Here is a 72089-nt window from a genome sequence, read left to right as displayed (position 1 = left end):
CAAAAGCTCACTGAAGAAAACAGTTCTTTCAAAATTAGAATGGCACAGATGGAGGCTAAGGACTTTATGAGAAAACAAGAAATCACAGAACAAAGCCAGAAGAATGGAGAAATGGAAGATAATGTGAAATATCTCATTGGAAAAACAACTGACCTGGAAAATAGATGCAGGAGAGATAATTTAAAAATTATCGGACTACCTGAAAGCCATGATCAAAAGAAGAGCCTAGACATCATCTTTCATGAAATTATCAAGGAAAACTGCCCTGAGATTCTAGAACCAGAGGGCAAAATAAATATTCAAGGAATCCACAGAACACCGCCTGAAAGAGATCCAAAAAGAGAAACTCCTAGGAACATTGTGGCCAAATTCCAGAGTTCCCAGGTCAAGGAGAAAATATTTCAAGCAGCTAGAAAGAAACAATTCAAGTACGGTGGAAATACAATCAGGATAACACAAGATCTAGCACCCTCTACATTAAGGGATTGAAGGGCATGGAATGGGATATTCCAGAAGTCAAAGGAACTAGGACTAAAACCAAGAATCACCTACCCAGCAAAACTGAGTATAGTACTTCAGGGGAAAAAATGGTCTTTCAATGAAATAGAGGATTTTCAAGCATTCTTGATAAAAAGACCAGAGCTTAAAAGAAAATTTCACTTCCAAACACAAGAATGAAGAGAACCATGAAAAGGTGAACAGCAAGGAGAAGTCATAAGGGACTGACTAAAGTTGAACTGTTTACATTCCTACATGGAAAGACAATATTTGTAACTCTTGAAACATTTCAGTATCTGGGTACTGGGAGGGATTACACACACACACATCCACACACGCACACATACATAGAGACAGAGTGCACAGAGTGAACTGAAAAGGATGGGATCATATCTTAAAAAAAATGAAATCAAGCAGTGAGAGAGAAAGATATTGGGAGGAGAAAGGGAGAAATTGAATGGGGCAAATTATCTCTCATAAAAGAGGCAAACAAAAGACTCATTAGTGGAGGGATAAAGAGGGGAGGTGAGACAAAAACATGAAGTCTACTCTCATCACATTCCACTAAAGGAAAGAATAAAATGCACACTCATTTTGGTATGAAAACTTATCTTACAATACAGGAAAGTGGGGGATAAGGGGATAAGCAGGGTGGGGGGGATGATAGAAGGGAGGGCATGGGGAGGAGAGTGCAATTTAAGGTCGACACTCATGGGGAGGGATAGGATCAAAAGAGAATAGAAGTAATGGGGGACAGGAGAGGATAGAGGGAAATATAGTTAGTCCTATACAACACAACTATTATGGAAGTCATTTGCAAAACTACACAGATTTGTCCTGTATTGAATTGCTTGCCTTCCAAAGGGAAGGGGTGGAGAGGGAGGGAGGTAAAGAAGTTGGAACTCAAAGTGTTAGGATCAACTGTCGAGTAACGTTCTTGCCACTGGGAAATAAGAAATACAGGTAAAGGGGTATAGAAAGCTATCTGGCCCTATAGGACAAAAGAGAAGACGGAGACAAGGGCAGAGAGGGATCATAGAAGAGAGAGCAGATTGGTGATAGGGGCAATTAGAATGCTTGGTGTTTGTGGGGGAGGCGATAAAAGGGGAGAAAATTTGTAACCCCAAATTTTGTGAAAATGAATGTTAAAAGTTAAATTAAAAAAAAAATGAAAAGTCTATTCAGTCAACTAGCCTTATGCTTAGTGACAGCTCTGTGTGTTTCTCACCGTGAAGGAAATATGAAGAATACAATGGAAGAATGCCTTGTATTAGCCTTCATTGTGTGCCAAATGTGATTGAAGTAATTAGCAATGTCTAAATTTTTCATGTTTTTAAATAAAGTTGTTCTTATGCTAGTGATGGAGATAAACAATAATTGTTTTTTATTACTTTATGGCTTTACTACATGGGAATAGCATGAATGAAAATAAGTGCAGCCACAAAAATCATAAACACAGAATCAGAACTTTTTATATTGTAGGTATAAATGTCACTAATGAATTACGAATAAATATGTGATGTTAATTAACCCGGTTTAATTAAGTGTAAAATGTGAAAGAAAATGTGGTGCTTGACAAAGAATTGTATAGATGAATCAAATATATATTTTCTGTCTTCTACAGTTTATTTCAGTTTTTATGATTCATAGAAAAAGGTCCTATCTTAGACAGGATTGAAAAAAATAATCCAACTGATTCAGAATTTGATTATTGTGTTGCTAAGATTTCAAAGAGATGTGTGTGTGCGTAATAGTGTGTGTGTACATACAAACACAGGAATCATAGTTATATATGCACTTTTTTATTTTGTGAAATAGCATTGATAACTTATATTTTTACATACTACCAAATTACCCAGTATTATTTATGAGCTATTCTGTGTAATTCCCACATCCAGCTATTCTTTTTTAAAAGGATAAAGTTAGTTTCTTGTATTTTTTAAATTGCAACTATTTTATGACAGCCTTTATAGGACATTTTCACACTTATCTGCCTTGTTTTAACTTCTTTGTCTTCTAAAACAAAATAGTGAACACAATTTATATTTTTCATGAGTTCTCATTTAAAATTAAATATTATAATTATTAAATTTTTCTGTTATATAGTGAGGGCGTTGTGGCATTTAAAGAAATCAAGCTGTTTTCTTCCCATTAAGCGTCCTCAGATGCATATTTTTCTTGTGCGTGTTTTTATTACTTTTCTCTCAATTTCCTTAGTGTGAGGCTTTACATTCTTCTTTTCTTTGACTCTCAATGAACTTGTCTCTAAAATTTGTTCAACCTTCAGTTGACAGAGGAGGTTCTCTCAACTTCTAACAGTTCTTGAGTCAAATTCATTCATGAATTATGTTAGGAAAATAGAATTCCTGGAAGCATTGTGCATCTTAGTTAACAAATGTCTTCAAACCCGAAGCCCACAAAGTAGATGAACAATTTTATTCTAGGGATGTGTTTAATGAAGAAAACGTAATTTACAATGGGGAATACTCAGTTTTCTATCCAACATATCAAAAATGAATTCTATGTAACTTTAAAATTACAAAAAAATGATAAAAAATCAAATCTGTGATAATTATATATCACCCAATAAATAATCATAATTATTGAATAGTTACTCAGTGTCAGACTTTACACTATTCCTTGATTACACAAAGAAAAACAAAACAATTTGTACCTTGAAAAAGCTTATTTCTATTAAGGAAACATCATGTAAAATAAATGTATGAATAGATAGATAGGTAGGTAGGTAGGTAGATAGACAGACAGAGACACACACATACGCACATCTCTCCATCTGTATCTGTGTGTGAAAAAATATATATATTTATTTTGTAGAGAAGGAACACTGACATGTAAGCCAGGGATATAAAGAAAGTTCTCATACAACACATAACATTTGAATTTGGTGAAAACTAATAATTCTAGAAAGTGAATGTAAAGGTGAGGAGGGAATTTTTCCAGGCATGAAGGTAACTTTTGCAAAGTCACAGAAATATGTAAGGAGGGCAGTTTAGCAGAAACAAAGAGTTCATGAAGGAGAATGATACATATGATAAAGTAGGAAATGTAGTTTGGGGCTAGGCTTAAGTGAATTTAAATGGCAAACACAGGATCCTTGAGAATATAAAGGTTCATTGAAATTTTTTAAGTATAGTAATCATATAATCAGACTTCTGTTTTGAGAGAAGCTCTTTAGCAACTGGGCAGCAAAATGATTCAAATAGGCAGGGATTTCAGTTAAAGAAACCAATTATAAAACTTTGCAGTAGTACAGGTCAGAGATGATGAGAGAACAAAGTAAGTGGTAGCCATGTGAGTATAGAAAAAGGGAAGGTTTTAAGGAATTTTATGTAATAAATAGTGTCTAATAGCTGAAAGAACATATATTACATGGGAGAATGAAGCATTAAGATAGTTCCCAAATTTCTAAAATTGGGTTACTAGAAGGATCTTCACACTCCTGATTTAAATGGGAAATTTGGAAGAACATAGATGTTTTGAAAAAGATATATAGAGATCTCCTTCGAACATTTTTCATATGAGATATCTGTACAAAACTAAGTTCTAAATGTCGAATAGGTAGCTGTCTTAGTAAGTACCCTGACATACACAGGGGGCCCTGCTATCACAGGTACTTTGATCTACTTTTCCAAAAGGAGAGGCAAATTTTGAGGGGTTAACATCCTTTTTAAATCAAGCACATATATCATTCAATTAGATCAGGGGAAAATGTCAGCACCTTAAACTTTAGATAAAATGCAGAGAAATCAAAGATCAAGAGACATGATGTCCTCTGACTGAATCACAATTCAATAGACTAGTCCCACAGAGTTTGTTAATGAGGCACTGGTCGTCAAGGCTTGTGATGCCCTCTGACTCTAATAAAAGGTATAAATACTCGGAGTTGAGGTTTCTTTTTGGGATTTACTGAGTGGAAGCATTAGTTTGTCCATAAGAGGACTCTGGGAAGGTGCTAAGTAGTCCCCGCTTTGAAAACACCAATATTAGGCCTTCCCACAGATCTTCTCTAATTAACATCCCATTAATTGACAGGTCCATTAATGAATGAAGAAGATCTTTAATCACATTAAAATAATTAAGCATACAGATACATATACTGTTTCTAGTTAAAAAAAAATTCTTATTTCTTCACTTGACTCCTAGTAAAGACTCATGATTGATAAAAGCATGTTTCAATCAGAGACACTTGATTATACTCAAACAAAACCAGCAAAAGATCCTATTGTGTTTGCCATTACACTCCACCTTTGCAGGATCCTTGGCCTTACAGTCTAAAAGGTCATGGACTCTGGAATAACAGAGGCATGTTACCTCTTGAATATACTAAAACAAAAACAGGGTAATATCCTACCTTACTTGCCCTTACAGTAGCTGACATTACAAAACTTGAGATTATGAAAGAAATGAGGAAAATATGTATATCTACAGTCATCTTTTTATAGATATAGATACATTTTCATGTTCTTTCGTGAGCTTCTATATATAGTACCAGATTATAAAGAATATGTGTGCAAGCACCCACATGTATGTATGTATATATACATATATGGAGAGAGAGAGAGAGACAGAGAGACAGAGAGACAGAGAGTCAGGCAGAGGCAGAGACAGTGACAGATGTTTGTGAATATATTTGCAAACCTACACATGGGTATATACATATATCTTTATTACATACACATGTGTATCTTCATACACACATCCATTCATAGCCATATATTCCCACAAAGGGGGCAAGAACCAGGAAGAGGAGGAAGAGTAGGAGGAGTACAAGAACCACGAATAGGAGAAGATAAGAAAGAAAGAAAGAAAGAAAGAAAGAAAGAAAGAAAGAAAGAAAGAAAGAAAGAAAGAAAGAAAGAAAGAAAGAAAGAAAGGAAGGAAGAAAGATTGAAAGAGAAAAGAAGGAAAGAAGGAACAAAGAAAGGAAGGAAAGAAAGAAAAAAGAAAGAATGAAAGAAAGAAAGAGTGAATGAGAGAAAGAGAGAAAGAGAAAGGAAGGAAGGAAGGAAGGAAGGAAAGAAAGAAAGAAAGAAAGAAAGAAAGAAAGAAAGAAAGAAAGAAAGAAAGAAAGAAGGAAGGAAGACGATGATGATCTAGAAGAGAATCTTGGGGTATATTCATAGGGGCAAATGGGCAATATGAGTGGTGATATAAAAATATAGAGTAATTGAAGACAGAGATATGGTTAGAAAAATAACCAGACAGGACATAGTCATAATAAATGAAACAGAAGATTCTATTCAGCTAAAGATTATAATTAAATATATCAAATTATGTAGATAGATAGACAGATAGATACATAGGTGCACATATGGCTTGATGAGTGTGACAACCCATTAGATTTTCAAAGCTTAGTAAACTTGAAGTGAACTATTTCATTGAACTTATGAGTCAGATGTCAGATGGCCGGAGGTTGAGAGATAAATTAGAACGCAGGACAAGAGTAGAAATGCTTATTTATTTAACTTACTTTAACTCCACACATATAATCTCCTTCACCCTTTCTCCCATCCAAGATTTCTATTGCTAAAAGGGGGGGCGGTGTAGATAACAACTTCCAAGAGCTAGGGTGTCAGAGTAAGTAAAGGCCTACTCACACCCCATTATAGACCTCTAAAAACCAAGAAAATATGGCCTCAGGAAAAGTCTGGAAAAGTGAAGGCAACAAAATGATGAGGTAGAACAATCTTTTAGCCCAAGAAGTTTGGAGGATTAAAAGGAAACATCCTTCTTCCTCTGGTAGAAGGGGAGCAAAACAGTATGACAGACTCTCTAACAAGCCTACAGCAAGGTGCATCTTAAAAAAACCAGAGGGAGATCCTGAGTCTTAGGGTGGTGGTGCAGGCAAGCACCAACTACAGGACTCCCACATGTTGTGGCATAGCCAGGGGAATCTGAAGACTCCAGTTCAGAGAACCACCATACATGCCAGCATATAGGAATCCAGCAGCAGCTGAACCTATCCATGCTCTACCCGTTTTTCTGATCAGTTCCAGGCAGGTAGGTGTCTTTCAGCAGCCAAACCTCTCAGTACTTCAGCTGATCCCTGAGAGGGCAAGATATCCTCCAGTGGCTATACCCTGAGACTTTCAGTGTAACTCTGGAGAAATGCTGAAGAACCCACATGGTCTGAGCATATGCCAGAAATCACCACTAGGACATCAACTAAGCACCAGACAATCTGTCAGACCCATACAGTGTATAACTGCCAGCACCTAAGACCCCAGTTCACAAAGGCAGTGACCAGGCCCCTGGATTCCAGGACAAGAAGTTTGTGCAGCCTGTGCAGACTGTGCTCCAGCAGGAAGACTCAATTTCAAAAGCCAGGAAACAGGCAAACATCCTGAATTAAAAGCAGAAATGGAAAATGAAGATAGACTCTATCTATGGAGACAGGGAAGATCATAACACCTCAGAGGAGGACAACATTGTCAATATGCCCACATCCAAAACGTCAAAGGGGAATGTGAACTGGTTTCAAGCCCAAAAAGCCTTCTTGAAAGAATTCAAGAAGGGATTAAAAAGTCAAATAAGAAAAGTAGAAGGAAAAGGAGAGGCATGCAAGAGAGTCAACAGCTTGGAAAAGGAAGGAGAAAAACTGAATGTAGAAAACAGTTCCTCAAACAAACGGAACTGGCCATGTCGGAAAAATAATCATCTACTGAAGAAAACAGGTCCTTAAGAAGTAGAATTGGTCAAATAGAAAGGGAGATACAGAAGCATAATAGGTATTTTGATAAGAAATAGTGTAGCTAGGTTTTCTGGAGTCTCTGCCTTTATTTTGTCCCTTCTGCATTGTCCATGAGCTCTTCCTAGATTAAGCCTAACTTTTTACTTCTGTCTACTTCCCATTTTTACTCTGAGAAGCAGGATTTGGAAAGCTCTTCTATACCTAACTGCTGTTTTGCCTTCTGTTTGGAGAGGAGACAGGAATTTCCTATGTCTGTTCCCACATTTCTTCTTTCCTTTTGGCCTCACTATCTTCTCACTTTTTGTAGCTTTTCCTCTTTTTTACCAGGACGTACCATGGAAGAGCACAAGGATGAAAGACTATGATTCCAGTCCATTAGTGACAAAGAAGAGAAAGTTACTGTTGGCTTCTCATTTACTGATCTGTCCATACCTTTTCACGCGTCATTTAACCTCATCACTCTGCACTCTGACTTACAAGAGGTGACAGACACCTTAATTTTTGCCAAGCCACAGGAAGTAAAGAACAACTAAAGAACTATGCCTGAAAGGAGAATAGACAGTGGAAACACTACCCAATTCCAGTCTCCTGGTTTGTTCTGGGTAGAAAAATATAGAAAGTCAAGAGTTCAGGGAGATGTGTCCAGTGACACAGTGGAAGCAAGATGTGTGAAAGAGAAATTAGATACAAATAAAAGTCAGTCTACCTCACTATTTCTAAGGAAAAAAGCTGACCCCCCAAAAAGATTTTACAAGGAGATAAATCAACAGTGAGTCTCAAAAAGAAAGAGAATAGATAGATGGGGAAGAAGAGGTGATGGAGAAGTTTTACAAAGTTTAAAAAGAGAAATAAGAACTGTAAAAGAGAAATTTAAAATTCTCAATAAAGAAAATAGACCTCTCAGTGAAGAAAATAGGGTTCTCAATACATAATTCAAAAAGATTTTGAGCAGAACAGATAAAATTGTGTCCATAAGAGAAATTCACTGTATTGAAGCAGAAGATATGCCACAGAAATTATCAGATTTTCAATGCAAACATAGTAAGATAGATAAGGATTTGGAATAAGTAATAAATGTAAAAGGAGATATTAACAAAGTACTTTGGTGGAAATATGAAGACACAAGTAACAAAGTAGAAGAAGTAGAATATTTAAGGGATATCTAGGGAAATGGAGGCTTTGGCAAAAGAAATAGCAAGTTTGGAAAAGAGAAATAGAGAGAAGAACCAATATTTTCAAGACAAAACAAAAGAAGGCAACTTACCAAAGAGATCTAAATTAAATACATGCCAAATTGATTAACATTGATGATAAGATATGCAAAAGTAACTTTAAAATAATGGGTTTTCCCGAGGAAGAGATTATATCAAAAACTTTCAATACTATGCATCCTGAAGTAATGCAAGAAAATTGCCCAGAATTTTTGATTGCAGACAAAAAAAGTTATCAAAGAAACACACAGATCTCCACGAAAAAAAAAAAAACAACTGAATGCTCAGTATTCCAAGGAATATGATTGTTACATTTCACAATTGCAGTAGTAAGCAACAAACTCTGAAAGCATCCAGGAGAAAGGTATTCATATATAGAGGAATATAAATCGTTATAAGTGATGATTGCTCCAAAGGACTAAGAAATCATAGGAGAGAATAGAATCACATATTCTAAATAGCTAAGGAACTTAGGTTAAAACTCATAATGCTGTATTCTTCAAAGTTGAACCTAATCACTAATGAAGATGAATTTGTTCCCTATGGAAAAGAGATATCTGAAGAATTCCTGAAAAGAAATCTTGATATGAGCAGAATATTTCACCAGAATTTCTGAAAACAAAAGAAAAACAATTTTAATAATATATGCAACAAAAAAGATTAAATAATTTAATTGGTGTTCTTGTATTTACATACTGTTTCAGAAATTAAGAGCTATAGAAGGATCACTGAAGGATAAAGGACATTGAATTAGAAAGGAATGGGTAGCTGCATTAAACTCTTGTGAAACCGTATGTATGAATCAACATCTTTTCTGGTAGGGGATCACTTATTTTCCCTCAGGTCTCCATTTGTTACTAAGTGTCTGATTATTTTTTTTAATTTATTATATTTTTTTTTGTTGTTTTCAATATTCACTTCCAGAGACTTTTGAGTTTTAAATTTTGTTCACTCTGCCTTCTCCTCTCCTCCCTCCAAGACTGTATCAATCTGATATAAGCTCTATATATACACCTACAGTGAATGAATTTTTACATTATATGTTGTAAAGAAGAATTAGGACCAATGAGAGGAACCATGAGAGAAAAGAAACAAAATCGACAACATTAAAATTGACTGGGGTTTTTAAAGAAAAATATTTAAATGTTGATGTGTTTTTGTTGGGTTATTTTGCTGAGTTTTTTTCCAGAGTACATTTGGTAAATGTAATAAAAGAACAGTAGTAAAACTTCAAAAAAAGAAAAAGGAGGTGGAATATTACCAGAAGAATCCAATTAGTTAAAAATTAGAATTGACCAAGTAAACCTAATGATTTTTAAGGAGTTGTCTTCTTGAGCGTACATTTTTTTTCCACTTTCTCAATTGTATTTTTGAAGGAATTGTTCAATGTTTCTTCTACCTCTCTACTTTGACTTTTAAAAGCCTTCTTGGGATATTCCAAGAAGAATTTTTTGGGTTTGAGAACAGTTCATAGTCCTCTTTGAGGTTTAAGATGTGACTATAGAGACAATGCTGTCATCGTCTGAACTATGTTTTCATCTTTCCTGTCCCCATAATAAGAATCTATGTTCTGTCTTCCTCTATTGCTTATTCTTAATGGTGTTTGTCTTTTTCCTGGCTTTTAAAGTTTAGCTCTCTTTCTGGGGTACAGGAGGCACTGTCCCATATTTCTTATGCTGGGGCTTAAGCACCTAGTTATTCGCATTGTGTGCTGGGGCCTTGGATTCTGGCAACTGGAGAATGTAGGGGCTGCAGCTTACCTGGTGTTGAGCTAGAGCTGGTAGTGCAGGCTGATGTATGTTGATGCCAGGTAGCATTTTGCTGTGTTTCCCCAGAGTTACACTGAAGTTCACCAGGTGGATTGTGAGGGTGGAGGAGTTGCTTCCACTTGAGGACACCTCCTTTTCAGGGGTTGTGCTACAGCATGGGTAAGCTCAACTATTGGTGAACACGCAGTCCCCTGAACAAGTAGTGATTCACTGCACTGGTGTCTGCTGGTTGCCCTATCTGTACAAAGACACACAGGAGGGGTGGAGGGGATGGTCCTGGTATTGGTACTTGCCTACTTCATCGCCCCATGGCTCAGAATCTCCTGCTGGTCCATGGAGGTGGGGTTTGCCACTGACTTGCTGGAATTCCTCCCATTCTATAGTGGCCTTATTCAGTAATAGCAAGAAGGACCGGTTCCATTAATCTCCCTAACCTCAAAAGCTAAAATAAAAAACAATACGAAATGCAACAAAAAAAAAACTGCTGCAACCTGTCTTTCTGATGGCTCCACTGTTCTAGGATTTTTCCCGGGTCAGTATTTTCTGGGTTTTCCATGTCAGTTAGAGAGAGTAAGAGTGACATACGACTTACTCCATAATCTTGGCTCCTGGAACTATATCTACACAATTTAGATATAAAGCCTGATACTGTAAGTAAACTAGGAGAGCAAGGAATAACATAGCTATTAGATTTATGGAAAACGGAAGAATTTATGATCAAACTAGAGACAGAGAACATTATGATATGCAAAAGGTATAATTTTAATTACATTAAACTGAAAAGCTTTTGTGCAAAAAAGCCAGTGCATCCAAGACTAGATGGCAAGCACAAAGATGGAAAACAATTTTTATAACCAGTGCTTGTGATAAAGCCCTCATTTCTAAAATATATAGAGAACTGAGTCAAATTTAAAAGAATACAAGTCATTCACCAATTCAGCAATTGTCAAAGGACATGAACAAGAAGTTTTCAGATGAAGAAATTAAATTTATCTATCATCACGTTAAAAAAGTGCTGTGAGAGGTGGAGCCAAGGTGATCTGTTGAGTTCTTGGCCAAATGTGTGCAAATGCCTGTAAAAATGACTGTAAACAAATTCCGAAGCTTCAGAATCCCAGAATGATGGAATGGTGTAAATCTCCAGATAGCCTGGAACATCAAAGGCAAACATCTATCACACTGGGCTGGGAGCAAAGTACTGTCAACCATCATAGCCAGGACCAGAACAGGCCTCAAGGGACTGAATCACTGGAAGGTGTTGTGGTTCCTAGACTTCTCAACCCATAAACACCAAAGAGAGCATAGAACAACACTGGGAAAATTCTGATAGGACCTGAATGGGGAGGGGAACAGTCTGTTGAATTTCTGACCCAGGCCTAGGACAGACAAGAAGCCAGTACCTGCAGCCATGTCTGCAGTTATACAGGCAGCAGCACCAACAGCTTCTTGTGCTTGGATTTGAGCAGCAGATGCATAATCTCTCATGCCTGGGACAGTACATCCATTCCTACCCCTAAGAGAAGCAGAATCTTACCTTGGAAAAGAGTTAGAAACTCAAATATTTGGCTAGGAACATCAGCAAACAAAAGGAAAAAGTCATACTACAGTATCTTACTTTGGTGATAAAGATCAAACCATACAATCAGAAGAAAACAAAGTCAAAGGTCCTACATCAAAAAATTTCAAGAAAAATGCTAATTGGTCACAGGCCTTGGAAGAGTTCAAAAACCAATTTTGAAAATCAAGTAAGAGAAGTAGAGGAAAAAATTGGGAAGAGAAAAGAGAGTGATACAAGGAAATCATGAAAAACGAGTGAACAGCTTGCTAAAGGAGACCCAAAAAGTGTTGAAGAAAATAATACCTTTAAAAATAGACTAATCCAAAGGGCAGAAGAGGTTCAAAAATTCAGTGATGAGAAAAATGCTTTAAAAGGCAGAATTGACCAAATGGAAAAGGAGGTTATAAAGCTCTCTGAAGAAAATGGTTCTTTAAAAATTAGAATGGAGCAGATGGAATGACTTTATGAGAAATCAAGAAATTATAAAACAGAACCAAATGAATGAAAAAAGAAGACCATGTGAAACAACTCATTGGAAAAAACAATCGTCCTGAAAAATAGGTCCAGGAGATAGAATTTAAAAATTCTTAGATTAACTGAAAGCCTTGATCAAAAAAAGAGTGTAGACATCATGCTCCAAGGAATTATCAAGGAAAACTGTCCTGATATTCTAGAACCAGAGACAAAATTGAAATAGAAAGAATTCACTAGTCACCTTCTGAAAGAGACTCAAAAAAGAAAACTTCTAGGAATATTGTGGTCAATTTCCAGAGTTCCCAGATCAAGGAGAAAATATTACAGGCAGCCAGAAAGAAACAATTCAAGTACTGTGAAAATACAATCAGGATAGCACAAGACTTAGCAGCTTCTATACTAAGGGACTGAAGGTTTTGGAACATGATATTCCAGAGGTCAAAGGAGATAGGATTAAAACCAAGAATCACCTATCCAGCAAAACTGAGTGTAATACGTCAGGTGAAAAAATGGAATTTAAATGAAATAGATGACTTCCAAACACTCTTGTTGAAAAGACCAAAACTGAACAAAAAATTTGACTTTCAAATACAAGAATCAACAAAAACATGAAAAGGTAAACAGAAAAGAGCAGGAAAGAGAAGTCTTAAGGAATTCATTAAAATTGAACTGCTTACATTCTTATTTGGAAAGATGTTATTTGTAACTCATGAAACCTTTTTCATTACTAGGGTAGTTAGAGGGAATATATATATATATGTAGATGTGTAAGTGAAGGTATGCATGCATATATTATATATGTGTAGATTTGTATATGTACTTGTGTGTATGTTTGTGTATATTTCCGTATATACATACATATATATATATATACATATATATGTCTAAATATACACATATATGTATATATATATATACATATACAGAAAGCACAGGATGGGCTGAATATGAAGGGAAAATAGCTAAAAAATAAAATTTTCTGTTGATTTGAATGTACTCGAAGTAAGAGAAAGGGAGAGTTAGAATGTAACAAATCTTGCATACAAGAGGGAAGAAAAAGCTGTTACAATGGAGGGGCAGAGTGGGGAGATGAAAGGAAATAATTGAGCCTTATTCGGATTTGGCTTAAGGAGGTAATAGTACACACTCATTTGCTTATGGAAATCTATTTTACCCTGTAGGAAAAGGGAAAGATGAAAGGAGAAGGAAGGGAAGAGAAGGGACAGCAAATTTAGGAAAGGGATAATCAGAAGCAAATCAGAAGCAAACCAGAAGCAAAAACTACTGTGGTCAAGGGAGAGAATGGAATTAATGAAAGGCAGGATAAGACAGAGGGAAATGTGGCTAGTCTTTTATAACATAAATATTATGGAAGTGTTTTGCATTGGTACGCATATGTAACCTATATTGAATTCCTTGTTTTCTTAATGAGGGTGGGTGGCAAGGGAGGGAGAGAAGATGGAACTCAAAGCTTTAAGAATGAGTGTTAGCATGCAAATGGAAATTAAGCTATACAGGCAATGGAGTAGAGAACTCTGTTTTACCCTACGGGAAAATAGAAGGGAAGGGTGATGGAAGAACAGTCAGTGATAGAAGGAAGGACAGACTAGAAGAAGGGGTGTATGCGATGTATGTTATCATGGGGTATGGCTGGGGTGAGATGGGGAGAGAATTTTACATTCAAATTCTTGTGAAAATGAATGGTAAGAACTGAAAAATAAATAAATTATACATTTAAGAAACAAAAGAAGAGAACTCTTCAAAAAATAAACTAACGCAAATGGCAAAAGAGGTGCAAAAAGCCAATGAGGAGAAGAATCCCTTAAAAAGCAGAATTGGCAAAATGGAAAAAGAGGTAAAAAAGCTCACTAAAGAAAATTATTCTTTGAAAATGAGAATAGAGCAAATAGAAATTAATAACTATGAGAAATCAAGAAATTATAAATTAACAAAAGAATGAAAAAAAAAGGCAATATGAAATATCTCATTGGAAAAACAACTGCCCAGGAAAATAGATACAGCAGATAGAATTTAAAAATTTTTGGACTAACTGAAAGCCTTGATCAAAAAATGTGCCTAGATATCCTCTTTCAAGAAATTATCAAGGAAAACTTCCCCAATATGCTCGACCCAAAGTTGAAAATAGATATGGAATGAATCCCCTGACCACCTCCTGAAATAGATACCAAAAGGAAAATTCTGAGGAATATTGTAGCCAAATTCCTAAGCCCCAAGATCAAGGAGAAAATACTGCAAGCAACCAGGAAAAAACAATTCTAGTAGTGTGGAAATGCAATCAGTACAATACAACATCTTGCAACTTCTGCATAAACAATCAAAGGACTTGGAATATGTTATTCTGGTGGCCATACGAGCTAGGAATAGAACCAAGAGTCATGTACCCATCAAAATTGAGCATAAAACTTCAGGGGGAAAATGGTCATTCAATGAAATAGAGGACTTAAAAGCATACTTGATGGAAAGAAAAGGACTGAATGGAAAATCTGTCTTTCAAACACAAGAATCAAGAGAAGCTTGAAAATATAAACAGAATGAGAAATCATAAGGGACTTAATGAAGTTGAACTGTTTACATTCCTACATGGAAAAATGATATTTGTAACTCATGAGTCCTTACTTAATACTGGGGAAGTTGGAAGAAATAAAGATAGACAGACAGACAGGTAGATAGATAGATAGATAGATAGATAGATAGATAGATAGATAGATAGATAGATAGATAGATACATGGCACTGGGTGAGTTGTTTATGATGGTGTGTTATCTAAAATATAAATTAAGAAGGGAGAGAAGAATATATTTGGAAAAGGAGAAAAGGAGAGATAGAATGGGACAAATTGGCTCACACAAAAGAAACAATGGAGGGAAAGAGGGTGGAGGTGAGAGGGAATAAGTGAACCTTATTCTCATCAGATCTAGGTTAAGGAGCAAATAAAATACACACTCAAAGGTATCTTACCCTATGGGAAAGTGAAGGGAAGGGGTTAAGGGGTGGATAACAGAAGGAAGGGAATTTGGGGGAGGGGGTAGTCAGAAGCAAACACTTCTGAAAAGGGACGGGATCAAAGTTGAAAATAGAATAAGTGAGGGACAGGATATGAAGGAGGGAGATACAGTTAGTCTTTCACAACGTGGCTATTATGGAAATGTTTTGCATAATCACACATGTATAACCTATATTGAATTACTTTTCTTCTTAATCAGGGTGAGCAAGGAGGGAAGAAGGAAGAGAATTTGGATCTCAAAGTTCTAAAAACAAATGTTGAAAATTGTTTTTACATTCTACTGAAAAATAAGATACATAGGCAATGAGATATAAAAATCTATCTCACCCTTCAAGAAAGTAAGGAGTAAGATTGGGAGTAGGGGATATAGAAAGGAAGCTAGACTAGGGGCAAGGGTAATCAGAATGCATGCCATACTAGGGTGTGGGGGAGGAGGAAGTGGGAAGAAAATTTGAAATTCAAAGTCTTGTGAAAATGAAAGTAAAACTAAAAAAAAATGAATAAATTAACAAAAAATGTAATGCTCTAAATCGCTTTTGATTAGAGAAATACAAATCAAAATAACTGTGAGGTAACACGTCACAGCTATCAGATTGGCTAGCATGACAAATGAGGACAAAGATAAATGATGGAGAAGATGTGGGGAAATCCAAACATTGATGCTTTGTTGGTGGAGTTGTGAAATGATCAAACCATTCTGGAAAGCAATTTGGAACTATGCCCAAAAGGCTATAAAACTTGCATAACCTTTGACGAAACAATACCACTTAAAGTTCTGTATCCCAAAGAGATAATAAAAAATAGGAAAACAACCCACATGCACAAAACATTCAGAGCAACTCATTTTTTTGCTGTCCAATAATTGGAAATTTGGGGGATGCCCATCAATTGGGTAACGGTTAAATATGCTTTGGAATCTGAATGGAATAATATACTATTATTATGTCAGAAATTATAAGCAGGCATACTTCAGTAAAATCTAGAAAGACTTACATGAACTGATGTTGAGTGCAGTGAGAAAAACTAGGAAAACAATGCACACAATAACAGCAACATTTTGTGATGACTAGCTCTGATAGACTTAATTCTTCTCAGCAATAGAACGATCTAAGACAACTACAAAAGACTTATGATAAAAAGTGGTATCCGTATCCAGGAAAAGAACTGTGGAATTTGAAAGCAGATCTAAGCATACAATTTGCTCTTTCTCTTATTTTTTGTTTTGTCTTTTCTTGTGGTTGCTACCATGGGCTCAATTATTCTTTACAATATGACATTAACCAGGAAAATGTTTTTAATATGAATGTGTATCTAGAGCCTATATCAGATTCTATGCCATTTTGGAGAGGGGTGAGGAGAGGCAAAGTGGGAAATTTAGAACACAAAATCTTAAGAGAGTAAACTTTGAAAACTCAAAATCAATCAGTCAATTAATTAATTAATTAATTAATTTAAAAATAAAGTGATGAAACTTGCTTTGGGAAGAAGGTTAAGTAAAATTGTTTGGTTCTATTTTGATTATGAAGGAGACTTGGGTCTGTTTGAAGAAAGCAAACAATGCATCAATCATTTAGGAAGAAAGGAAGTATTTACAAAGGTAATTGTGAGATGATCAGCCATATCTAATGGAAAAGAATAGAATTAAGGGCATGAATATGGGGAATGGTCAAGAGAAGATGTCACTTCTGCTTCAATATCTGGAGTAAAATAGCAGAAAACTGGGCATTATGCAGTGAGGATTTGACGTGTCAGAGTAAGGCAAGAAGCTCGAAGAAAATCGTTCCTGTATTATTTATATGAAACATTCAGTGTAGTGGGCAGGCTGAAGAATGTAAAACCAGTTTGGGGCCCCAATAGAAGTCTGAAACTTGATTGGAAAATGGATTATATAGAGTCATAGGGCTATCACAAATCTGAGACAGTCCATCTTGTCCTTCTCTGTGAAGGTGATAGAATTGTTTTCCTTCTCTTTTTCGGAGAATTAAATGAAATAGTGGATTTTAAAGGGCTTTGAAAATGATAACTGGGGATACAAATGTGAGGGATTTTTAAATAGATTTTCCTTGGTGTGCTTTTTTGCTACTTTGCTCTTGTCTATTATTAGATAATGTTCTCATTTAGACAAATGTTTTTTATTAACAGATGTGTTTGTGTATTAGAGAGTTTATAAATAACTAACGCCTTCCTAAGCAAAATTTGAAGCTGCTAACTCTGGTAATATCTAGTTGATAGTTACAGCCTCAGTACTATTAAGTAAAATATATTGTATTTTAAATTTCAGCAATTATATTTCAGATTAAGATCAAGAGAGAAATATTGCAGTAAATAAGACACAAAAGTCTGTGACACTGAGTGCATTGATCTTCATAGATAGTAAACACTTATGACGCTTAGTTGTTTTTTTTTCACTATATCAAGGCATAATGTACAAGGTGCAATGAAATCTCACTCCTGCCCTTCTTCCTTTCTTTTTATGCTCTCTTTCTTCTTTGCTTCCTCTTGTCCTCTCTTCCCTTCCCTTCCCTTTCCTTTATTTGAGGTAATTAAATTTCTCGGTTTTCAACTCTGTTTTATTTTTGTCTCTCAGAAACATACACACACATAGGCCAAATTTAATGATGCATCACCCCATATAGATAAATTAGGAAGATAATATGGATTTGTGTATGTGCATTTATATTATATAATCTTTATAATTTAAACATATGTATCATGTCCCTTATGATACATGAAATTCTTTATTCCTCATGTTAAGCTTAAAAATGCACTAACTTGTATTCTTGGTTAATCTGATTCAGTCGAACATTGCTTTTTCTATGATTTTAAGGAATTTTTTCTTGAATACTTAGATTGATGTATTTTCAGCAATAGAGCTGAACTCTGTATACTTAGTGAGTTTATATTGGTAATGGAATTCCAGATTGTTGTTGTTGTGATCGTCCTTCATTGCTGAAGAAGACTATGCCTTCAGAGAATGATGACATGATTTGCACTTGACCATGTTTTGAGTGAGCAAGGGCTGTGCAAGGTCACCAGCCTCACTTCTCCTCCAGAGCCATCTGATTTCAGTGACCAAATATTCATCAGGATGACTGAAGATGACCCAGTATGCCCCTTTAGACCAAGGTCTATTCAGGAACTCACTTGGATTGAGTTAAAGCCCATTCATTGAATAGACGTGTTTAAGAAGGGGATGGCCCATTTAATTAGGCATAGAAAAGTAAAGATATCAGGCTGGGAGGGAAAGAGCAAGATTTATTATTGATAATCACTCTGAAGCCAGGCGAATTGAAAGGAGAGTCCTTGGGCAGGGACTCTGCGTTGTCCAATGCATGAGCTTCATAGTGCAGTAGGTTTAAGGTTTTGTGAAAGAAGAGAAGGGAGGAGAGGAAAAGAGAGAAATCTAGCCAGTTAAATCCAAGTTAACTGGGCATCTTCTGGCCATCCAAATTTACCTTCCTTTAGAGAGAAGAAAGAAGGGTAGGGGCAGACAGACAGGAGAGGAGGAGCTGAGTTACCCAGTTACCTGAGTCCCCATTCAGGCAGCTGCGTCTTTTCACAGATTGTTGTGTTCATTCTATCTCACCCTAAATGAGTATCTGAATAGGCCTTGGCCTAAAGGGACCAAAGTCTCCCAGTGCATCCTGATTCATCTCTAGTCATCCTGATGAATATCTGGTCATTAGATTCAGATGGCTATGGAGGAGAAGTGAATCTGGTGACCTTGCACAACCCTCCTTCACTAAAAACAAAGTCAAGTGCAATTCATGCCATCATTTCTCTGATGGCATGTTCTCCCCTGACAATGAAGGATGAATATAATAGCATAACAAAAATTCCCAAGAAAATCAGTTATGTTGCTTGGCTATTCTGAGTGATGACTTAATCACACCTCTATTATTTTCTTCCCCCATTTATGTAAGTTTGATGTTGTAACATGTGAAAGTGATTTACTATTTATTGTGGTGTGCATATTTGTTTAATTTAAAACATGCTTTTTTCACTGAATTGTATTTACTTTTTTCAATTACTTCTAAAGATACTTCAAAATATTCATTCTTGTGAGACTTTGAGATCCCAATTTTCCTCCCTTTCTCCCTCTTTCCACTCCCTCCTTCCCAAGAGAGCAAGCAATCTGATATAGGTTATGCATATACAATCATTTAAAAAATATTTCAGCATTAGTCTTGTTGTGAAAGAAGAATGAGAACAAGGGAGAAAAATCATGAGAAATAAAACAAAAAAAGTGAAAATAGTATGTGTTGATCTCCATTCCACTGATACCCCACCCTGTTTCTTAGTCAGTAACAGATAGCATTGATGATTCAGCTTTATAACATAGTTGAAGATCTAGAACCACTTTGCCACCTTCCGTTGCAATTTTCTTTTCCTCACGCCCTCAATATTTTTGACTTTTTGTTCTTATAGATGAGTTTTGTTTTATTTTTTTCTTGCTCTGTAAAAAATTATTTTAGTAGTTTGATTGGTGAGGCATTGAATACGTCAATTAATTTAGGTAGAATTGCCATTTTTTTTTATTACCTTGGTCTATACACGAACAATTGATATTTTCCACAATTATTTATTTCTGATTTTATTTGTGTTAAAAACTGCTTTTTAATTGTGTTTGTATACTTCCTGGGACTGTCTTGACAGGCAGACTCCCAAATATTTTATATTTTCTGAAGTTATTTCAAAACGAATTTCTCTTTCTATCTCTTCCTGATGGGCTTTGTGGGTAACATGTAGAAATACCGGTGATTTGTGTGGGTTTTTTTTATATCCTGCAACTTTCCTAAAGTTGTTCATTGTTTCAAGTAGTTATTAGCTGATTCTCTTGGATTCGCTAAATTACCAACATATTATATGCAAAGAGTAATAGTATGATTTCTTCATTACCTACTCTAATTCCTTCAATTTCTTTTTTTTCTTCTTTTGATTGATGCTAACATTTCTATGACAACATTGAACAATAGTGGTAATAATGGCAATCCTTCTTTCACCCATGCTCTTATCGAGAATGCTTCCAGCTTATCCCCATTACATATAATGCTTGCTACTGGTTTTATATAGATACAGTATATCATTTTAATCAAAGCTCGACCTTTTCCTATACTCTCTAAAGTTTTTAATACTAATGGTTGCTGTATTTTGCAATATATATATATATACATATATATATATGTATATATATGTATATATATATATATATATATACTGAGATAATCATACTATTTCTGTTAATGTGGCTGTTGATATGATCCCTGATAATTTTCCTAATATTGGAGCAGCCCTGTATTCGAGGTAAAATTCCCACCTGCTCATAGCATAGTAACCTCCTGACCAAATACTGTACTTTTTGCTAATGTTTCATTGAAAATTTTTGCATCAATATTCATTAGGGAAATTGGTATATAATTTTCTTTATTTACTTTGGCTCTTCCTGATTTATGTATTATCACCACATTTGTGTCATAAAAGGAATTTGGTTGGAATTTTTCTTCAACCATTTTTACAGATAGCTTTTTTAAAAATAATATTAGAACTAATTATTCTTCTATCCATTTGTCCCAGAAGATTTTTTTCTTAGGACATTTATTTATGGTTTGTTCAATTTATTTTTGCTAAAATATCTTTATTCAAATATTTTATTACTTCTCATGTTAATCTGGACAATTCATATTCTCATAAATATTCATTTATTTCTCTTAGATTATCATATTTATTATACAGCTGGGTAAATTAGCTCCTAATTATTGCTTTTATTTAAGCTTCATTATTGGTAAAATTACCCTTTTCATTTTTGATACTTGTAATTTGATTTCCTTCTTTCTTTTTTCAAATCAAATTAACCAAATATTTATCTCTTTTATTGTTTTTTATAAAACCAGTTGTTATATTTATTTGTTCAATAGTTTCCTTACTTTCAATTTTATTACTTTCATCTTTGTTTTTCTTAATTTATAATTAGGTATTTAACTGGGGATTTTTAATCTATTCATTTGATAGCGTTTTTAGTTACATACCCAATTCATTGACCTCTGCTTTCTCTATTTTATTCATGTTAGCATTGAAACATATAAAATTTCCCCTACAAACTCTTTTGGCTTCATCCCACAGATTTTATTATGTTATCTCATTATTGTCCTTCTCTTTGATAAAATTGTTGATTGTTTCTCTGATTTATTATTTGTTCCACTCATTATTTGGGATGAGATAAGCATACAATTTTTACTTCAGTATGCAGCAAGTATTCAATTATGTTTAGTCTAACTTTCCATAGCCCTTTATAATACAAAATTTTTATTGCGCCATGATCTTAAAGGAAACATTAATATTTCTGCCTTTGTTCACGTGATTGTGAGGATTTTATGCCCTAATACCTGGTCAGGTTTTGTGTATGTGTCATATAGCCCTGAGAAAAAGGTATATTTCCTTTCATCTCCATTCAGTTTTTTTTTCCAGTGGTCTATCATATCTAATTTTTCTAAAACTGTATTCATCTCCTTTTCACAAAATGTAGTTTCCTTGCCTATTTTATTTAGATCTATTGTTGCTTTTTCTACCTCTGCTTTTTTTTTGTACTTCGCTTGAAGCATAATATATAATGTCCCAGCATTTCATCTTTATTCTCTGTGTATCTCTATGTTTCACATGTATTTCTTGTTAACAAGAGATTTTAAGATTCTGCTTTTTAATCCACTCATATCTACTTTTGCTTTATGAGAGAATTCACTCCATTTTCATTCAAAGTTATGATTATCAACTGTGTGTTTTCCTCCATCTTATTTTCCCCTTCTTTAAACTTTTCTCTCTCTCCTTTCACGCTGTTCCTCTTGCCCATGTTTTGCTTCTCAACACCCCTGTCTCAATCTGTCCTCCATTTTATCACTCCCAGTCTTATTCCTTTCCCCTTTTTACTTTTACTTCTCTGCTCCCCTAAATGTACTCCTCTCTCTCACACACACACCTTTTTTCTTTTTCCTTTCCTCTTGTAGTTCTATACGGGGTAACATTAATTTCTATACCAATCTGAGTGTGTATCATATGCCATTTTACAGCCAAATTCAATGAGACTAAAGTTTACTGTAACATGTCCTTTGCCCCTCTTCATATGATTCAATTTGCCTATTTTTGCCTTTCCCTTTCCTCTTCTCTCAATAAAATAATTTTTCTACCCTTATTTATTATATCATGACATCAAAATAATTTACACACACTCGCTTTGTCTATGCATACTTCTTCTGTGTTAATAGAGATACAGTTTCCCAGAGTTACAGATATCATCTTCCCATGTAGCCATGTAAAAATTTTTATATTACTGAATACTGATTTTTCATTCATTTTACCTTTTTATTCTTCTCTTGAGTCCTGTATCAGATGGTCAATTTTTCTGTTTATCTCTGTTCTTTTCATCAGGAAAGTTTTAAAATTCCCCATTTCCTGGAATGTCCATCATTCTCTCTGAAAGATTATGCTCAATATCACTTGAAATGTTATGTTCTGTTTGACTCTTCGTTGCAATTCATGCTCCTTTCCCTTCTGGAATATCATATTCTAAGCCTTCCAGTCCCTTATTATAAAAAACTGCTATGTCCTGTGTAATTTTGACTGGCTCCCTGATATTTGACATTTTTTTTTTTCTGACTGCTTGAAGTATTTTCTCCTTGAAATGATAATTCTGAAATTTGGCTACAATATTCCTTAGAGGTTTCATTTGTGGATCTATTTCTGAAGATGGTCAGTGGATTCTTTTAATAACTATTTTACCTTGTGATTCTAGGATATCAGAGCAGTTTTTCTTGATTTTTTTTAAAGTTGTAGTCCAGGTTATTTTATTTTATTTTTTTTTTATCACAGCTGTCAAGTAGCCCATTAATACTAAATCATATCTCCTGGATCTATTTTTCAGGTTGGTAGGGTATTTTTTTGTTTTTGTTTTTGTTTTTCAATGACATATTTTATTTTTCTTCTATTTTTTCATTCGTTTGATTTTATTTGACTCATTCTTGATGTCTTTTATATTCATTACTTTCCACATGTTAAATTTAAAGTTTTAAGGAATTATTTTCTTCAGATAGTTTTGTACTTCCTTTTCCATTTTAACAAATCTATTTCTGCAGGTTTGTCTTCTTCATTTTTTTTAACATTTGCCCTATTCTATTTTTAAAGAGTTGTTTTCTTCAGTGAACTTTTGTTCTTTCTTTTCCAAGCTGTTGACACTTTTTTTCATAATTCTCACATAATTTCCATTTTTTTTAAAAAAAAATTTCTTCTACCTCTCTTACTTCACTTTTACAATCTGTTTTTGAATTCTTTCAAGGGGACTTTTTGGGCTTGAGATTAATTCTTATTCCTTTTTGACGTTTCACATTTGTTTTGATCTTCCCTGTTGCCATACTAGCTTTTTACTACTTTCTACTCTTTCATTTTTGGTGATTTTGATAATTTTTAAAAGTTGACCTCTGTTCTTGGGGCACATAAGGGACTGTCTCAAGCTTCTTGTGTCAATGCTCAGGGACCTGTTCATAGGCTTTCTGACGTAGGAGGTCTCAGGTTTTTGTAGTTTTTTCCACTTTGTTGGAGTGGCCTGGATTAGCCTAGTTACACCTGTTCCTTCAGGGTTCTGGGGCGGGTAGTTAGCCTACTCTACTGGGGCTGTAGGGCTCACCACTGGCCGACTATGCTACTATCCTCCTGATCCATAACTGAAGGGCCTCAGTTGGTGATTTGTGCTGTAACTAAGCCTCCCACTGCCTTGGCTGAACACTATCTGAGCTGGACTACACTACCCTTTTACCAAAGTGGGACAATACTTCCTTAAGTCCTTCTAAATTATCTTAAACTGGAAAATTGTTTGACCCTATCTTTTTGTAAGTTTTCCACAACTCCACATTCTGGAGTAACAACCCCAGGATCAGTTTAGAGGCTTGATTTAACATTGTTCCTGAGAGAAACTGGGGAGAACTCAAGCAATTTCCTTTCTTCTCCTTGACATTTTTCACCTCTGTGATTTGCTGTTTCAAGGACAGTCCAATCCCTTGTTTTCCTAAATATATCCAGCACCTGCTCCTTTTTTTTTCCTTTGTGACTTTTTAACTATTCACATTCATCACCACCATCATAAGCCATCATTATTACTATAAAATTCATGTGGATTTTATGTATTAAACAATATAAATTTATCACTGCTCAGAAGTAATATACTCAGAAAATTTCAATGTAATACAAGCATAAAATAAGAAATAATATTTCCCAATGTTGTTTTTATTCAGGTTTTTATACTTGTGCCTTTTAATTAAGTCCTTACAACTTATCATGGAATTAAAGTTCTTTTTTAACTCTGATTATAGCATTTTCAGATAAGTTATTAAGGAGTAGGATAAAAGGTAGGTATCCATAAAGAGAAAAAAATGGGTTTAATTTTCCCTGGTAGCATGAATTTATATTAGCTCTCACAAATTACTTCATCCAGAACAGTGATTTTTCACTATTATGTTACTCAGAGTAGCAAGAGGAATCACTATTTTCTTGCTAAAGACAGCATAATTTTGCTGAATTTGTATAGCTGCCTCATCTTAAGAACTTATGGAGTGTAGTTTCATTGTAATTCTGCCCTACACAATGAAAAGCATAATAACAAATGAAATCTTATAGACATGATGCACTTTCCCTCCTTCAAAAAAAAGTCAAAGAAAGTTATAATTTGCGTCCTATCTAAAAATATAGTAGCATCCCTCTAAACAAATATTTTCTAAATATGCTTCCATTTATTTGTTGTTTATTTTCCTTTCCTATAATGCTGTATCCTTCAAGAATATTTGAATTCTTTTCATACTTCTAGGCCTAACTTAAGTTTCACTTCGACTATAAATCTTCCATTCATTTAGTCCCTATCTACTCCAAATTCGTATAAAACTTAGTTTGTATCATATAATTTAGTCCTTAATTGTATTACTTTCCTGTATTATTGGCCACTTTTTATTGGTTAATCCTGTCTCTCCAATGACTTAATTATAGGTGAATTTTATAACCTTTTAAGATGCACAACGTACTTTACATTTTATCAAATGATCTCTATTTTACAAATAAATAAATTTTCTTATATAATAGTGGACATTTGTATAGTCCTTTTTGATTCAGACCATGTTTTATACACTTCCCTTCATTTAATACACACAGCAATTCTATGAAGTAATATACCTTTTAGTATTCACTTTTTACAAATGAGAAAACTGATCATTGAAAAATTAATGACTTTTTGATGGTCACATAGATAAGAAGTGGTGGAAGTAGAAGCTGAATCCCAGTTAGTACTGATTCCAACTTAATTTTCACCTAACCACACTCCCTGACAGTAAATAGGTGATTTGAACAAGATAAAACCCCTAGCATACTGAATCTGAGACTCGCATCCAGGTCTTATCTTTCTAGGTTCAAATCTAATTTAACAGTATTATAAGCCTCTTGAGCAAAAGGTATTGGGTTAAAGTTATTCTGTATCTACATATGGCATAATGTATCTATGTAATGGCAAAATGGCATCTTTCACTGTTCATGTTTTAGTTTAAATGCCTCTGATTGAATCTTGCCTTTATCAACCAAGAGTCTTTACCAGGAATTAAGTAAGAAATAAGAGTTTCTTTAACTAGAAACAGTATACGGATTTGTATTGTTAATGTGATTAAAGGTCTTCTCCACCCATTAATGCACCTGCCCACTAAGAGAAATTTGATTAGAGAAAATTTATTGGAAGACCCACAACTTTTGTTAATGGGGCACTGGTTCCCAAGGGCTGAGATGCCCTCTGGCTCTAAAAACAATGTATATACTCTGATGGTGAGGATTTACTTTGGCACTTACTGACTGGACATGTTTGTTTGACCAGACAAGGACTCTGGGAAGCAAGTAAGAGCCCCTCCCGCCCCGCACCCCCCTTGGAAAAATCATATATCAGTACTTCTCTCTCTGGTAACTACAGTAGGACAGTTGTACCTGTCTGTTTATGGTCAGTCAGAAGAATCTATGGCTGTTGACTTTTGATTTCTCTGTATTTTCTTTGATGTTCGGGTGCTGACTCCCCTGAATTAGGAGAATGATACATGTGCTTGGTCAAAGAAATGATACAAGTGCTTGATTAAAGTGATTGTTACACCCTCCAAAGTTGACTTTCCTTTTATGAATGCAGATCTAAGAACCTATGATAGCAGGTCCCCCTGTGTATGTTGGGGTGCTTACTGTTACAACGTAGGAACTTTGGAGTGCTGTGCACATAATAGCATTTATTAAGCATGTACTGATTGAATGTTGTATGTTTCCTTTTTAAGAGACAACAGTTTAGATTTTGCTTTACTATTTTTCCATCATCTTCCCCAAAAGTGTATGGAAAAAGCATATAGCTTTATAAGTACATATGTTTAGATATGTCATGATCTTGATACTTCTAAGCATTTTGTTTTCTTCATTTTTTTCCCATACTTCCCTCTATATCGTGCTTAAAATTTGACAGATGAAGTTACAGTTTAATATAGTATAAATATAAAGCATTCTTTATCATGCAGAATACAATGTACCTACCGGACCCCTACACATATAGATGACTTTTATACACATTGTTACTCTCTGTATAAGTAGTAGCAACAGCAACACAGGAGACTGAAACACTAGTACTTTTCTCTATATTTACATTAATTAGGAAAATTTATGTTTCTCCATGTGGCTTTATACATATTAAAGCTAACTACTCTGTTTTTTTTTAATTTATGTATAAAGCATTAAATATTTACTTTCTATGAAGTCTTTCTAACTTTAGTTTCTCTGGGTGTATATTTTGATCATGTTTACCATGCTACTTATCTTGTATTTGACACAAAATAGATGGGAATCAGGGAAGGCTAAAGAAAATCACCAAAACAACGTCATAAGGGAAATTAAAATAGATAGATATGAGGCATAAGAAGAAAACCTGTTTCAACATGGTTAATGATATTTAAAATTATTACTTTGTTTGATATATCCCCTTGATTATTCCACAGTGAAATCTAGTTGTATACCCATCTTCTGACCACATGAATTACAAATGTACTTGCAAGCATTTGCTGTGGTTCTATTTCTAATTCAGCTAATGCCAGCAGTTTAAACCTGAAATCTATAATTTGGCTTATTTTCTCATATGCATCATGTATTATTCATAGAGCATACTAGTAGAATAATGGATTAAATAATGCAGGGAGGAAAATTTAACAAGCCCTTGTATTAACTTGGGTTGAATACAGTGAATTAGGGTACGTTTCCAAGGTCACCTATAAAACTGTGTTTATTTATGCCTGTGTGTGGTTGTGTGTGTGTGTGATTTGTACACATATATATTTTATTGGAACTAGTTTTGATGTATTGAAATATATCAATTTGAGGTATTGAATTTTTTTCCAGATTTAAAGGCAGGACAACAGGTGGAGAGTAAAGTGAGTGTGCTATTTACATTCTCCATTTCAATTGCAAGAACAATCACTATAATCTGTAAGAATCTTCTAAAATTATTTCTTTTTGTTTGCTTGTAGCATTGTGGAACTTATGGTAGTCTTATGTACTTCTTGGCTTTTTAAATGCGTAAAAGGATAGGTGAGAGATAAAAGTAGTGTTGTTATTCTGCTAACACTTGATTTTAAGCTGGAATGCCAAAGACCACAATTTTTCTCCTTCTTATGCACGTAAAAATATGACTGAAGACTAATCAGTTATGAAGGCTAACAACCAAGACAAATAAAATTATGATCTAATTGTTCCTGATATTCACTTTTTTCTTAGAATAAGAAACAAAACTTTCAAGTAAATTACTGCAATATTAATGCTACTGCCTTTTTATCTCGACAACAACAACAACAATACTAAAAAATAGTCTCTGGAAAACTTTTGCTTTAACATTTTTCTTTTCATTTTTCCTTAACTATGTACTGAATTTCACAAAACAATGCTCCGTAGAATACTGTCACGCTAATGTATGGCATGGTAACTGTCAGTGACTTTCAGAGATAGCTGAATAATATATAGACATCTTATTTTATTGTGTTAAAACACATGGTTCTTTCTGACATGGATAGCTGATGGAAGAAAATCAGCATAAGGTGAAATGTGACTCTTGCTGTGGGGCCAGCAGCAGGAAATCTCATGCTCCATTAATGATACTCTTCATACCAGCTGGTCAATGGATCATGAAAATGAACCAAAAAGGTTATGTTTTTCTCCACACTCGGTGTATTCCCAACCTATTATGAACAATTGGATTCCATCACCTCTGCAATAGATGTTAATTTGGTTCGCTGATTTTGTCTTTATAAGATTCTTTCCCCAAATTATATGCTCAAATACATACATTAGATAAAGACAAAAATGTACTTGGGATTTTTTAACAGGCAAGCATATGTCAGTTGTAAAAAAAGGCAAAAATACATTACATTATAAAGTTCTTCATTATATCCTGATTTTATTAATCTATAGATCATACCGTACTTCCTTGCTACTTTGTGTTGTGTCATGTGTTATCTCTCACTGTGGAAGATAATTGAGTATGTATATATCTTGAGATCTTAACTCAGGAAGGCATTCTCTTTTAGTTTTGTTTTCTCACTTTAACCTATTTAGGGAGAGAACAAGTGGTTTAATGAAAAAAATGAAAATGCTTAGGATGTCACTTTATACCTTGCTTCCAGGGAAGGAAGTGAGGTTTAAAGGAGACACATTTGAACTAAAAAATAAAGCATTAAAAAATGAAGCATAGCAGATAATCTGCCATTCTCACAACTGACATATAAAAAGTGAAAAACCTCTTATTTCAAGTCAGAACTATGTATTTGACAAGTGCCTACTATGTGCGAGATATTGTGCTTAGCACTCAACATCCAAAGAAAGAAAAAACAGTTCCTTTCTACAAGGAGCTAAAATTCTTACAAAAAAATGCTAAGTTTTTGTTTATGTCTGTATTACTAATTTAGAAACAGCCTCTATAAACAAAGATAAGCAATTCTTCACAACATACAATATTGGATTGATACTTATACTTTGTGATTAAGAAACCTGCCCTGTGCATGGTCAAACAGTTGATATGTCGGAGGAAGACCTTAAACTCTAATGTTCCTTACTCCCAAGCCAGATACTTTCATCAAATCCTGTTGCCTCTTATTTCAACGTATTCCTTAAAATATATTATTTGAAGGCAAATTAAGAAATTTATGTCAGTTGTATTCATGCTGTTGCCAACACTCATTAATCTGACTTCCAGTCATCAAACCTTCACTCTGATATAGTCCTCGTAGAATGGTATTCACATTATTTTTTTCTTGTTGCTATTATTGCTTTCTTCCTCATTCTACTACAAGCAAGCGAAGTCACCAGTTGATCATTAACTTAGTAAGGAGTCAAAACAATGCTGGATTTAGAGTTGAAGAGATATACAACCAGATCATGTACTTCTGATCTGTTTGATGTTTAACAACCAATTTGACCTTTCTGGAACATATTTTTCTTATCAATAAGATTGGTTGGTTGGTGGTTATCTTTGGTTCTTAAAGAGGATCAAAATGATATAAGTATGCTACAGCCAACTCACATTCTGTTCCACTGTGACTGATTAGACTAAAAGGAACTTGAAATGTTCTACTACAGGTTGAGCACAAAGAGTCGATGGGAACATTTGGGATGGATTGTCTCAACTGAGATTAGTAGGTGAATTCAATAGTCAGTTATGAGTCTAAATTTATGATTCTGTGTAGACAATCTATCTGCAGGCATTGATTAACCATCTTGCACTGACTCAAAAAGGTCAAGAAACAAATGCTCAAATCAGTTTTTTCTGTTTTTTTTTTTCCCACTTTGTACTTGGGAGTACAAACTAAGTTTGCTTTATTCATTAAATGGAATTTTGAAAGAGCTATTGAGTATTTCATGCAGTTTACCTAATATCTTCAGAGACGTTTAGATTAGAGGCGAAAATCTTTCTTGATATAGAGCCACATAAATTCCTGTTCTGAACATTGAAGTAGAAACATTATTTTAAATATTGGGCAATTTTACATATCACCTAATCAGATACTTGATAGTCTATCTTTAATCAGGGGAACCACTGAAATTTTTCCTAAGTAATCTTTTGTACATCGAAGCAAGATAGTTGATTTATCCTGAATAGTTGTGAGTTTACTTTAATTTCTGTCTGTGTTAGTCTTTCTGCCTTGGTGACTCCCACAAGATAATAATTTGAGGCCAAATTTGCCTGGTAAGAAACAATGCAAAAAGAACTTACACTCTGATATTTAGTCCATATTGTGTAAAATTTTGAATTTTCCTTTTCAAACTTCCTCAGTTTACATACACACACATATATGTACACACATAGTTGTGTATATGTATACATGTGCATATGTGTTTATACACATACCTACACATACAGATTACATAGATAGATAGGTAGAGTTGTAAGATATTGCTACCACTCCCTGCTTTCTATTTCATTATTTTCTAACAGGGTCAACTTTCTGCTTTCTTTATTAAATCATAATATGGTAAAATGAAGAGATCATTGAAATAAAATTTAGGACTCCAGGGTTCAAGCTTTGGTTTTACCAGTGATGACTTCTTTGACCTCTGGTAAGTCCCAAAGTTTCTGAGTGTCAGCCACTGCATATATAAAATGAGGATTTGAACTCAAGTCACCATGTTCCTGCCACCTCTAAAATACTCTTATGCTGTTTCATCCTCTAAGTCATTTTCCAAATTATGACATTTCTCTTAGTTCATATCTTTAAATGAAAAAGAAATGTGGTCACTTGGGGAAGCATTATAGGAACAGAGTTTTGAGAAAGAGCCTAGAATACTATTCAGGGCTTGGTCTTTCTGTTGCTACTAATTTAACTACAATGAATTGATCATTTAATGTCTGTGGCCTCCATTTCATTCCTCAAAAGTGAAACAGTTGCACTAAACATCACTGCTTGTTTGTCTTGTTGTTGTGCCTAGCTGCGGTGTAAAAAGGGTTTAATAGCCTATTCTTTGTTTAATGTCAGGAATAGATTATCAGGGAGGGCTTATGTCCGACAGGAATCATGAGGTTGTCCTAGTGTTTAAGACTAACCTTTTCATCAGGAACTTGTAACAAACAGTCTGGGGTCTTCTAGCAGGTGGTAGCAGGTGATCAGTTGCTTCACCAGCATCCTGTTCTCCTCCAGGAAGTGGCTTTTGAGAACGCTGGAAGGATATATATCCCTTTGACTGAAGGCTAGGAACAGCAACTACACTGTGTACATTTCAAGCCTTTCTCTAAGGTGAAAATAGCTTTTAAGGAATCCAGGCTGGCTCCTCTCCTCTTTAGCAGGATTTTGTGTAGCCTGGAGAAAGATATGACCTTTATACTTTATCTTGGATTAGAGCATTTTTCTTCCAGGAAGTACTACATTATCCTACTCAAAATTGAATCCCAGGAACAGGGATTGAACAGGGAACTAGGTTGTCCATAGTTATAGGATGGCCACATGGTTGGAAGCTGTTTCAGATTCACATGATAAGTTTAATGGGTCTAGTTTGGGGGGTGAAAGGGTGGATTACTCTGAAAGCATAGAACTTTAAGCAAGGAAGATAAAGAAACAACCATGGTCCAGGAACTTGGCCAAGATCACAAAAATGCGAAGGGTAAGAGCTAGTTTGAACCTGGGACTTCTCTCTTAATTATCAATGATTTTTAAAATGTATCAAACTGCTTCCAGTGAAAATATTATACACTCACATCTGTGTACATGCACACATATATCTACACACATATGTGTACATACACATGTGGGTATATATGCCCATATGCTTAGGTATGGTTTACATACATAGATACATACATGAATATACCTCTATACACATATAGACCAGTAGTAAGGGTTAAAGCCCACACATATTATCTCAGTAAATTATGTAGATAGATCAATAGATTTATATACATCTATCAATATTTATATAGATCTAATAATATCTATGTAGATCTAGTGATCTGTCTCTATATAGACAGCTATAGAGATTTCTATCTACCAAATACAGGTGTGTATGAAGTGTATAGACCAATAGTAAGAGTTAAAGCACACAAATACTAATGCAAATAAATTTTATATAAATACGAATATATATGGATCATGCACATGCACATAGACATAAAATATACACAAACACATGTATGCATTGTGTACACACATATATGCATATGTGTGCAGTGTATATACACACATGTACACACAGTGTTAATATATGCACATATGCATATACATACATGCATCTACATGCGTATATTTACATGCATGTGCATATCTGTGTATATACATATCTATGTATATGCATATATACACTATCTATAGTTATAAATAGGTAGAGATAGATAGATAGATAGATAGATAGATAGATAGATAGACAGACAGACAGACAGACAGACAGACAGACAGACAGATAGATAGATAGATAGATAGATAGATAGATAGATAGATAGATAGATAGATGATAGATATGATGTGGGTATGGGTGTGGGTGTGGGTATGGGTATGGGTATGTGTGTTTTTGGGTGGGTGTATGCCAGTGCTTTTTACCCTTACTATAATAACCTGTAAATCTTACTTTATATGGAAAATGATTTTCTGAAAGATGACAGGATAGAAATATGGCTAACCAAAATGTATGAGATAATAGTAAGAAGGTAAAAGAATACCTAGATGTCCTCCAAGCCCTGAGGTGAACTACATCAGAGGGCACTGAAAGAAATGGCATATGTGATTGCTAATCCACAGTAGGTCATATCTGAAATATATTGTAGTATGAGAGAAATCCTATAAAATAGAAATGAGTAAAGTTCATAAAATTTTTCAAAAGGGTGAAGAATGTGAATCCATCACAGGACAGCTCCTAGACTCCAGGATAAATCTGATAATTTAGAAAGGGCACCACTCCTAGACACTCAGGATAAATTAATCAAAATTTACTCTATTCCTCCCCCTCTTTTTTTCTTTTAATGAAAGTTGTAGAACCCAAATCAATAAAATTATACACATAGTTTCCTTAGATTTCACAAGGTATTTAGCAGCATCCCATGATATCCCCAAAGGAAGGTAAAAAAAAAAAAAAAAACTGCACCATTTTGCTTAAAATCCGATAAAATCCCATAAAATTGCAAAGGAATAACTGTAATACATTCCAGAATGGTTCACAAGAAAAGCAAAAGAATGAGGTGAAAATATTAAGGAAATAAAAGTGAAATCTAGAATTCTAAAAAAAGAGGAATCAACCACTTTTTAAAAGTAAGTAAGGAATTTAAAGACAAAGAGTGATTCATACAAATACAGTAGATTCTCTGAAAGGAATATTTGACTGAATTTGAACACCAAAATTGCCAAGATCGAAGGAAAACAATCTGATAACATCAAAAGACTAAAAGATGAGAAAGCATTCGAAAGATCTATAACACGAGAGTAATCAACTTCAAAAGAAACAACTTGAAGGAATGATTGGAGTATTATACATATTCCATAAACAGATTATGGAGGGAGAAGACTACCATTTTGGGGAGGCAGCAAATACAGAGGAAATAATTCTCATTCAGGAAGCAAATCCTGACTTTTAACAGCTGGGTGACTTTGAATAGATCACTTATTCTTCCTGAATCTGTTTCCTCAGTTTCATAGGATGTTAAACTAAATAGCAGCTAATTGATATGAAAAGGTAGTTTTTGGAAGTTAAAACTATTGCCATATAAAAATGCTTTAAATCACTATTGGCAATAGACATGCAAATTAAATCAATTCTGATGCATATCTTATTGGCTAAAATGACTGAAAGAAAAAATGATAAATGTTGGAGAAGATGTGGGAAAATTGAATTTTTGCTGCAGTTATAAACTGATCCAGTTATTCTATAGAAAAATTTGGAATTATGCATAAAAGGTAATCAAACTGTGTATACCCTTTGATTCAGGAATGCTCTCTTTGGTTTGTATGCCAGAGATCATATGAAAGGGAAAAGGACACACTTGTACAAAAATATTTATAGCACCTCTTTTTGTGGAGGACTCCAGGTGGGGAGAGAGGTACCATCAGAAACAGTAGCAGTTATTGATGGAATACCTTATCTTACCCCCTGGTTATTAGTGAGCCTGAGAATGAATGGAACCAATGTCTTTTCTTTCCCTATGACATGGAGTTTTTCCTCTTATTTGCAGTGAATGAGTCTCGTAGATGGAATAAAACGTATTACAAATCACACACTTTATACATTTGGGGAAACTACTACCAAATGTAGTTTAAAAGTCCTCCAGTAGCTGTAGCAACCTATCTCAGTGAGGATCCAGCTGCAGAGCTCTTGAGAGGGCCTACCAAGTAACTAGCCCAGAAGTCAAGTCACTATGTCTAAAAATCAAGAGTTTTCATCAATCAGCTACCCCATACCCAGAAGTGCATTTGGTCAGGAAAATATTAGTAGTCAGATCTTTAAGGGCCATTACACTCCATTAAGGAACTGAAGCAGAGAATCATATGCTTTCAGTTTCAGAGAATTTGTACTTTGATTTTTGTTGTAACTTCTTGATATATTTTTTTTTGTAAAAACAATTTGATGTTATTTGAATAACTTATAGGAGGAAAAGTCAACTTCCTGACTGGTCAAATTAATATTGAGATAGTAATAACTCACTAAATGATGTTATGGAAATAATGATGATGATTTTGGGGGGAATATACTCAAAGAATTATGAATGATAATGCTACAGAAGGGGGGAAATACACTCAATGACTTTGTGAGAGAAACATCCCCAAACGTCAATGTAGCCCTAGAATTCTTTGGCAATATATTAATGCTATCTTCTGGAAATTTGTCTTTTCAATGGAAATGGAATTTGGAATAATGATCCCTGGAACCTATATACGCTACACAAATGGATAGAAACATTTTGGACTGTTTTTAACTCTAAAGCTCACAATTTAAGGGAAAGATTTTCTTTTAAGTTGGATAGTGCTTTATTTTCCCCCAGGTATATGTTAAGAAAGATATTTGCATTCATTTTTGTAAGATTTTGAGTTACAAATTTTCTTGCCTTTCTCTTTCTTTGCTGGTTCTGGAGATGGAAGACACTCTGGTTCTAGAAATTTCCTGACAAACTGAACAAGTTCATGGAAAACTTGGTCTACATTCATTCTAATGTTTGGGGTTGCCTCCATGGATGTCACCTTGAGTTGTCCTGCAAGTTTTTGTCCTTCTTGTGTAACTTGTCTTTGATGGTCGTGATCTGCTTTATTACCACCTAAAATCATTGGAAACTCGTATTAGTCCTTTACTCTGAGAATCTGTTTTTGAAATTTATAGATTTCTTCAAAGCTTTCTTTATCAGTGACTGAAAAAAAAACGCAGCAAAAAGCCCTCTTTAGTCCTCATATATTGTTCTTTTATCTCACCAAACTCTTCATGACCTGCAGTGGACAGAATGTCCAGCAGCACTGCTCTATTATCTATCATGCACTGTTTAGTACAAAAATCTTCAATTGTTTAATCCTAATCTGCGACAAAATCAGGACTGGATGAACAGGACGGTAGGAGCCTACCTGCAGATATCACCTCGTCCCACGACTAGGAGCAGGGTACTTTTCCACCTCAGAGGCTCACACCTCCACGGTGAGCTTGTGTCAGGGAGGCCAGGGCCAGCTTCGAGGTGCTGAGGTGAGAGCCTCAGAGCAGGGAGGAGTGAGCAGGGCCAGGAGCATATGTGTCAGGAGGGGCAGGGAGGTGAGGATGTGGGCAACCTGCGCTCAGGCCAAAGTGGCAAGCTGGGCTGAGAGTTGAGGTCTCCTTGCCATTCTTCAACCTCCCTCAGGGCAGAAGCAATCTATTCCTTGCTCTTCTAATTTTCTTAAGGTGTCATTCTGTATATCTAAATCATTAACCTATTTTCAACTTATCTTGGTTTACTGCGTGAGATGTTGGTCTATACCTAGCTTATGTCCTATTGTTTTCTAGTTTTCCCAGAAGTTTTTGTCAAATAGTTCTTATCCCAAAAGCTGAAGTCTGTAATCAAATATTAGATTAGTATATAATTAACACTAGATAGCTAGCAATCAGACACTAGAAAGGTCATTGACTACTGTGTAGCTAACCTAATCTACTGATACACCACTCTTATTTCTTAGTCAGAAACAAATAGTTTTGGCGATTGCCACTTTTTAATGTAGTTTTAAATCTGGTACAGCTAGGCCATTTTCGTTGTATTCTTTTCCAGTAGATCCCTTGATATGACCTTTTGTTCTTCCAGATGATTTTTATTGTTGTTTTTCTACCTCTGCAAAATAATTTTTGGATAGTTTGATTGATATGGCACTGGATAAGCAAGTTAGTTTAGCCAGAATTGCCATTTTTATTATATTAGTTTGTCCCCATGAAAAATTGATGCTTTCACTACTGTTTAGATCTTACTTTGTGTCAAAAGTGTTTTGTAATTGTGTTCATATAGTTGGTGCACTTCTCTTGGCATGTAGACTTCTAAGTATTTTATGTTGTTTACAATTAATTTCTGATTCTATCTCTTGCATTTAGGGTTTATTTTTCATATAAAGAAATGCTAATGATTTATAGAAGTTTATTTATCCTCAAATTTTTTTTAAAGTTGTTAATTATTTTAGTTCATGCTCTAGGGTTCTCTAATTTCATCACCATATCATCTGCAAAGAGTGATAATTTTGTTTCCTCATTACCTATTCTAATTCTTTCCATATCTTTTTTCTTCTCTAATTGCTATAGCTAACATTTCTACTATATTGAATAGTGTGGTGATAATGGGCATCCTTGCTTCACTTCTGTTCTTAATGGGAAGGCTTCTACCTTATTCTGATTATAGATAATGCTTGCTAATGGTTTTAGATAGATACTACTTACCATTTTAAGGAATATTCCGTTTATTCCTATGTTCTCTAGTGTTTTTAAGGGGATTGGGTTCTGTTTTGATCAAAAGCTTCTTCAGCATCTACTGAGCTAGTCATATGGTTTCTGTTGGTTTTGTTATTGATGTGGTTGATTTTATTGATAGTTTTCTCTAATGTTGGTTCAAGTCTTCATTCCTTTTATAAATATCAAAGGGGTGTAATATATAATCCTTGTGTAACATATTGTAGTAGCTACCTGAATAGTATTTTGTACTAAATTTTTACATTGGTATTTATTATAGAAATGGGTCTATAATCCTCTTTCTCTGCTTTAGCTCTTCCTGGTTTAGGTGTCAGCACCATATTTGCGTTATAAAAGGACTTTGGTAGCACTCTTTCTTTGCTTCTTTTTTCCTAACAGTTTATATAGGATTGGAATTAATTGTTCTTTAAATATTTGGTAGAATTCATATTGCCTTAGTGATATTTTCCTAGGGAGTTCATTAAAGACTGTGTCAACTTTTTTCTATAATGGTGTTACTTAGGCATTCTATTTCCTGATCTGTTAATCTAGGTATTTTATATTTTTTGTATATATTCAGCCATTTCTCTCAGATTTTCATATTTTTTGGCACATAATTTGACAAAATACTTTTAATTTTTCCTATATTTTTTTCTTCATTGGCGGTAATTTCACCCTTTTTTTGTTACTGGATACGTGGTATTGTGTTGTGGGCGGCCTGTGTCCATGGAGTGCTTCTTTGTTGGTGATAAAGGAAAGTCAGGGGGCAGGTGTGATGCAAGTGAACAATCCATTTATTAATCTGAGGGGGAGAGTTTATATGTATTTTGTACAGGCAAGCAAGGTTATTCCCATGAGAACATTTTTAGTTTACTTCTAATATTTCCTAATCTAGTTGATCTGGTGAGACAGTCTCGGGGTGCACAGGCAGGGTCAGGATATTCCCATCCTTGCATATCAAGAGTACAAGTCTCAAGTAAAACCTGGATAGTACCTCACATTTCAGACTCCATCAGTACTGACCCACTACAGTTTTGTTCTTTCTTTTCAAATCAGATTAGGCAATAGCATTTCTCTCTTTTTTTCTATAAAACGAGCTCCTAGATTTATTTATTAACACTTTTTTTTTCAGTTTTCAACTTTATTAATGTCACTTTTGATTTGCAGAATTTCCTATTGGGTTCTAAATTGCAGATTTTTACTATGCTCACTTTCTAGGTTTTTTTTTTTTTTAGTTGCATACCCAATTCATTGATCTGTTCTTTTTCCATTTTGTTAATGCAAAAATTTATATAAATAAATGTTCCCCTACTGCTTTGGATGCATACAACAAATTTTGGTCTGTTTTCTCATTGCTTTCGTTCTCTGTAAGAAATTATTGATTGTTTCTATGATTTTTTCTTTGACTCACTTCTTTAGTATTAGATTATTAATTTCCAATTATTTTTAATGTGAATTTCCACTGCCCTTTGTTAAATGTAATTTTATTGTATTATGACCTGAAAAGAATACATTGAATATTTCTGCCTTTTTACATTCTATTTCGAGGTTTCTTTGTCCTATTCCATGGTCAGTTTTCGTGTAGGTGCCACATGCTGCTAAGAAAAAGGTATGGTCCTTTCTTTTCCCATTCAGTTTTTTCCAAAGAGAAAATTTTTAAATAACTTTTCTAATATTTCTTTGTTGATTGTCTTTTTATTAGATTTATTGAATCCTGAGAGGGGATAGTTGAGATGTTCCACTAATAAAGTTTTGCTAGTTCATCCTGTAACTTACTCAAATTCTTCTGTAAGAATGTGGATATTATACCACTCGTTCTATATATGTCTGTGTTGATACTATTTCATTATCTCTGGCATCTTTCAGCCAGATGTAGTTTCCCTCTGTGTCTCTTAATTGCATTGTTTGCTTTACTCTGAGATCAGAACTGCTACCCCTGCTTTTGTTTTGTTTTTTGTTTTTGTTTTTGTTTTTGTTTTTACTTTAGCTGAAACATAATGCATTCTGGTCTAGCCCCTTACTTTTACCCTGTGTGTGTCTCTCTGCTGTAGGATGTTTCTTGTACAAAACATATTGTAGGATTCTTATTTTTGATCTACTCTGCTATCCACTTTTGTTTTATGGGAGATTTCATCTCTTTCACATTCACAGATTTGATTGCTGTCTGTATCTTTCCCTCCATCCTATTCTTCCTCCTGTTGGTCCTCTCCCTCCTTTCACTCTTTCCCTCTTTACCAGTTTTTTTGCTTCTCTACACTATCTCCCTTTATCTGCCCTCTCTTCTTTCAGTCTTCACCTTCTCCTTACTTGATTTCCTCCCCTCTTACTTCACTGTTGGGTAATAGAGATTTCTATATCCCACTGTTGTGTGTAGTATTCTCTCTTTGAGTCAACAATGATGACAATAAAGTTCAAGTGATAGTCGTCATATACCCTCCGATTTTCCTCTCCACTGTAATAGCTCAATAGTACCTCATCACACAAAATCATTTACCCCATTATGCATTTCCCTTTCCTCTGCATCCAATGCAGTCTTCTTCCTTATCCCCCTTTTTAATGTCATTCCCTGCAATTCACCTCATACTGCACCCTCTGTTTATGTATATTCCTTCTAAGGGTACTATTAATGGTATAATTTTCAAGAATTGCAAGTATCTTCTTCTAATGTAAAGATGAAAAATAGTCTAGCTTCCTTGAATCCCTTATATTGTCTTTTCCCCATTTACCTCCTTATGTTTCTCTTCAGTCTTAATATTGGAGGTCACATTTTTGGTTTAATTTTTGTCATCTCTTTATGAGATCTTAGCATTCCTCCAGTTGAATGATTATTTCCCCTCTTGAAGAATTATGCTCAATTTTGCTGTGTAAGTGATTCTTGGTTGTAATGGTAGCTCCTTTGCCTTCCATAATATCTTGTTCTATGACCTCTGTTCCTTTAAAGTTACTGCTGAGTCCTCTGTAATTCTAGTTGTTACTCCTCTATATTTGAATTGTTACTTTCTGGCCTCCTATAATTTTTTATTGAACATATGTGAGGATTGGAAGCTCAAATCAGTGTGGATGATCTCGGGCGGGTAAATGTGGGACTTCTAAATCTTAGAGTCTTACGAGGCCCTCCATGAACAGCGGGGATTCGAGAAGGTCAGACTGAGCTAGCTCGGCTAGCTCGGGTATTTCCGCCTCTCCCTGGGAGATACGTGATGGGTGGAGTCTCCCTGCCCTCGAGGTTGTCCCGGATCTGGGCACACTATTGTTATCTAACAGCACGGTATTGAGATGCAAACTGTGTGGCTGAAGGTTAAGTAGGATTGAGGAAGCCTGAAAGCTCTCTTAGCACGTGAGGAGCCAAGAGGACAATAGGCTCAGCTTCTCTTCTCTTCTCTCTCCCCTCCCCCTCTCTCCCCGCTTGTACTTCTACTTCCAATCCCTTAAGATCTTAGCCTCCTTAGGAAATCTCCCCCTCTTCCTCCTAAGGAAGACTCCCCTGCACTTGTAAACTAGACCCTGAAATAAAGCTCAACCCTTGCTCGACTCTGGAACATCCTTTCTCTCATATAAGCATCCGGTTTTGGCCAACCGAAGACCTCGGAGGTGAGGTAAGAAGACTCGGGTAGCCCACACAGGCCTCTAGGCCTGGCAAACATATAGTTCTAAAACTAGACTTTAATGTTCCTTGGAGTTTTTATATTGCTGTGTCTTTCCTGAGGTGACTTGCAGATTCTTCCAGTGCCTATTTTACCTTCCATTTCCAGGACATCAGGGAAGTATTCCTTATTAATTTCTTGAAAAAGGCTGTGCAAGTATTCCTTTTGATTTTGAGTTTCAGGTACTATATTGTCTCTCATGAATATATTTTCAAGATCATTTTCCCATGTGTTATTTTATATTTAACCAATTGACATTCTTTAGAATTTTTCATTGATTCATGATGTCTCACAGTTTCATTTTTTCCACGTTCCCAATTCTAACTCTTTTCAATTAAAAAGAAATTCTACTTCCAATTTTATTTAGTATTTTTATCTTTTCCGAGTTAATGGTAAAAAAAATTTGCTCTCATTTTTAAAGCATTAAGTTTAAAATTTTCTCCCTTCCTCTCCCCAAGAGGAGATAGGTAGATAGATAGACAGACAGACAGACAGACAGACAGACGGATAGACAGATGGATAGACAGATAGATAGATAGATAGATAGATAGATAGATAGATAGATAGATAGATAGATAGATAGATAGATAGATAAAGAGGTAGATAGACAGGTAGATAGGGCTTGATATAGGTTATATCTCTATCTATCTATCTATCTATCATCTATCTATCTATCTATCTATCTATCTATCTATCTATCATCTATCTATATCTATCTATACACACACACACACACACACACACATACACACATATACTGAGGTGTAGCCTCCACGCATGCTGCAGCTTCATGGAGCCACAGGTGAGAGTTAGGCAGAACAGGTGGACACCAAAGGCGGAAAGAGCCCCAAAAAGTGCTCGGCAGCCATCACACCAAAGGTGCTGGTCCTCCCTGAACACAACCTACATCCTAAGCATGTAAAGACTTCATTTGGTGGAATGGGCAGATGATAACAATTAGTTCCAACGTCCATGAAGGCATATGAAGCAGGCGATGTGCAGCACTTAGAGCTTGGTTAGACACCAATTCGCCAAAGTCATCCACTGCATCCTGAGCCATCGCCAGCCATCTTGACTGTCCTGCCACAGGACTATGAGGCAGCACTCTCTGGAGGAGAGAGTGAGGCTGACAACTTCGTGGAACTTTGTCTCACTTAAATCCAGTTTATGCATGAATCAAAAGACATTACCCATACCATTTCACTATTATGCCTCAAAGTCCTGTGGTGACAGACAAGTAATGAAACAGCAGGCATGGATACACTGGGAGCTGTAGTCATGACCCTGAACATAGGCGGCCCAGGTCATAGGGTCGTTTCTCACTGAAAGCATCAGTAGGACCCAGCAGCCCCCTGGATGTCTGAGCAATCTTTTAAGGATCCTACTGCTAACCTGCTGGTGTGAAGAAGGGAGCTAGAAAAGGTAGTTGAAAAAGGCCTGAAAAGGTTACAAGCCATAACCAAAGTGGAAGGAGTGTTGGTGCATGATTTTCTGTTTTCAGATGATTGTGCACTCAGTGCAGACTCTGAAGGTAAGATGCAACAAAGTGTGGATCAATTCTCTGGTACCTGTGCTACTTTTGGCCTAATAATTATCTCCAAAAAATACAGATGTTCCATCAGCCACCACTACACCCTCCATACGTAATGGAGAAGTTTTGAATGCTGTGGACAACTTCACTTACCTTGGTATTGTACTTTCCAGGGATGTACACATTGACAATGAGGTTGATAGATGCATTGAAAGAATTAGCTCAGTATGGGCTAGTTTGGGAGGCTCCAAAGAAAGGTTTAGGAGAGGAGAGGTACTAAATTGACTACCAAGTTGAAAGTCTACAGAGCCATTGTGCTGACCTCATTGTTATATGCTTGTGAAATATGGGCAGTCTACCAGCGCCATGCCAGGAAACCGAATCGCTTCCATTTGAGCTGCCTTAGGAAGATTCTGAGGATCATCTGGCAGGACACTGAAGCCCTTGCTCTAGCTGAACTGTCAAATATTCAAACTATGTTCCAGAGAGTGCAACTCCGATGGGCTGGCCACGTTGTTTGAATGCAAAATGTATGCTTGCCAAAAAGATTATTTTGTGAAGAACTTACATGGGACAAGTGATCGCATGGTGGCCAGAAGAAATGATACAAGGACAATCTCAAGGTGTCTCTCAAGAACTTTGGATTTGACTGTGCAACATGGGAGACACTGGCACAGGACAACTCTGCATGGCGAGCCCACGTAAGAAAAGGTGCTGTGCTCTTTGAGCAAAGCAGAATTGAGACAGCACAAAATAAATGTAGGATGCCCAAATTTGGGATAACCATCCCAAATATTCATACGGACTATCTGTGTCTGACCTGTGGTAGAGAATTCCGAGTTCATATTGGACAAATCAACCACAGCAGGACAGTGAAATTTCACTTTAAAATCCTGATGTCATTTTGGTCCTCTTCAAAGATGAAGGACAACCATATATGTATATATGTATGTATATGTATACAAATACCTATACATGTATATATGTGTGTGTATATATATATATATATTATATATGTAATATATATAATATATATATATATATATATATATATATATATATATATATATATATATATATATATATATATATATATATATATATATATATATATATATACATATGTAATCATGCGAAGTATTTCCATCATGGTCATGTTGTGAAAAAAATATAGACAATGACAACAACAGAACACTAAAGTCCTGAAGAAAAAATGAAGTAAAAAAAGTGAGCTTCAATCTGCATTCGGACATCATCTATTCTTTGTCTGGGGATAGAATCCATTTTTCGTCATAAGTTCTTTATAGTTGTTTTGGATAGTTGTATTGCTGAGAATAGCTGTCATTCACAGCTGATCAGTTTACATTTCTGTTTTTATTTTTGCCACAGTACATTTTACTTTGCCTCAGCCTATGCAATTCTTTCCAGGTTCTTCTGAGAGCATCCTGCTCATCATTTGTTATGCTACAATAATGTTCCATTTTAATCCATAGCACAATTGGCTGAACCATTCCCAACTGATGGGCATCACTTTCCTTTCTAATTTTTTTCACCCCTAAAACAGAGCTGCTATAAATATTTTTTACATATAGGTAATATTTTCTTTTGTTTTTAATCTCGTTTAGAATATAGATCTAGTATTGTTCTTGCTAGGTAAAAAGGTAAAGATAGTATATTGTTCCTTTGGCCATAGTTTCGGAATGCACTACAGAATTGTTGGATTAGTTCACAACTCCCCTTATAGTGCATTAATAGCTCACTTTTCCCAAAAACCTCCAACATTTGTCATTTACCTTTGTTGTCCTATTAGCCAATCTATTAGATATGAGGTAGTTTTAATTTGCATTTCTACAATCAATAGGGAGTTAGGATATATTTTCATATGGATAGATTGTTTAGATTACTTCATTTGACAAGTGATCCAATCTTTTATTATCAGTTGGGGAAATATTCTTATTTTTTAAATAAATTTTACTCAGTTCTCAGGTTGAGAAAAGATGCCTTTATGAAAGAAACTGGAATCAAATTTTTTTTATGATTACTACTGCCTAATGTATTTTCCTCCAGCCTATTTACTCCCGTTTATTTTATTCTGTCTCCTTTCATCTTGTCCATTCTCAAAAATTCTTTGCTTCAGACTTCCCCTGCCTCCAATCTGCCCTCCCTTCTATCGCCTTCCCCTTCTCTTATTCTCTTCCCTTTCTACATTCCTATAGTGTTAGATAGACTTTTATACCTGAAAATGTTTATTATTCCCTCTTTGAGTCAATTCTGATGAGACTGAGATTCACTCACTCCCTCTCCTTCCCCTTCTTTCCTTCCAGTATAAAAGTTTTTTCTTGCATCTTTTAGGTGAAATAATTTACCCAATTTTTTCTCTCCCTTTCCTTTTTCACAATGCATTCTGGTCTCACCCCATAATTTCATTTTTTTTAGGTATCATCCTTTCAATTTCAACTGACACCTCTACCCTTTCTCTCTCTCTCTCTCTCTCTCTCTCTCTCTCTCTCTCTCTCTCTCTCTCTCTCTCTCTCTCTCTCCATATATATATATATATATATATATATATATATATGCGTGTGTGTGTATTCCTTCTCATGAACCGATTAATGAGAAATTGTTTTAACATGAGAAAGTATGAGTTGCAGATATCATCTTCCATGTAGGAATGTAATCAGTTTAACCTTATTAAGTCCTTGATGATTTCCCTTTTTTGTTTCTTTTGAGTCTTGTATTTGAAAGTCAAGTCTTCTATTTGAACCTGGTCTTTTCGTCAAGAATGCTTGAAATTCCTGCGTATTATTGCATTCCCACTTTCTTCACCCCGAATAATTATACTCAGTTTGACTGGGTAGTTGATCCTTTCTTGTAACACTAGCTCCTTTGTCCTCTGCCACATCATATTTCAAGCCCTCTGATCTATTAATGTGGAAGTTGTTAAATTTTGTTTTATCCTGACGGTGCATTCATGATGCTTGAATTGCTGTTTTTTTTTTTTCTGACAGCTTCCAATTTTTCAGCAAGATCTTGAAGTTCTGGAATTTCCCTATAATATTCCTGATAGTTTTCACTTTGGGATTTCTTTCAGGAGATGATTAGGGATTCTTTCAATTTTTATTTCGCCTTCTGGTACTAGAATATGAGGGCAATTTTCCATGATTATTTCTTGAAAGATGACATTTAGGCTATTTTTTTCATCATGGCTTTCAGGTAATCCAATAAGTTTAAATCATCTCTTCTGGATCTATTTTGTAGGTCAGTTTTTCCTCCAGTGAAATATTTCACGTTGTCTTCTTTTTTTTTTCCTTCTTTTGGTTTTGTTTTATTGTATCTCAATTAATCTTAAAGTCATTAGTTTTTATTTTCTCCATTCTAATTTTTTAGGAAGGCTGACTGCCCAAAGGTGCTCAGAAGAATGCAGCTTCCCAGGTTTGAGTTAAGCTGTGCTGAATCAGTTGAGGTCCAGCCTCTGGGGCATAGCTGTTTGCCTGCGGTTATGCCAAAGCATGTAGTGGCTCTTAGAGCTGGAATCTATTAGTTCCCTTGGCTATGCTGAGGCATATGGGGGATCCTGATGCTGACTTTTGCTTAACCCACCTTACTGGGACTCTGGATCACCTACTGGTTTGCTGAGATGGGGCTTGCTGTGATGCTTCCTGCCCTAGAATGCTCTCCTTTATTTATACAAGTGAAACATACTCAAAAGTAAGATGCAATGACGGAAAAGGTAAAGAATACCCTGAACCCAGCCCCCTCTCTCTTCAGGTTACAGAGAATTTCCTACTCTATCCTGCTGTACTATTAAAAAATTAGTATTTCTGAAAATGGGGCATAAATTATTCTAGAAAGAGTACTGAATAAGGAAAAGAAAAGAATGCAAAACAAACAGATTTCTTCAAAAATAAGAGGGAATTCTATGTGGAAGAATTTGGGGAGTTTGTTCCTTAACAGGCATAATCATGTGTAAAAAAATGTTTTCTATTACCTCATTTGAAACATTCACACACATTCTATAACTAATCTGGTCAGTGGTCAGCAAATCATTTGATGAAGAGGTGCACTGATAGTTGGCTGTGTATATTAAAAAAAAAATAGCACCAGTAACCAACCAAATTAAGAGGCCCATTCCAGATAGAGTTATTGGATAAAGGAAGCCTCATGGTCAACATGTCTCTTTTTTACCTCTTTGAATTTCTTCTTATTTTACATAAAGGATTTGTTATATCACTATACCCTTGTGAGTTTTGAAAGGTCAGAAGAAAAAGACTTTTCTCATGGTTTTTCCCTTTTGTTCTGATTCTTCTTTTACAACACAGCTAACATGAAAATATGTTTATCATGATTTTACATATACACCTTATATAACATTGTATACCATCTTGGTGAGAGGAGAAGAAAGGGGAGGGGAATTTGGAATTCAGAATCTTACAAAAGTGAATATTGAAAACTAAAAATATGTGCATATATTTTAAAGTACATATAAATACGAAAGACAAACTAATCCTCAGTGTCCTTAGCATTTAATGGGAAAGAAAACACATGTAATAAATCTGTAGCTGAGGGAAAGATATTTCGATGTAGGTGATCACAGAAATGGGCAGTTATGCTATATTAAAAATGATTTACATGTCTTTTTCAAGAATAACAATGCTGGGGGGGGGGGGCGGAACCAAGATGGGAGAGTAGAAAGATGGATATATTCTAGCCCTTCCCCTACAGCCCACAAAATACCTGTAAAAATGGCTCTTGAATTCTAGACAAATAGAAGCCACAAAATAACAGGGTGAAAGAGGTTTTCAGCCAAAGGTAACCTGAAATACAGACAGGAAAGTTCTCTCTCACAGGACATTAAGTAAAGCAGTGCCAAGCCCTGGCTGCATGGCACGGGAAGGAACAGGACCTGAACAGAACCTCTGGGGCAGAATTTCCAGCAGGGAGGGTCCCAGATCCCTCAACCCACAAGTGACAAAGAAGGCTCCAAAGGTTAGTGTGGGAGGACTTTCCCAGATGGACCAAAGGAGACCAGGGTCCCCCTAGCACTGGCCCCAAGTGGCAGAAGAGGCAACAACAGCAGAAGCGGCAGCAGGCAGCTATGGTGGCCATGGAAGCAGCCTGGGTCCATTGCCTGGGAAGCTCAGCTTAAAATCTTTGGGGGAACTGAGCTAATGATCTGAATCTCAGCCCTTGGTGGTGGCCCTGTCCCCACCCAAAGCATCTGGGGTAACTGAGCAGCTGACCTGAATCTCAGTTTTGAGCATGGTACTGGGGGAGAGGACGAGCACTAGAACCAAAAAAAAAATGGTGAAGAAAATATCACCTTTAAAAAGAGATTAATTCAATTGAAAAAAGAGGTCCAAAAAGTCAATGAGGAGAAGGAGGCTTTAAAAAGCAGAATTAGCCAAATGGGAAAAAAAAATGTTAAAAAATTCATTGAAGAAAATAGTTCTTTAAAAGAGAGAATCGAATTCAGGGAAGCTAATGATTATGAGATAAACCAAGAAGATAGAAAAATAAAATCAAAAGTTTTAAAAAACCTAGAAGATAATGTGAAACATCTTATTGGATAAACAACTGACCTGGAAAATAGATCCAGGAGAGGTAATTTAAAAATTATGGGACTACCTGAAAGCCATGATCAAAACACGAGCCTAGATATTAAGAAAAAGTAACACTTTTGAGAAGGGACAAAGTCAAATGAGAGAATAGGAAAAAAGAGGGAGAACAGGGAGGACAATATAGTTAGTCTTACACAACATGACTATTATGGAAGTCTTCTACAAAACGACACACATATAACCTATATTGAATTACTTGCCTTCTCAGTGGGGATGGGGAGGGAAAAAATTGGAATTCAAAGTATAGAAGCGGATATTGAGAAGTATTATTGCATATAACTAGGAAATAAGATATACTGGTAATGGGATATAGAGATTTATCTTTCCCTACAAGAAAATAGAGAAGATGGGGATAAGGGAAGTATGGCGTGTGATATAAGGGAGGGTACACTGAGGGAAGGGAGTAATCGGAATGCAAGTTGTTATGGAGTGGGGGAGGGGAGAGGTGGGGAGAAAAATTGGAATTCAAAATTTTGTGGAAATGAATGTCGAAATCTAAGAATAAATAAATAAATTTTAAGAAAAGAATAACATTGCTGACTTCATTGCTTTTCTCAGAGACAAAAATTAAAAGTAGAGTTGGAGGGTGGAAATAGAGGAGAGGAGGATGCTGTAATAGGACACATGTTGACATGTTTTGCAGTTGACCAGAAAACAGCATTGTAGTTTCTGAGTCAGGCTAGATATAGAGAATTTTCAACAGTATCCTGGCATGTATTTTACGTTTCTGGCTTCTGGTGACTTTTATAAAAATAAATAACAAAAAAGTCCTCACTCTTTCCATCAAAGCAGTAAAATATTAACCACTTATATAAAATAAATAATTAAAATAGTAGCCATTTGTATAAAATAAATTAAAATAGCTATCCATGTGAGTAAATAAATTAAAGCATAATATAGCATTCCTGTAAAGTATATTTTAAGTAGATTTCTAAGTTAAGAGGTAGCATTTTTGGCAAGAGAACTTTTCAATTTACAGTTCCATTTACAGTCATTTCCAGTACAATATATGGTTAAACAAGGATCATTCAAATATGGTTAATTGTTGGTCAAACATCATCCACATATCATTTTATTTATCCATCACAATATGACAATAGCTCAAACTGCTCTTCCCTCTGATTGAAGGGCTAGAAGATTGTATTGATAATGCATTTTTGCTTATTGTTAGTATAATTTTGCTGTTTAAAGGTATGATTTTCCCCACTCATTGGTGGTCCTAGGAAGATTTATAGGAAGTCCCGCAAACATTTTTTTTAATGATGTACTGGTTCTCAAGCATTGTGATGCCCTCTGGTTCTTCAAAATTTATAGGTACTCTTAGGTGAGATTTTACTTTGTGGTTTAGATTCTGAAGAAGCTTTGTGTACCCAATGAGACTCTGGGAAACTGGCAAGCAGCTCCCTGGCTTGAAAACCCAGATGTTGGTGCTTTTTTCTCTGGTAATTGTGTATTATGTAATGGTTAGACAGTTGGATCTGTGTGTTGGTCTATGATGTATGTATTGCTTATGTCAGGCAGTTGGAAACATGTCTATTGATTTTGATTTCTCTGTATTTTCTATGAAGCTCAGGTGCTGATTTTTTCCCCCTGAGCAAAGTGAATGATTCATGTACTTGATTAATGTGATTGTTGACCCTACAAAAGTTTCTTTTCCTTTTAGAAAAGCAGATGAAAGAACGTGTACAGCAAGTCCTCCTGTGTATGTTGGGTGCTTGCTTTTACAAAGGTAGTGTACTAAGCACTATCCTAAGTGTTGCTTTATGTAGGGTAGAAATTGAACTAAATCATACTCCACTTTCTCTTTGTATCTCTGCTTGGTTTCAACTCCAGGGAAAAGATGTTCCTAGTCACATCATGCTGACCACTCCTTGGTGACCACCCCCTTTCCAGCTTCCTTCCATGTGTTGTGTTCCCCCATTGAAGGAATACTCCTCGTTTTCTTATTAGTATCCTCACTGATTAGCACAGTTCCCAGAACTTTGTAATTAATAAATGTTCATTAAATGAATTTGCAATTAGACAAAACTAAAATTTTAGCCATAAGCAAAGAGAAAAACACCCTTCCTGTTCCATCTTATCTTCATCCTCCCAATATTTTAAATCAGTAATTGGTAGCTATATGACTTGTGCAAGGAAGATACTTGATTAGATGGTATATGAAGTATCTGCTTCCTTAAAATCTTGATCCTATAATTATTTCCATCATATTAGCACACAAGGAAATGTTCTCACCCTTCCCCTTAATTATCTTTGTGTTAAATTATTCTTTTGACAAAAACTGCTGGGAAAACTGGATAACAGTGTGGTGGAAACTAGACATAGACTCATGCCTGACACCATACACAAGAATGAAGTCCAAATTGGTACACGATCTAGGTATAAAGATTGATACCATGAACAAACTGGAGGAGCAGGGAATCATGTATTTATCAGATTTATGAAGAAGGGAAGAATTTTTTACCAAAGAAGAGATAGAAAGCATTATGAAATGCAAGATGGAAAACTGTGATTACATTAAAGTGAAAAGTTCTTTTCACAACCAAACCCAATGCAACCCAAATTCGGAGGGATGTGGTAAATTGGGAAAGAATTTTTACAGCTAATCTCGGGGATAAAGACCTCATTACTGGAATATACAGAGAACTCAGTCAAATGTACAACAATACAAGTCATTCCCCAATTGATAAAAGCTCAAAGGATATGAACAGGCAATTTTCAGAGGAAGAAATTAAAGATGTCTTTAATCATATGAAAAAATGCTCTAAATCACTTTTGATTAGAGAGATTCAAATCAAACCGACTCTGAGGTACTACATCACACCTATAAGATTGGCAAACATGACAGAACAAGAGAATGATAAATGTTGGAGATAATGTGGGACAGTTGGAACACTAATTTATTGTTGGTGGAGCTGTGAGCTCATCCAACCATTCTGGAGAGTGGTTTGGAACTATGCCCAAAGGGCTACAAAAATGTGCATACCATTTGACCCAACAACATCTCTACTAGGCCTGTATCCCCAAGAGATAAAAAAATGGGAAAGGGTCCCACATATATGAAAATATTTATAGCAGCACTCTTTGTAGTTGCCAAAAACTGGAACTCAAGGAGATGCCCATCAATTACAGATTGACTGAATAAATTATGGTATATGAATGTAATGGAGTACTATTGTGCCATAAGAAATGATGAACAAAAATACTTCAGAGAGGCCTTAAAGGACATATATGATCTGATGCTGAGCAAAAGGAGCAGAACCAGGAGAACATTGTGCACAGCAACGACTACAGTGTTTGAGAGTTTTTTTCTGGTAGACTTGGAACTAGGTAATAACGCAAGAACTTAAAAACAAAATTCCCAGTGGTTTTCTAAGGAAAAATGCCTTCCATGCTCAGAGAAACAACTATGGAACTCATTCGCAGAATGTAGTAGATCATGTGTGTGCGTGTGTGTGTGTGTGTGCGTGCGTGTGTATTTTATTTTGATTTGTTATATGATTTCTTCCATTTATTTTAGTTCGTCTGTACAGCAGGACTATAGTGAAAATGTATTCAATAAGAAAGTATATGTAGATCCTATATAGAATTGTATGCCATCTTGGGGAGGGAGGGGAGTGGTGAGGGGGAGGTGGGGGGCTAAAAATCTAAGTCTTTTGTTAGTGATTGTAAAACATTAAATACACAAACACACAAATAAATAAATAAGAAGGAAAAAATAATTTATCCTTTACTGGCTATAAAAATGTCGAGTTTTGTTATATTAGAGTTTGTGGGAGAGAAGCTTCACTCAATGCTACAGTCTTCTAAAAATATCATCCCATATCTTTCATTCCGTAAGCAAATATTTAGAAAAGTTTGATTCATGAACTTCCATCTACTTGGTTGAATATACTGAATATTTTTGTTCCTACATTGAAAACTACTGGTTAAAAAAAAAAAACAACTTATTTCTCAGAATAATAGGTTGCATTTCTCTGAAAATGAATTTTTAGAAAAAAAAATCAGAAGTTATTAAAACATCAGTTGTTTCCCAAATGTTCTCTCTAGAGCGTAGTGATAAAGGAAGTCGTTATAGCACTTCAAAGATTTGCAATTTTTAGCAATTTTCAGTTTTTACAAAGTGAAAAAATAAAGTTTTCTTTTTGTACACATAAGCACAGAATTTTTCTACAATGACCGTATTACACTTCACAATTCATATATATGCTAATATCGTACTGATTGGGATTAATGTGTTAGAGAATTCAGCATGTACTATCAAGATTTGGAACAGGAAGGAACCTTAAACATCATCTAGTTGAATGCCACTAATTAAAATTAAGCCCAGGTGTTTAAGTGATTTAACCAAAGTAGCATTCGCAGTAAACAGCAGAGTTAGAATCTGAATCCAATTTCTCTGGCTCCATATTCAATGTTTTTTGAGAATATGAAGATATTTAACCTGATTATATTAAAGACTTTCATGAGGAAGTTTTTCCCTCTTTAAGCAAGTGTTTCAGATTAACTCTAATTCTAGGACCTTATATAGTCAATGACAACTGTAACCAGTTCCTTATTACATAATGGGGAAGGGAATGTTCATCTGTGACCTCTTTGGTCATACATGTACACACTAATTTCATTGAGTAAAATGAAGCTTTTTACCACTGCTTTAATTTCCTAATATATACTCCATTCCATTTCCTACACTGAACTCTACATATAGTAAAGACAAATAGTTAAGCAAAAATAAAAGCATCTCGCATAGTATGATGTCACATAAAATATTCTGTTTCCACAGTTTTCTACTTTTCTGTTGAAAGGATGAAAATCTGTTTTATCATTTATTTTGTGTTTCTAGTTGTGAATAATCTGAGTTTTAATGAGCTACATGTTTCACTACACTGTCTTTGATATTTTATAGTCATTGTATATTATTTTCCTGATTCTTGTTACTTCATCCTACATCAGGTCATGCTTTTTATGTTTGTCCTAATTCTTAATATTCTTTAGTTCATAAGATATTTCTTTATATTCAGCTAACATTCTTATCTTTATTCCTTATAAATTTATTTTTCGGTTTTCAACATTCACTTCCAAACAATTTTGAATTTCAAATTTCCTCCCCATCTCCCCCTTACTCCCACCCCAGTACAACATCTATTCTGATTGCCTTTTCATCCAATTTCTCCTCCCTTCTTTCACTGTCCCCCAAAATCCTTTCTCTGCTATTTTTCTGTTGGGTGAGATAGAGTTCTATACACCGTTGCCTATATGTCTTGTTTCCTAGTAGTATGTAACAACAGCCTCTAACATTCATTTTTAAAGCTTTGAGTACTACATTCTCTTCCTTCCTCCCTTCCCACCCACCCTCATTGAGAAGGCAAGAAATTCAATAAAGGTTATACATGTGTGGTCATGCAAAACACCTTCATAATAGTGATGTTGTGAAAGAATAACTATCTTTCCCTCAATTCTGCCCCACCCTCCATTTATTCCATTCTCCTTTGACCTCTCTTTACCAAAGTATTTGTTTCCACTTATGCCTTCTCCCAATCTGCCATTATCCTCCCTCTCTTGTCCCCTTCCCCTCTTACTTCCTGTAGGGCACGATGAACTTCCATATTGAATTGAGTGTATATGTTACTCCCTCCTGAAGCCAAAGTCAATCAAAGGAAGGCTCACTTATTTCCTCTCACCCCACCCTTCTTCCCCTCCTTTGTAAAAACTTTTTTTCCCACTTTTATGTGATATGATTTACTACACTTACTGCATTCTACCTCTCCCTTTCTCTTTCTCCTAGTACATACCTAGTACCCTAAATATTTTTAGACATCTTCCCTTCACATTCAGCTCAACCTGTGCTCTTGCTCTCTCCCTCCCCCCTCTCTCTGCCTCACTCTGTTCATATTTATATTACTATATATATATATATATATATACATATGTATGTGTGTATCTACCCACAAATATGCATACATACACACATCTACATAAATATATATGTATGTATATGCACTCATATTTATATACATACATGTACATACATGCACGACCCCAAACACATACACACCCTAACGACACTCCTTCCAACTATCCTAATGCCAAGAAAGGTCTCATGAGTTACAAATATCTTTCTATGTAAGAATGTAAACATTTCAATTTTAATAAGTCCCATGTATTTTCTCTTTCCTGTTTGCCCTTTCATGCTTCTCTTAATTCTTTTATTTAAAAGTCAACTCTGGTCTTTTCAACAAGAATACTTAGAAGTCCTCTATTTAACTGAAGGTTAATTTCCCCCCCCCCCCCCCCGAAGTATTATACTCAGTTTTTCTGGGTAGGTTATTCTTGGTTTTAATCCTATCTCCTTTGACCTCTGGAATATCATATTCAAAGCCCTCTGATTCCTTAGTGTAGAAGCTGCTAAGTCCTGTGCTATCCTTTGTGTTTCCACAGTACTTGAATTTTTTCTTTCTGTCTGCTTGTGATATTTTCTCCTTGACCTGGAAACTCTGGGATTTGGCTACACTATTCCTAGAAGATTGCCTTTTGGGATCTCTTTCAGGAAGTGCTCAGTGGATTCTTTCAATTTCTATTTTACCCTCTGGTTCTAGAATATCAAGAGAGTTTTCCTTGACAATTTCTTGGAAGATTATATCTAGGCTCTTTCTATTTGATTATGTTTTTCAAATAGTTCAATAATTTTTAAATTATTTCTCCTCATCCATTTTTCAGGTCAGTTTTTTTCCAGTGAGATATTTCACATTGTCTTATTTTTTTTCATTCTTTTGGTTTTATTTAAAATTTTTTTTAATTTATCAAAAAGTTATTAGCTTCCAATTGCTCCATTCTAATTTTTAAATAATTATTTTCTTTGGTGAGTTTTTGGACCACTTTGTCCATTTGGCCCACTCTGTTTTTTAAGTCTTCTTGTTTGCATTGGCTTTTTGGACCTCTTTTGCCATTTGGGTTAGTCAAATTTTCAAGCTGTTATTTTGTTCAGCATTTTTTGGAGGGTCTAATTTAGCAAGATGTTGACTCTTTTTTCAAGATTTTCTTGTATCACTTTCATTTCTCTTCCCAATTTTTCCTTTAATTCTCTTGTTTGATTCTCAATATCTCTTTTAAACTCCTCCAGAGTCTGTGACTAATTCATATTTTTCTCAGAGGCTTTGGATTCAAGAAGAGATTTGGCCTTGTTCTCTTCTTCTGGCTATATGTTTTGATGTTCCTTATCACCAGTGACATAAGAACATACCTCTCTCCTGAGAAAGTAAGAATCTATTGGTTGCTTCCTTTGCCCCTGATTGCTCATTTTCCCAACCAATTACTTACCTTTTGAGTTTTCTTTAGTGGAGAGCTCTAGAAGTAGTTTCTGCTACAACAGTGACTGTAGCTGCTCTGGGGCTGGGGTGGACCTTAGAGAGGACAGGGGCCAGGTCAAGACTAGAACTGGGATCTGATCAGGAACCCCTCTCAGCCTGGTGAGAGACCTTTTCCACTGATCTTTAAAACTGTCTTTAGTTCTTGTGGGTTGAGGTCAGGAATCCACAGAAGCAGTCAGTTATTCATTCCTCTTAGGTCTGCTTCTGCTCAGTCAGTGCAGGTGTGTCCCCCTCCTACTTGTGCTCCACTCTAAGCTTGGTGCAATAGACCCTTCCCATCAACCTTCCCAGATTGTCTCTTGCTAGAAATATGTTTCACTGTGTCATTTTGTAGTTTCTGTTCCTCTACAGTTTGTTTAGAGTTAATTTCACAGATTTTTTTGAGGAGTTTTGGGGGAGAACTAGAGCAGGTTCCTGCTTCTACTCTGCCATCTTGGCTCTGTCACTAACACTTTTATCTTAAAGTCACATATTGTTCAACATTTTCTCACTTTAGGTATACCCATTTCATTTCATTTCCATTTTCCCCTAAAATTTCTAGTGCTACTATAAATATATTTTTATATGATGCAGGGATGAGTCATGATTCAAATTATAGTCTTTGAATGGTGAAATTGATTAGAACATCAGCCTCAAAAAGTTAATAATATTTAGTCAAATATGAATATATGCAATATTTTTAAACGCATTTACAATCCAAGATTCATGTATCTAAAACACTTGTTCATATTTTGATTATGGAAATATGTTGAATAATCAACTTTAAGATATATCACCTAGTTAGAGATTAAGACAAGAAATAATTGATAACCTCCACTTCTTATGAGTATACACTTCAAATATTGATCAATAAAGAATATTTTAATAGGAATAATTGCCATATAACTCCATTATGACACAGAATTACGTAAATATTTCTCAGAGGGTGATAAATTTTCATAAGAAACCATAAAATGAAAAGGAACAATGGCAACATATTATCTTTCCCTTATTTGAGTTATTCCAGTGTCAAACTACTTCAAATGAAATTTTGCATCTTGGAATTTATAAAATTATGTAATCTCAAAGCTCTATTCTTAAACAATTTGCATAGAAAATGTCTAGCAAAGAAATCGTTTTCAGACATTTAATTCCAGATGATTAAAGTCTAAAAAAAATAAGTAAATAAACTGAACCTCTTTATCCTTCACAGGAGGATAAAATAGAAAGTCATAAATTTGTCGAACACCCAACTTAAGCATGAAAAATAATGCATTTAATGTGGAATTTCAGTTTAGATTTTATAATTGTTGAGGGTAAAATGATCTACAATATCTCTATATCTATCAAGTCTATCTATATAAAGAACTTTAATTAGGTGCCTACAATATGCTCCAGGAACATAAAACGTTATGGTTGTGTAGTTTTGGTAAATGAAATCAACAAATATTTAACATGTTCTAAAGATCCTTGAATAATATCAAAGAGTAGCCCCACACAGATGATTCTTGCATACCACCCAGACTTTCCAAAATCATCAGTCTGAAAGATATGAGAAAACACTCTTTTCTCCTTCTCTCTATCCTGAGTTGGTACTATTACACTCCTATGATAGCTCAGTTTGACAGTCATTCAGTCCATTATGAGGAAATGCAACACAGTTTTTCAATGATCTCACATTTCTTGAGTAATTATACAATTCTTAGGCAGTCCATCTTCACACATGACTTTTCTACCTCAATTTCCAAGTCTGCACCTCCTGGAGGAAACATACTAGTAAATTAATAAAAAAAAAAACAATTTAAAAATCACTTTATAGATTTTCTGTAGTTGAATGTTGCAGTCCTCTTTCTTTGACCCAATACATTTCAGCATTTTTTTTTTAATCAGTGACCTTGGAAGATTATATTTTTTATCATAAGTCAGAATGAGAACGATCTGGTTAGACTACAGTTCATACGAAAAAGAGAAGGTCCTTTTAATGAATTTAACATTAATCAGCAGCCCCAAATAGTAAATCAAAAGCACATGTAATTTCAGATTACATTAATTTTTCAAGAGAAATATGTATTTATATAATGTCTACTATGTGCGGGGAACTTTACAGATATTATCTCATATGATTCTCATACTAGAAACTTCTATTACTCTCATTTTACAGTTGAGGTTACTGAGGTAAATGGAATTTAAGAGACTTGGTCAGGATCACATAGGTAGTAGGTGTTTGAAATGGGATTGGAATTCAAGTTTTCTTGATTGCAGGCCAAATACAATACCTTATTGATCCACTAAGTTGTCTACTGGCTCCAATTAATCAGACTTCGTTCCCTTCTCAGGTTTTTCCCTGACTTGGTAGATTTCAAAATTATGCGTTCTTTATTGCTGTTCTTCCTGGAACTTCTTTCAGTACATAGGGCCTCCTTGCCTTGGACACTATAGTATTCCTTCTCAACCTGCAATATTCATGTGCAAATCTTAGCCCCTTTCTCCATTTGGTGAATTCTTGGGGAAGTTCTGATTTCCCTAAAGTCCTAGGATGACTTGATTTTTTTCTGATCTGAGCACTCTTCCTAACTTTTTGGAGTTCAAAATCATGCCCTCATATCTAGTCATTTCCTCTTTTTCTTCTCTTCCCTTATTTTCGCCTATTTTTATGTGCTGTTATTCCAATTTGCAATTTAGACTACTAGGTATATTGGCAACATCATAACTTTAGTCTAGTGAATGATATTAGGCTGAGCCCTTTTGTCACTGATTGATCTCTCTGTTCTTGTGCTAAAGTTTGTAGATGGTATTAGCTAAATATGAGGATCATTACATTCTCTTTGGTCCAATTCCATTGGTCCAAACTTGACGGGTTGCCATGTGCAGCACCAATGCAATATTCACAACACCTACAGCGGCCAGAAATATCCCAGGGCAATACTGAACTGCAAAATACAACAGACTCTCCACATGGAAGAGAGAAGCAAAGCATTTATTCAGACAGCAGAAAGTCAAATCAGCACAGTAACAAAAATCTACACACAATAACAATGCAGAGAACAACACCATCCCCAAGGCTTCCCCCAGCTAGGCTTCCCACAAATTAGCTCCATTAAACAAATCACAAGCAGGCCCCCTAAAACAAAATAAAAAACAAACTCTTTCACTCACACTAGTCAGCAGTCTGCTTGCCTGCATCCTTCCTAGCTCTCACTAGACTGTCCAATTTCCTCTCAGCTCTGCTCTAACTCTGCCTATTTGTTTCCACCCTTCCTGTTCCACCTGTTCAGCAAGCTCTTCCCACCAGAGGCTCTGAGTGACTCAGACTTCCAAGTGACCCAGGCAGGTCTCAATAGACTATTAATAGATCTTCCCATTAAGAAGCAAAATTACATTAACAATAAGCAAAAATACATTGTCTATACATTTGGTACCAAGATCTTTCTTATCCATTAGATAGGTCAATGGGGCAATAGAACTTTAATATGTATAACAGAAAATAAGCATATAAAACTATATCTTAGGTAATTGGTGTCAACACGACTTTAAAACAGCATAACAGCAATCATGCAAAATGCGCACATAAAATAATATGTCAAGGTGGGGTTTGAGCACGAGCAACCCCTCATCCCCACCCTCGAGCAAATGCAGCCTAAAATCTTGGGGTAAGGAACGAAGGTCTCTTCTTCTATAGCTACTTTCTGTTGAAATGAGACATTGAGCTGTCACTGCTCCAAAAGGTCCCACTGGAGAGGTCAGTTCTTTAGTAGGCATCCTGGAACTTGGTGGACACAGTTTCAAGGGTGACACATTACAGTTGCGGACAAGGGGTGACATCTGGCTTAAGCAATCAGATATCTGCAGGTGGAGGGTGCTACGCCTGAAGAAAAACCAAATCTTACAAAAACAAGTTGAAGAGGCAAAACATCCAAAAATAAATAAGGAGCTAATAACCAGAAGCAGGGTAGATACAAGGTCAACCATGCTTCTGGAGTCCATGAACTCAGTATCATAGCCTCTTTCACTGTTGTTTGCTCTTTTCAAATTTGCAGTTTTGGGGTCATCCTTCTGGCTAGTGGTATGCCTTATTTAATCTGAACTGGGACCTGGCCAACCTGCCATTCTTCCTGAATGAGTGACAAATTTGGATGCAAAGTTTCAGGAGGATCTGTAGGGGAAATTCCTACCTCTTTGCTCAGTTCAATATCAATTCTATTTCCTCAATATGTTAAATAGTTCATTAGTTGGAATACCATCTATTCTTCCAAAATCTACCCTGCCCTCAAAACAGCAGTAAACAAACGTTTTCTTTTCAATCTATTGTGACTTTGGATCCATTGGCTATTTACTCTTCTCTCTCCAGGAAATTTACTTTTTCACTGACTCTCATAATTCAAGAAACCAATGATTATTACATCCTTTCGGTGAACGGATCTGTGACTTGCTGAGTGAAATCCTCAATTATCTCCTCAAACACTGTGTAGCCCTCTTGATGCCCCTGTTGTGCTTCTGCCTGAGAAACTGCCCACACATCCTTTCTCTTGTTACTTTTTGGTTTCTTTTTGTGAGATAAACTACCAACAGCTTTTCCCACAACCTGAGATCCTCCAGCTTGCTCTTCTGAAGGAGAGTTTGAATGTTGCAGCATAAATAATCTTTCATGCAATCCGGCCAACTCCCTTTCCATCTGAGCCTTCTCCTCCAGAATCATGTCTCTACTTTTACATGTAATTCGCTAGCTTGTTAGCAAGACCCAGCTTCTTCTACACACCTATTTCTTTGCCTTGTTTTATTGGTATTCTCTGCAAACTTCTTTCTAGGTCTCTTTGTTCTCCCTTCTGTAGCCTTGATTCCAAGTGTTCATAAAGCCCAGTGCCTTTAGCCCATTAGCTTGGTAGGGAGAAATAAGGCAAATCCTCCCACCCTGGGACATCCATTTCTTCCTTTCTCCCCTCTGCCTTTCTGTCTCCAAATAGAAGTCTGATATTATGTGATTCTATTCCCGTCATAATTTTTAATGCTAATGTAATATGCACAGAGCCTACAGTGGCTATGAATATCCTGGTGCAGTTCTGAATTATGAAATACCATAGACTTTCCACATGAAAGACATAAACAAAACATATATTCACACACCAGAAAGCCAAATCCATCACAGTAATCAAAATCTACACACATTAACATTTGAGAAAACAGCACCATACCCACATCTTCCTCCTGCTAAACTTCCTCCAAAGTAGCTATTTCAAAGAAATCATAAGGTGGAACTCTTAAACAAAATCAAAATCAATCTATTTCACTCATGCTAGGCAGTTAGTTGCCTGCGTCTTTCCTAGCTCTGACTAGACTCTGATCAATTTCTTCTCAGCTCTGCTCTAGCTCCACCCCTGTCTGTTCTATCCTTCCTGTTCAATAAGCTCCTCCCATGACATGTTGACTGAGACTTCCATGTGACTCATTCAGGTCACATGGGCATATTAATGAATGGGAAAGATCTTCCCATTAAGAAGCAAAACTACATTAAGAATAAGTAAAAATTTATTATCAATACACCAAGTCAGGTTAGCTGTCAGTGTGTTTCTACTTCGGAGTTGAATCTGTATTCTAGCAGTCTCTTTAGTATTTTGGGTAGGAAAGGATGTTCTTCTGGGTTCACTTCTATATACACTCTCTTTCATTTTCCACTCCCACATATGGAACACAATTTCTTTTTGCACACTGCATACAGTCCCCTTTTCTAGGTTTCTGAGTAGGGGACTGTCTATTCTTTCCATATATTCATTAGAAAATCAAACTAACTCTCCAAGAATTAGTATCACAGCTTTTTTTTGGGGGGGGGGGCGAGCCAAGATGGCAGAGTGAGAGCAACTACTCACTTAAGCTCTTGGACAAACTCCTTCAGATACCTCTGAAAGGAGAATCTGACTAAATTTTGGAGGTGTGGAATCCAGTGGGAGACAGACTATGGCAGATTCTGAGCCAAGGACAGACTGGAAGGTCCATGGGAAAGAACTGTTCTTCGAGGGGTGAGCCCCCAGCACACAGCACAGCGTGGCCACCACAGCAGGGCGGAAGGGCCTGGGAAACCTGAGAGTGGCAGTAGGAACTAGCAGAGTGGAACCCAAGGGCAGGAGACCAGCCAAGCCAGAGACAGCTGCTGAGTGCCAGATATCAGCGCAGCAGCTCTTGAGACTTTCAGCAGAGATAATCAATGCATCTTTCTTATAATGCAATAAAAATTATGTATAAAAAAAGGCCATGGAAAGATAAACCAAAAATCAGCTGGAAACTTAATAATCTAATCCTAAAGAAGGAGGAGGATAAAGAAGAAATCACAGAAATCAACAACTTCATTCAAGAGAATGACAATAATGAGACAAACTACCAAACCTTATGGGATACTGCAAAAGCAGTTCTTAGGGCAAGTTTTATATCTTTGAATGCCTGAATACATAAAATAGAGAAAGAGGAGAACAATGACTTGGGCATGCAAGTGAAAAAGCTAGAAAAAGAACAAATTGAAAATCCCCAAGTAAATGCCATAGTAGAAATACTGAAAACCAAAGGAGAGATTAATAAAATTGAAATTAAGAAAACTATTGAATTAATAAGTAAAACCAATAGTTGCTTTTATGAAAAGTCTAATGAAATTGATAAACCTTTGGTCAATTTGACTAAAAAAAAGAAAGAAGAAAGTCAAGTTGCTAATATTAAAAATGAAAGGGGTGAACTCACCTCCAATGAGGAGAAAATTAAAACAATAATTACAAATTAATTTGCCCAACTTTCTGCCCACAAATTCGATAATCTAAACGGGATTGATGAGTATTTTAAAAAATACAAATTGCCTAGATTAACAGAAGAGCAAGTTGAATATTTAAACGATCCCATCTGAGAAAAAGAAATTGAACAAGTCATCAACGAACTCCCTACGAAAAAATCTCCAGGGCCAGATGGATTCACAAGTGAATTCTATCAAACATTTAAAGAACAGTTAATTCCAATACTATATAGACTATTTTTGAAAATTTGGGAAGAAGGAGTCCTCCCAAATTCTTTCTATGATATAAATATGGTTTTGACACCTAAATCAGGAAGAGAGAAAACAGAGAAAGAAAATTATAGACCAATTTCTCTAATGAATATAGATTCAAAAATTTTAAAAACGATTTTCGCAAAAAGAATACACCATCTCACCACGAGAATAAAACATTATGATCAGGTAGAATTCATACCAGGAATGGAGGGCTGGTTCAATATTAGGAAAACTACTAACATTATAGATCGTATCAACAACAAAGCTGACAAAAACCACATGATTATCTCAATAGATGCAGAAAAAGCTTTCGACAAATTACAGCACCCATTCCTATTAAAAACACTGGAGAACATAGGAATAAAGGGAACTTTCCAGAAAATAATAAGCAGTGTCTACATAAAAGCTTCAGCAAGCATTATATGCAATGGGGATAAGCTAGATGCATTTCCAATAAGATCAGGGGTGAAATAAGGATGTCCATTATCACCAGTATTATTCAATATGGTACTAGAAATGTTAGCTGTAGCAATTGGCCAAGATAAAGAAATTGAAGGAATAAGAATAGTCAAAGAAGAAATTAAGTTATCATTCTTTGCAGATGATATGATGATATACTTAGAGAATCCCAGAGACTCAAGTAAAAAAATACTTGAAATAATAAACAACTTTGGCAAAGTTGCAGGTTACAAAATAAACCCGCACAAATCTTCTGCTTTTCTATATATTAGCAACAAAGTCCAACAGCAAGAGATAGAAAGAGAAATTCCATTTCAAGCTAGACTAGACACTATAAAATACTTGGGAGTTTACCTGCCGAAACAAACCTAGGGACTATATGAACACAATTACAAGACACTTTTTGCACAAATAAAGTCAGATTTAAGTAAGTGGAAAAACATCAGTTGCTCATGGAAAGGTTGAGCTAATATAATAAAAATGACAATTCTACCTAAATTAATTTACTTATTTAGTGCCATACCAATTAACTTATCAGATAATTATTTTCTAGATCTGGATAAAATAATATCAAAATTTGTCTGGAAGAATAAAAGGTCCAGAATATCAAAGGGACTAATGAAAAGAAATGCTAGGGAAGGTGGCCTAGCTCTACCAGACCTCATATTGTATTATAAAGCAGCAATTATCAAAACCACTTGGCACTGGCTAAGAAACAGAAGGGTAGACTAGTGGAACAGACTTGGCACTCAAGACACAGTAGCAAAGAATATAGCAGCCTCCTGTTTGATAAACCCAAGGACCCCAGCTTCTGGGATAAGAACTCACTGTTTGACAAAAATTGCTGGGAACTCTGGATAACAGTGTGGTGGTAAGTAAGCATAGACCCATGCCTGATATCGTACACAAGAATAAAGTCTAAATAGGTACATGATCGAGGTATAAAGACTGATACCATGGACAAACTGGAGGAGCAAGGAATAGTGTATTTATCAAATTTATGGAGAAGGCAAGAATTTTTGAGTAAAGAAAAGATAGAAAACATTATGAAATGAAAGATGGATAATTTTGATTACATTAAATTGAAAAGTTTTTGCACAACTAAATCCACTGTAACCAAAATTCGGAGGGATGTAGTAAATTGGGAAAGAATTTTTGCAGCTAATCTCAGGGATAAAGGCCTCATTTCTAGGATATATAGAGAACTGACTCAAATGTATAACTATACAAGTCATTCCCAAATTGATAAATGGTCAAAGAATATGAACAGGCAATTTTCAGAGGAAGAAATTAGAGACATCTATAATCATGTGAAAAAATGCTCTAAATCACTTTTGATTAGAGAGATTCAAAATCAAAACAACTCTGAGTTACCACATCACACCTATAAGATTGGCAAACATGGCAGAAGAAGAAAATGATAAATATTGGAGAGGATGTGGGAGAGTTGAAACACTAATTCATCGCTGGTGGAGCCGTGAGCTTATTCAACCATTCTGGAGAGCGGTTTGGAACTATGCCCAAAGGGCTACAAAAATGTTCATACCCTTTGACCCAGCAATATCGCTTCTAGGACTGTATCCCCAAGATATCATAAAAATGGGGACGGGTCCCACATGTATAAAAATATTTAGAGCAGCACTCTGTAGTTGCCAAAAACTGGAAATCAAGGGGATGCCCATCAGTTGCGGAATGGTTGAATAAATTGTGGTATGTGAATGTAATGGAGTACTATTGTGCCATAAGAAATGATGAACAAGAAGACTTCAGGGAGGCCTGGAAGGACTTATATGATCTGATGCTCAGTGAAAGGAGCAGAACCAGGAGAACTTTGTGCACAGCAACCACTACAGTGTGGGAGAGTTTTTTCTGATAGTCTTGGAACTTCGTAACAACGTAAGAACTTGAAAAAAAAATCCCAATGGTTTTCTAAAACAAAATGCCCTCCACACTCAGAGAAACAACTATGGAATTCATTGGCAGAAAGTAGCAGATCATGTTTGTGTGTGTGTGTGTGTGTGTGTGTGTGTGTGTGTGTGTTTGCGTATTATGTTTTGATTTTTATATGATTTCTTCCATTTATTTTAGTTCGTCTACATAGCATAAGTATAGTGAAAACATATTCAATAGGAAAGTATATGTAGATTCTATATAGAGTTGTATGACATCTTTGAGAAGGAGGGGGCCACTGGGGGGTAGGTATATGTGGGGGTTAAAATCTAAATTTTATGGTAGTGATTGTAGAACATTAAGAAAAAATAATAAAATAAAATTAAAAAAAGAATTAATGCCACACCTGCATGACATTCAGGGTGGAGTTATAGAGGGAAGAAAGGTGAAGTTCAGCTTCCTTGGGATTTGTAGTCATTTTTCCAATTTCTGGTTTCTTGTTCTTTGGGAGCAAATGGAAAATGCCAGCCACACTTCAGGTTGTTGAAGGGAGAATTAGACTCTGAGGGGAGAATCTGGCAATATCCATGTCCTTACCCTTAGCTTGCTAGGCTAGAACTTTGAGGTATTTTCATTTTCTTGTCAAAGTTGAGCTGAGTTATCTCTCTACCCTATGATAGTTCCTGCAATCTGTGTTGGCAAAATTAAAAATAACTTGGAAGGTAGGCAGGAACACAAGTGTAGTCTAGCACAGGTGTGACAACACAGTGCTGAAAACTGGAAGCAGTCTCACAGAGCACTGAATCACTGGCAGCAATGGTGATTTCCAGACCTGTCAGCCCATAGATGCCAAAGAAAATTTAGAAGGTCAACAGCAAGGTTCTGTCAGGCCTGGAGGAGAGTGTAGCACAATTCACCACAAGCCATACAGGCCCAAGTAAGTTATAGCATCAGAAGTGGCAGTTATAACAGCTGCTTCTGGACCTCTCATCCCAAAGTGGGTCAAATAACTGGTCATAATGAGACAATACAAGTATTTCACTCTCACTGGGGCAGAAATCTATTGCTTTCCCTGTACTTGGGTACCGGTTATTCACAGACCAGAGCTCAGGCCAGAAGAGTAGTAAACACCTCTCTTCACATCATACCACTTAGGGAGAACTGAAAACTTGCAAGTCCCTAGAAATATCTGTAAAAACAGGTGCACAAAGCTGCTAAAACTTTGAACAATTTACCTTCCACCCTGGAAGCAGAAACCTACTTTAACAAAAAGTTAACAAGTCAAGGAATAAGCAAAGAAATTGAGAACACAACTTAAAAAACCCTCTAACTATAGAAACTTATTATTGTGACAAAGAAGATCAAAACACATACTCAGAAGACAATAAAGTCAAAGTGACTATATCCAAAGCCTCCAATAAAATGATGAATTAATCCCAAACCACTGAAGAGCTAAAAAAAAAAAAAAAATTAGAAAATCAAGGGAGAGAAGGAGAGGAAAAGTTGGGAAGATAAATGAGAGTAAAGTAAGAAAATCTTGGAAAATAAGTAAAAGTGGTTCAAAAAAACAATGAGGAGAACAATGCCTTTAAAAAAAGAGAATTGGTCAAATGGAAAAGGAGATCCAAAATCTTATTGAGGAAATCAATAAAACAAAACCAATAGAATGAAAAAAACTAGAAAATAGTGTGAAATATCATATTAGGAAAACCACTGACATAGGTAATAGTTCCCAAAGAAATAATTTAAAAATATTAAGATATTTAAAATTCTTTAAATTTATTTGTTTTGTTTAAATATTTATTTAATTTTAATTTAAATATTTATTTTTGAATATTTAATTTTATATTATTTTATTTAAATTAAAATTTAGTTTTAAATGTTTTATTCAAATGCTTAAAATTATTGAAAGCCAGGATAAAAATACTAGACATCATCAAGAAAAGAGATCAAGAAATTAACACAGACAACTACCCTTAATTCTACAACCAGAGGTTGAAATAAAAATTTAAGAATCCACTAATTACCTTCTGAAAGAGATCCCATGATGAAAGATCTCAGGAGTATTAGAATTAAATTTCAGACTTTCCAGGTCAAGGAAAATATATTGCAATCAGCCAGGAAGAAACAATTTATATGTATGGAAACCACATCAGGATAATGTAAGATTTAGCAGCTTCTCCATTATAAGATCACAGGGTTCTGAATATGATATTCTGGAAGTCAAAAGAGCTAGGACTGCAACTAAGAATCACCTGTTGAGCAAAACTGGGTCGAATCCTTCAGGGGGGAAAATGAACATTCAATGAAATACAAGAATTTCAATCATTCTTGAGAAAAAAAAACAGGACTCAATAGCAAATTTGATTTTCAGATACAAGAGTCGAGAAGCATGAAAGGATAAACTAGAAAGATAAATTATAAAAGAGACTTATTAAAGTCCTCTACTTGTTTACATTCTGACATAGGAAGAAGATATTTATAATTCATAAGACCTTTCTCATTATTAGCACACATAAAGGGAGTATATATAGACAGATCACAAGTGTGAGTTGGATATGAAGAGAAAATGTCTAAAAGTAAAATTAGGAGAAAGAGAGCACATTCTTCTCTCATTCTCTAGGAGAATGAGAAAGGGAGAGGTAGGATGGGGTAAACTATCACCCATAAAATAGGCAAGAAAAAAGTTTTGCAGTGGAGGGGCAGAGAGGGGATGTAATGGGTAGTAAGTGGACTTTACTCTCACCAGAATTGGCAAAGAAAGGGAATAGCATCGTAGTCAAAAGGATATAGAAATGTATCTGACCCTGCAGGAAAGTAGGGGGAAAGAGATAAGAGAAGGGGGGGGGGTGACAGAAGGGAGACGACATTGGGGGAGGTGATGAAAGCAAAATACTTTTGAAGAGGGACAGGGTGAAAGGAGAAGACAATAGAATAAATAGATGGAGAAAGGGTGGAGGGAAAGAGAGTTCATAATGGTAACTGAAAAACATTTCTGAAGCAAGTTTCTTTGAAAAAGGCCTCATTTCTCAAACAGATAGAGAACTGAATTAAATTTGTATGAAAATAAGAATCATTCCCCAAATGACAAATGATTAAAGATGTGATCAGTTTTCAGTTGAAATAATTAGATGTATCGATAGCCATATGAAAAAAAATATCAACTCACGATTGATTGAGAAAATGCCAATTAAAGCATTCTGAGGTACTGTCTCTTACCTATTAGATTGGCTGATAGGACAGCAAAGTTAAATAACAGCTGTTGAAAAGGATGTGGAGAAAATGAGACATCAATGCACTATTGATGCATTGTGAACTGACTAAAATATTCTCTAGAGAAATTGGAACTATGGCCAAAAGGGAAAAAAAAATACCTACCCTTTAAGCTAGTAATAACACTACAAGGTGTGTATCACAAGAGAGATTTCACAAAAAAAGGAAAAGGACTTATATGTATAATATTATTGATAGCAACTTTTCAGGGAGAAAAGAATTAGAAATTGGGGGAATGTCCATTAATTGGGGAATGTTTAAACAAATTACCGTATGTGATTATGATGGAACATTATTGTACTACAGGAAATGCTAAACAGTATACTCTCAAAGAAAACTGGAAAGACTAATATGAACTGAAGCAAAGAGAAATATACTATATACAAAATAACAATAATATTGTAGAATGATCAGCTTTGAATGACTTTGTTTTTGTCAGCAAAATAAAAATCCCAAATAGCTCTGAAGGACCTGTGATGAAAAATGCTGTCCATCTCCAGACAAAGAACTAATGGTGTCTGAATGCAGATTGAAGCATATTTTATTTTACTTGATTTTTCTTGATTTTTTTCCTTTTATGTCTGTTTTCTTTCACAACATAACTACTATTGCTTCTCTTCTCAATGAAGGTGGGTGGGAAGAGAGGAAGAAAGATAATTTGAAATTTAAAGTTTTAAAACGATTGTTAAAAAATATTTTTATATGCAACTGGAGAAAAGTAAGATGTTCAATGTTTTTTAAAAAAAGACTATGGAGCCATTTGGCATGGTTTATGAACAAACCTTCTTTGTTTAAAAATCCAGTCACTTTCCCAAATAGTTTCCTGAAAGCAAGTGCTGTCTTGTATTTCTTTTACTTTTAATTCCAGGATCTCTAATCATTAATGATATAAGTAATTCTAATCCATTTTGTCTGGTTGTCTCGTGCCTGGAATGCTCTCGGTCCTTAAACCTGACACTAAGCTTATCAAACTTGCTTCAAACCTCAGCACAAATTCAATCTTCTGCAAGATGACTTTTTAAGTCTGTATTCTCCTAACCTCACTGATAGTGCCTTTGCTTTAACACTACATAAAAATACTTTCATGTATCTTGTATGTACTGTTGATTTTGTGTTGCTTCCACCATCTCAATATGCACTGCTGAAGAACATGTATTAATTTTGCCCTTTTTGTCCCCTAGTACTTAGCATAGTGCTTGATAGTAAGCATTTCATAAATATGTCCCTCTCTTCCCACCTCACTCCACTCCTTCATCCATCATTTTCCTTCATTCGTCCCTCTCTCTCTTTTCTCTTTCTTCATTCATCGTTTCCTTACTTCTTTTCTTTATTGCCTCCTTTCTTTCCTTATTCCTCTTTTCCTTCCTTCACTCCTACCTTGATGTCACCCTCCCTCATATTCTCCTTTCCACCTTCTTTTCTTCCTTTCTTCTTTTATTCTTTCCTTTCCCTCATCGTTCTTCCTTTTCACTCTTCCTCCCTCCTTTCCTTCTTTCTGTTTTTCCTTTCTATCCTTCTTTCAAACCTTCCTTCCATATTTCATGAAAACCCATAAGGATTCTCCAGAAGCAATGTATATATCAGCTATAATTAAGTCTATATGGTTTCTGAAGAAACTTCCAACTCTAATTTTGTGGTTCTAGTTGATTTCTGAGGTCCGTTTTAACTTTCACATTCTATGAAATTAGACTATATAATAATATATGCTAAATTTTATGTAAATTGATGATAATGGATGCCAAGATTTCAACTCACTTTGTAACAATTGCAAATGAAAAAAATGAGTGATTAAAGAATTAAAAGTTAATGTAAGCCAAAAAAGCAGTTAAGACAAATTAGTTAATTAAATTATCCTAATGATTTCATTATATGATTGTTAAATCTTTTGCAAATGAGAATATATATGCAATGTTATTTTGAAAAAATCAATCAAAATAGGTTATTAGAAATAAAATGTCTATTTTCATTAATCCAATAGCTCATGAAGGCACTAAAATAAAAAAAGATTGGTTAATACCTATTGATTTTCAAAGATATATATAATATACATATATATATATATATATATGATTTTTTGTTTCACATTACATTGCCAATTTTATTTCAGTTTCTTAGAATGAATTTTCCAGAAGTGGTTGTAATTAGTTGTTTATACATACTGTATTATAAACATTTCTTTTTAATATCTTGTTGACTTATATGCTTTTAACATAAAGCACATATGCATACACATAAGTATGTATATTTACATATATGTGTAAAATTCTGTGTAAACTCATATATGCCTGTGAATCTGGATCTGACATGATTGAAAAAAAAAATCTTGAGGGAAAACCTCCTATGGTTTTAGTGAAAATGCTCTGAAAATTAGTTAATGCCATTCCACAGTGTCATATTTAAAACATGGAAGAAACTAGAGAATTTTTAAATACAATCCTAAAGAATGTAAAGATTTGTGTCATTTAGAAAACTGAAACCAGATGTAAAGTGGTTTGCTGAAAATGAAATGGATAGTAAATGACTCTAATTTGATCCCAAAACTAACACTCCCTTTTAGATATCTGCTCAAGGTTTTAATGAAGACAACTTTTTTCTTCAGCTTGTGGATTTACAGGGCCATGCTAATTTATATCCTTTAAAGCATAATAAGAATGTGGTTTTTGAAATGTCCTAGCCAGCCAGCAAACATTTTGAAATTCGATGCAAATAGATGTTAATGTGCACTCTATGAGGCATGAGCTTATTGTGATTTTCCCAAATTCATGACACAGTGCTGCTTAGGATGTTAAAAAATTCCACCTTGAGGTTGCAAGTGTTGTAAATTTATGAAATCTACTGTTCTGAGGACACCTCTGTCATACTTCTTTTAACTCATATTTACTGATTTGGATTTTGAAATGGATATAGATAGATGTAGATTAAAATTCTATTTCTTTCTTTTTTGTTTATTTAAGTTTTCAACATTCATTACTACAAAAAATTTTGAGTTCCAAAATTTCTCCCCATCTCTCCCCTCCCCACACCTCAAAATGCCTTGCATCCTTATTGCCCCATCCACCAATGTGCCCTTCCTACTAACACCCTTCCCTTCCCTTATCCCCATATTCTTTCTTGTCCTGTACAGCAAGATAAATTTCTGTACCGCATTACCTGTATTTCTTATTTCCCAGTTGTACAGAAAAACAATTCTCAGGATTTCTTCCCAAAAGTTTGAGTTCCAACTTCTCTTCCTCTCTCCGTCCCCACCCATCCCCACTGAGAAGGCAAGCAAGTCAATATAGGCTATATATGTGAAGTTTTGCAAATAACTTCCATAATAATCATGTTGTGTAAGACTAAGTATATTTCCCCCCACCCTATCTTGCCCCTCAATTTCTTCTGTTCTTTCTTTTGACCTTCTCTCTCCTCAAGAGTGTTTAATTCTAATTTCTCCCTCTTCCCATTTGCTGTGCCATCCATCTCCCCCCACCCCCGCTTATCCTCTTCTCTTCTACTTTCCTGTACTGTAAGATAGGTGTTCATGCCAAATCAAGTGTGCATGTTATTCCTTCCTTGAGCCAAATGTGAAGAGAGTAGGCTTCACTTTTTCCCTCTCTCCTCCTCCCTTTCTGCCTCCAGTGGAAAGGATTTTTCTTGCCGTTTCTATGAGAGATAATTTGCCCCTTTCCATGTCTCCCTTTCTCCTCCCAATATATTCTTCTCTCATCCCTTGATTTTATTTTTTTTGGTATGACCCCCTCCTATTCAGCTCACCTGTACTCTCTGTCTCTCTCTATCTCTTTGTGTCTCTTTCCCTGCTTCTGTCTCTCTCTCTCTGTATGCATATATATGTGTGTGTATGTATGTATGTATGTGTGTGTGTATGTGTGTGTGTATAATTCCTCCAATTGCCCAGATACTGAGAAAAGTTTCAAGAGTTACAAATATTATGTTTGCGTGTAAGAATGTAAACACTTTAGGCGGCGCCAAGATGGTGGAGTAGAAATACACACATACGGAAGCTGCCCCTACACAGCCCATAAAACACCTGTAGAGAGAAACTCTCAACAAATTTTGGAGCAGCAGAAGTGGAGAACAACAGAGTGGAGGAGATTTCCAGCCCAGGGTGACCTGAAAGACCCACAGGAA

General features: G+C 35.4%; 1 pseudogene; it reads right to left on the bottom strand.

Annotated features, from left to right (window-relative positions):
- Positions 1-35288: 35288 nt before the first annotated feature.
- LOC140502620 (uncharacterized) lies at positions 35289-60014 on the bottom strand (annotated as a pseudogene).
- Between the last annotated feature and the right edge of the window lie 12075 nt (positions 60015-72089).

The sequence above is a fragment of the Notamacropus eugenii genome, chromosome 4 (genome assembly GCF_028372415.1).
Source record: "Notamacropus eugenii isolate mMacEug1 chromosome 4, mMacEug1.pri_v2, whole genome shotgun sequence".
Taxonomy (NCBI): domain Eukaryota; kingdom Metazoa; phylum Chordata; class Mammalia; order Diprotodontia; family Macropodidae; genus Notamacropus; species Notamacropus eugenii.
This window is presented reverse-complemented; position numbering and strand designations above follow the sequence as displayed.